Raw genomic sequence first — 51,671 nt, forward strand, 5'->3', positions numbered from 1 at the left:
AGGAAAGAATAGAAAACCTCCCAAGATTGTGGGAAGTTGTCTTACTAAAATGCAGAAGAGCCCACATCTTTTGGAAACACTATTGGGACTTAGAGATGCACCACTTTACTGTGAGATAGAATCAGTCCTAGACGCTCTCTGACCCAAACCAAGAATCCCAGAGGGACTTCAGTAAAGATCCTGGGATAGACAGGCTAGGACAGGTAAAGAAGAAGCATAGAGCCCAGATCACGAAAGGGTTTCTTGGGGCCTTCAGAATAATTCTAGCACTCCCAGCCTGAGCTCACAGGTGCTCAAGCCCAGTCCAGCTCAACCTGAGCCTTCCCTGAGGCCATGGATGTAAAAGAGTGACTTTGGGGCAGGTGGGGCAGGGAGTGTGCTGGTAAATGATTAACAATCAATTCTCTGGAGGAAATGTAGATACAATACACTTTTAAGTTTAATCTGCATTATTAAGACTTTCTCTTTTAAAATCTAGAAATTCAACAAAACAATACATCAAACCCTGATTTGTAATTTGGTAATTTCTGAGATGTAAATGGCCACACAGAAAATTAAGCAATCAGCTCTCATGAGTTAGTCTGAGCTGATTACAACAAACCAACAGGTAGCCTAACACATCATTCCTTCTCTGAACCAAATGTATGTTTGTCATACATGTATATGTATATATACATAAACATATGGAACGTAGATAAATATATATAGATATAAATATCTAGCTCAAGTCTTCTCTAAGCCATCGGCTTACACATGTGCACATCCTCTTTTGGCACACTGATGAGGGTCTCCAGGTCTTCATACAATTTTTCTTTGGCCTTATGAGTTCGCCATGGTGGGAGCATGTGCACTAATGATGGTGATGTGGTGCTTTCCTATGGTTGACAATGGTATCGTCACGAGTCTGTCATTCGCTCCTTGTGGGAGGTATACAAGCTGGATGACTAGATTAGCTTTCATTCCAAAACCTACATCAGCTTCCTATAATTCCCCTTCACTGCAGCCACTCCAGAAAAACGTGTATCCAACTATGAATTTAGTAAGCTGGCTTTCATTCCCAGTCTTGTTTCTCTCAAGGCTGCTGTCTGGATGTGTTACTTGCTGAGTTTTCTCACAACAAGAGCTGTTCATCTTTCAGGGCTTCAGGATTTTGTGTTGTCCATGAGCATGTACACCTTTCATGTATCAGCAGTGAGTGGACACATCTTTGCAAAAGTTTTTGTACTTTTTTTGTGGGTTTTGACAAGGTGGGATCCCTGCCTGCTGTGGCAAGCAGGCCAGGGTTAGGTGATACAGGTAATATTTAGGTACCTTTTTTAAACCCTTCATCACACCAGGTGAGCAGAGGGTCCTTTACAAAGGTTGCTCAGACACCCAAGAGGGTGCTGAATCCCCTGCTTCCAGTGAGGTGACTCTATGGCCTGGGCCACTTGTGTGCAGGATTGTAACCACAGCTCCCAGTATATCTGCACCTGCTGCTTCATCATTTGTCTGCTGGCACAGGACTTTGAGATAGGTAAAAATGGTAAAATGGTACAGGTGATATCTTTCGACTTGCTCACAAATTGGATTTAAGTGAGACAGAGTTGAGTAAAGCCATCAGCCTCACTCTCTCCTCCAGAGTCATCAAAGTCCTGTAGAAAGACAAAATTGAGATGACTGATGATGGCCTGGGATACAGCCAATGACCTTAGTGTCTTCAATGTCTAACCAAACCCTCAACACTCTGCAGTGCCTGCTTAAGCTTCATAGCCACTGCCACAAATTGATCTCATCCTACCATTCTGCTGGGGAAAGTTTTCACATTCTTAGGGTAGACATCATTTTAACTCACTGAAGGGTTTGAGACTCCTCAGTTACCCTCAGCCTGGTTTAGCCTGCCTGCCAAAACAGTTTAGTGGGGTATGGCCACTGGGCATATTACAGTTTCTTGGATCCGCAGGGGGAGCTGAGTAAATCAGGTGTGTATTAACAGTGAAAAGCTGCCATGAAAAGGACTTGGTAGTCTTCCCTGAAAACATCCTACAGATGGCTAAGTAGAAAAATGAAAGATCACCAGTCACCTCCTGAAAGAAATCCCAAAATAAAAACTCTCAGAAATACTATAGTCAAATTCAAAAACTCCCAGGTCAAGGAAAAATACTACAAGCAGCCATATGAACCTCACTAAAAAAATACAGAAAAGAAAAAAATAATAAATGGACCATTTTCAGATAATAAAATTAAAATTACATTCAATAAAGGGCCCTGCAAGCATCAATTAAAAATTAATTAGAAATGAAATAACCTAATCCTAAGGAATGAGTTAAAGAACAAATCATAGAAAGAATCAAAAATTTCATTAAAGATGACAAAATGAGACAACATACTAGAATTTGTAAAAGTTCTATCTTTAAATGTTTATATCAATAAAAGAGAAAGAACAGATCAACAAATTGGAAAACAACTAGGAAAAGAACAAACTGATTCAGTCATTTTTCAATCACACCCAACTCTTCAGGACACTATTTGGGGTTTTCTTGGCAAAGATACTGGAGTGGTTTGCCATTTCCTTCTCCATCCATTTTACAGATGAGTAAAGTGAGGCAAACAGGATCACACAGCTAGTAGGTGTCTGGGGCCAGATTTTAACTCACAAAGATGAGTTTTCCTGACTTCACGGCCTGGCATTCTATCTACTATACCAAGAATGAACTAAAAATCCCCAATTAAATACCGAAATAGAAATCCTGAAAATCAAAGTAGAGATTAATAAAATTGAAATAAAAAGTCATTGAATTAATATATAAAACTAGGAGATGGATTTATGAAAAAAAAAAACAAAATAGAAAAACATTGGCTAATCTGATTTTTTAAAAAGAGGAAACTAAATTACCAGTATTAAAAAATTAAAAGGATGAATGCACAAACAATGAAGGTAAAATAAAAGCAATTATTAGGAACTATTTTATCCAACTATATGCCAATAAAACTGACAATCTAATGAAATAGATGACTATTTATAAAAAATATAAATTGCCTAGATTAGGGAAATATAGCTTACCCAGAAGAAATAGAATATTTAAAAAACTGTTATGTTAGAACAAGAAATTGAACAAAACATAAATGAGCTTCTTAAGACAATTAAAAAAACCCCCAGGATCAAATGGATTTACAAGTAATTCAATCAAACATTTAAGGAATAATTAACTCCAATACTATATAACCATTAGAAAAAACAGGTAATCAAGTACTGTGAATTCCTTCTGTGAAACAAATTTGGTTGTGATATCTACATCAGAAGGAGCTAAAAAAGAAAGAAAACTGTAGAACAATTTGTCTAATCAATATTAATGCAAAATTTTTAAATAAAATATTAGCAGGAAGATTTGTATCAGGATTTCAGGGTTGTTTATGAGGAAAACTATAAACATAATTGATCATATATATAACAAAAATCCTATTATTTCAAAGAAGCAAAAAAAGTTTTCAAAAAATACAACACCCATTCCTATTAAAAACATTGGAAAGCACAGTAATAAATGTAGCCTTAAAATGTTAAGTAATAGCTATCTAAAACCAAAAGCAAGCATTATCTGTAATGGGGATAAACTAGAAGCCTTTTCCAACAAAATTAGGGATGAAGTTAGGATGTCCATTATCATCATTACTATTCACTGTTGTACTAGAAGTGCTACCTATAGTAGTAAGACAAGGAAAAATAATTGAAGGAATAACCACAGATAATGTGATAAAACTATCAATTTTAGGTGATAAAACTATCAGTTTTTTCAGATTATATGCTGGTATCCCTAGGGAACCCAGAGATGGGGTGACAAGAGACAATATTACCTTAATTTATTTATTAATTAATTTATTAATTTATTTATTCAGTGCTTTCCAATCAAACTACCATAGAATTACTTTCTAGAGTTAAAAAAAAATCATCTGCAAGTCAAAAAAATCAAGAGAATCAATGAAAAAAAGGTGAAGGAAAGGAGCCTAGCTGTACTAGATCTCAAAATATATTACAAGTAGTAACCATCAAAACACTTTGGTACTGGTTACTAACTAGACTGTTTTATCAGTAGAATAGATTAGTAACAATATACAGAAGCAAATGAGCATAGTAACGTTTGATATACCAAAAGATACCAGCTACTGAGGCAAGAACTGACAGACCTGTTAGGAAAAGTAGAAAATAGTCTGGCAGAAACTGGGCATAAACCAACATCTCACACTAAAGACCGGAAAAGCTTTAAATGAGTATGACTTATACCTAAAGGATGGTATCATAAAAAAATTGGGGGAGCATGGAAAAACCTGCCTGTCAGATATATGGATAGGGGAATAGTTCATGATCAAGCAAGAAATAGAGAGGTTCACAGGAGATAAAATGGATAATTTTTATTATATAAAATTAAAAAATGTTTTGCATAAACAAAATCAGTAGTCAAAGTTAGAAGAAAATTGCTTCTTGCTGTTTGTCCTTCAGGACATCAGGACATCAGGAAAATGATACTATGATAGGCAAGTGAATTAGATATAACTGAAGGAGGACTGTGCAAAGTCATCAGCCTCACTTTCTTCTCTGGAGCCATCTGGGTCCAGTGGCCAAATATGGATCAGGACAACTGGAGATGGCCCAGGATACGGTGGCTTTTTCAAGACAACAGGTCTCAGTTTGACTGAGGCAGCACCCAGTCAGTGATTAAGGCTTAATAAAAAAAAGAAAATAAGGAAACTAGAAAAAAAATTTGCAGCAAGTTTATCTATTAGAGGTCTCATTTCTCAAATATAGAGAATTGAGCCAAAGTCATAAAAATAGGAGCCATTTCCCAATAGGATATGAAGAAATAGTTTTCGTAGGAGATGAAAGCTACCAGTAGTCTTATTTAAAAATGCTTTAAACACCAATAACTAGAGAATGAAAATTAAAACAACTTTAATATACACCGTACACCCATCATATTGGCAAAGTGACAGAAAATGGCAAATGCTGAAGGTGATTTTGGAAGATATACTAACGTACCATTGGTAGAGTTGTGAACTGGTCTAACCATTTAAGAGAACAATTTAGAACTATGCCCAAAAGGCTATAAAACTGCATACCTTTTGACCGAGTAACACCTCTACTAGGTCTACAGCCCAAGGAGATCAAAGAAAAAGGAAAAAGACCCATATGTACAAATATCAGCCCTTTCTCTGGTGGCAAAAAAGTGCAAATTGAAGAAATAGTTGTGGCGCATGAATGTGATGCAAAACTATTGCTTTGTTGTTGCATTTTTAGGGTTTTTTTATTGTTTATTCATTGTTTTACTGCAAGAAATTATGAAGAGGATGGTTCAGGAAAAACTGATGCAAAGCAAAGTGACCAGGACCAGGAAAACAACTTACATAGAAACAACAAGATTATAACGATAACTGGTTGTTGTCCTTCATTCTTGAAGAGGACCAAAATGACATCACTATGTCAGAGCCAAGTTACAGTGTCTGACCGTGACGGATCAGACCAACATGAACTCAGAATACTCTACCGCAGGTTGGGCACAAATAGTCCATCTGAACATTTGGGGTGGAAACGCTAAATCTGCACATCTTCTGGGTCTTTTTTTTTTGAGATGTTTCAATTCTGCTTTGCTTGTGGAGCACAGCACTTTCTCTGACGTAGGCATGCCATGCTGAGCAGTAAAGTGCCAGTGTCTCCCATGTCACATAATCAATTCCAAAGTTCTTAAGAGAAACCTTGAGAGTGTCCTTGTATCGCTTCTTCTGACCACCATGTGAGAGCTTGCCCTGTGTGAGTTCTCCATAAAATATCCTTTTTGGCAAACATACATTTGGCATTCGAACAATGTAGCCAGCCCATCATAGTTGCACTCTCTGCAGTAAAAATAGTTAACTGTGAACGATTACAATCAATACAATGGTTCACTCCAACTCCAAAGGACTCATGATATAAAATTCTATCCACCTCCAGACAGAAAAGTGATGGATTCAGAGTACATACAGAATGAAACATTTTTTTCCTTTTTTTCAAAACATGGATAATGTAGAAATATATTGTGGATGAATTCTTATGCATAATCTCATTTTTTGCCTGCCCAATGGGTACAGGAAGGGCTGGAGAAAAGGTAAGAATTTGGAGCTGAAAATGCAAATAAAATTTTTTTTTTTTAAAAATAAACCCCCTTCCTCTATCTAGTTATGAAAGATATTCTCCCCCTGCTCCTCTAATTTGTTTTCGCTAAAACCTTTTATAACCTATGTATTGTATCCGATTGGAGTTTATGATATATGATATGAGATGCTGGTCTAAATACAATTTCTACTTTTCTAACTTCAACCCTTACTAAGCTTTCCTACATATGTATTCTTCTCTCCTCTGACACTACCACCACCCTGGTGCAGGTCCTCATCACCTCAAGCCTAGACTACTGCAATATCCTATCGGTTGGTCTACCTGGGACAAATCTCTCCCCACTCAAGTTCACACTTCTCTCAGATTCCAAAGTGGTCTTCCTAAAGTGTACGTCTGACTATGTCATCTCTCCCAATTAAATAAATTTCAGTGACTTCTTGTCACCCCCCAGGATCAAATATCAAATCTTCCGTTTAGCATTCAAGCCCTTCATAATCACCACCAGCTTTCCAGTTTTTTCACACCCTTCCACATATTCAGAAATTCAGTGATAATGGCCTGTTTTTTCTTGAACACTACATTTACTAACTCTGGTCACTGCATTTCCAGCGCAGGGGTAACCAAGTCTTTAAAAATCAAAACAAAACAAACAAAATTGTGTTGCTAAAACATGTTTTGTAAAAAAAAAAAAAAAAAATTTAAATAGGAATGAAGAAGGATGCTTTCAAAGAAACCGAGGAAGACATACAAACTAATGCACAGTAAGGTGAGCTGAACTGGGAGAACAATTTATGCTATGATATCAACATTTTCAGAAACACAATTCTGAAAGATTTCTACTCTGAGTCACACACAATGCGATTCCAGACGACCTATAATAAAGAATCCTACCCACCTACCACGAGAGATATTTTTGGATGTGGCCAATATGAGAAATTATTGTACTTAACTCCGCTCATTTGTTACAAGGATTTGTAACTCTCTCTCTCTGGGGTTAGTAGAGGTGGTAAGGAAAAGTGAGAGTAAAAAAATGTTCATTGAAAAAAGGTTTTAATTTTTAAAAGTATATTAAGAATGAAGCATGTTTCCTATTCTTGGTAGAGAGGTGATAGACCACAAGTACAAAATAAAGAGTATGCTATCAAGAAGCTCTCTGTTTATTCATTTTGCTTATGTATACTTCTTTTTTACAAAAAAGGGTTTTATACACAAGGGGGATTTTAAAGTTTTCTGAAAGAGGGAAAAAAAAGCACTGGCTATTCTCTTATTTCTGGTAATGTATTTTGAGCTCTTGTAACAAATTAGTATAATCGTTTTTCACGAAGTCATATACTTTATACAGTGAAGCCCCAGCAACAAAAAGCCTACCGTCCAATTTTCTGCCCACTTTGGACAGATTATTTGTCTGACTGAAATCCTATTTCTGACCCAAAGGTGTAATCAGGTAAAAAGGAAGACAGTCATAATGAAATTAGTTGTCTACCCAATGACAGTCTGCTAGGATCATCTATATGCCCACCATATAAAAAGTGGGGGGCATCCAGCAGTATGAAAATTCTATTTCCCATTGCTTTAAATCCAGTCAATCAATTTATCTGCCATCTACCTGAGCTAAGATGGTAGGTAATAAATATTCATGACTATCTAAAATCAGCATATCAAACTGAATTATATTAGTTGAGGATAAACGAGGCTAGTTACATTCCTGTATTTCACCAATCTACAATCCAAAACAATATCAATATCTTTCTTCTTCTTCCAAAAAACTCAAGGCATTTCATATATGTCATCATTTACGTTTATAGAAGGTTAGTAAAAGTGCAGCTATTACGTAAGTCAGTTATAAGGACATTAAAAAAAACTAACCTATAATTTTTTGGGGGACAGGAGATTACAGTAAGAAGCTTCTATCAATGCACATCAGCAACTATTCTAAAACTAATAGTCCTAAGAGGATTGCCTGGAACACCAACTTGCCCAAGATTACATAGCCAGTGTGTGTCAGAGATGAGATGCAAATCCAGGTCTTTTTGACTCAAAAAGCTAGCTGCTCTCCTTCCACTACTGTCTCTTGAGCTAGGGAATATTAGGAGTAAAAACTTTCACTGAAATACCTTTTCTTCCACTTCTTTTAAGAATCTCAGCCAATTCAGAGGAACTGTGTTCAAACTTCAGTTTTATTACCCACTACCGTGTGACCTTAAGCAAGTCATTTCACTTCTCTTGAGTCTCAATTTCTTCATCTGTAAAATGAAGAAACTAGATTGGATGACTTTCCAGCTCTAAATCTGCTTTCTATTTTAAGAGTGAGAGATCTTCCACCTTTCTTCACTTCAATAATTGACTTCTCTTAATCCAAAGCTGCACTAACTATAAGATAAAAATGAACATATATGCATTTTAAACAACATAGATCTTTCCTCATTAAATAAGTAATATTGCAAGTTAAGTATTCTAGATTAAAACTCTTCAGAGATTCATATTCACGTACACATGTGGACACAAATGTGTAAAATCATGCTCAATAACTCCCAGGATAAGTTACCCCTAGCCCCAGCCTGCAATATATCTCCCCATGGAAATACCTTTACTCAAATGAGTAAGCTTTCCTTTTGATTTTACTAAGTGTTTGGATCAAGCAATCGGGGGTACTTATATTTCCAATGACTTTATTGTTGCCAGAAGTACAAGATAAAGAAAAATTTCAGTTATCAAAGGGCAATGAATTCATCAACCATTTACTTTAGTAGGATGCGGTTTTTACAAGTATTTCTTTCCTTTTGCCATCTAATCTGCTTTGAGTCCCAGCTAAATTATTTTCCACCTTGTTTTATTCATGCTGGCTATATGAAAAGTGACTGGTATCCCGCATCATAAAAAGTCTATTTCTATTCTATTTGTCATTGTCAATGTTTCAGTCATGTCCGACTCTTCCTGAACCCACCCTATTACCCTGATGTAAAGTCAAACAAATGATTCCATTGATTTATGTACCTGCTACCTACCACAGCTAAGACAGCAGGTAATAAATATTCATGACTGACTAAAATAAAGTTTTGCTTTACTTTCCAACCATACAATTGTTCCAGCTTCTGGACACCTGGATTCTAATTCAAACTCTTGATATTCACTACACTTATACATCCTGCATATCATCATAAAAGTTTTGGGATTTTTTTTTATTAAGTCTTTATTATTTAGGGGTCAGAGCTGCCATTTGTGCTAGGAAGGTTACTAAGCTGGCTAAAGCCTTTCTAGAGGTCTGTTAAAATTAGCTTAGATTCTCATTTTTTTTTTTTTTTGAAATCTAGGTAAGGAACCAGATGGGGTAAATGGAATGTATGACACTTGCCTGGATTCCTGACAACTCCCATCTGGGTGATAAATTTACAAATTCATTGGCTCTGGCTTAGCAGATATCTTATGGCATGGAAATCTTTCCTCTCAATTAGTCCACCATAAGCTTTCCAAATGTAGCCTTGAAGTGTAAATCTCCCAAGTTTGGCTTTGAAATCTAATTCCCTTAAGTTTATCTCCATAGAACTTTTTCTTCCCCTGGGTAATGTGAGAGGTTCTGTCTATCCATTGCTTTTTCCCTGATATAAATGAAAACTATATAAACCTCCTGAAAACACTGGCTGGGCTAAAGTAGTATTTTTTCTGAGCTCTGAACCTATGATCATAATAAAACCTAGGTTTTAATCTCTGGGATCTCTGTGTGAGGACTGCGTCATTTGGCAGCAATTCTCTCTTATAAGAACTGTGGGAATATTTTCCCCATAACAGTATGAAGCCATTTCCCATTTTAGGGGTTTCAGAAGTAACGGTCAATACAATGACAGTTATGTTCCTGAATTTCACCAAGCTACAATTCAAAACAATAACAATATCTTTCTTCTTCTTCCAAAAAAACTCAAGGCATTTCATATGTTGTCATTTATGCTTATAGAAGGTTAGTAAGAGGACTAAGGATGAACCACACTTTCTGTTACAGAGAAGCTTTGGATTTAGAGTGACAAATGAAGCACATATAAGGATCTGTATATAATCACTGAGGGAATTTGTTTTCCATGATTATTCATATTTGTTGCAAAAAATTTGTTTTTCTTTTCTATTTATTTTTTTCTCAATGAAGTAACTGACATAAGAGGAGGCTGCAACAGGTGAAACGCATGCATTTTCAGATGCGCTCACTGCATTAGTAATTTTACTTAGCGATCTCTCGTGAAGGTGGAGTAATCTGTAAATGTTTGTAACATAAAAAAACCAAAAACTTTCTAAAAAATGAAGTGTGGACCAGATGAGAAAGTATCCAATGACCTTTCCAACTCGAACACTATTGTATTAAAAAAGCTTAGTTTTTAAAAAATACTTTATTATTGTTACCCATAAGGACTGAGGTAAGCAAATCTAAGACACATGGTGGGCTATTTAAAGTAATTTTTGAAATGCAAATAGAGTAATCATGAAAAAACTTTCCAGCTAAATGAAAGCTAAAATTTAAATTACCAATCATTTCAAACCCTCTAAAATCCCAAAGATCAAACCTAAAAGAGATTACATTTTCTCCTTTTTTGGAGATCTAATCTTGGAAGAAAAGTTTCATCATTAGGAAAATGCTTTGGAGTAAGGGGTAAAGTTCATGGACTTTCCCAACAATTTAAACATTTCTAGATGGCTAAAGAGGTTTAGAGTTCCATCTTCAGGAGAACAATGCTAGTATTTAATCTAAGGATAAATACTTTCACTCTCCTGAGTTAAAACATGTGATAAATAGAAAGAACAGTGATTTGCTGAAAAAGCAGTACAAGCCAGTATCTTCTACTACAAGAATCATGCTTCTAGCGTTTGCCGCCCCTGGGTTGGATGCTGAACAATCAATCACATACTGCATCAGATAAGCCTCCTTTTGAACCCAAAGGTCTCTCTTACTTTGGTCATATACTATGGCTAGATAATGAAAGTTCACCAGGAATCCAGTCTTTCAGACTTTCAGCTGCTTAAACCAAGGCTCCTTTCATTCTCAGAAGATGGTGAAGCAGGTGTTTCATTAAGCCTGGGGCGTTTTGATTCTGGGGAATTGCAAAGAGTGTCTTCAGGTATCTCTACAATATTGAGAAGCAGAAGTCTGTGGTTATGAAAAATCCAACAGAATGTAAGCTCGTTGAGGAGCGAAGACTATTTAATTTTTGTACAGTGCTCTGCATATAGTAAGGTACTTAATAAATTATCTGCTGAGAAGAAATCAAGCACTTCTTAAAGTCAGATGTAACTTATTTTAACAAAAACAACTTCAGTATCAGTAAAAGGAGGAATTGTGTGGAGGAATTCCAACCAGATAGATTAAAGAGGTAAATACAGGTCATCTTGATAAATAGGGATTCCACCCCATCTGAAAGGAACTGCCCCAGGGGAACTGGGAAGGCGGGTCAGCCTCAGTGATAATTCCATCTATAATCTCTGCTGAGTTATTTACAGGAAACTAGTAAGTACTAATATGCATGACAGTTTTAAGAAGTTATACCTTTCATCGCTAGAGGATGACCTGATAAAACTAACAAGAAATATTAACTTTCAACCCAATGGAATTTAAAATATCTCTAGTTTAGTGAAACAATTAAAATTTACCTACCTGGCTGACATACTTCTATAGATGGTACAGAAGCTGAGTTGACTTGTGGAGTGCATGTCTGAGCATCTGTCTTTAAGGCCATTAAGTTTATTCTCCTAAATTAAAAAAAAAAAATACAATGATAGGGAACATGGTTGAATAACGGATAGGCATTCATTCTATTCATGTCTGATAACCAAATTCAGTTTTGTTTTCATTTTTTAGAAAACAGAACAGTTATTTAACAATTTTATGCTTAAACTTTCAGCTGAGAATTATGCAAGTATTCTTAAAACAAAATAAAGAGTTTGGGGAAAAGAGAACAGTCTAGAACAGAAGTTTACTAGTGATGGCCAATTCAAATTATAAAGAAATGTTAGACCTGTCTATGACAAAAGTTCATAAGTTCCTAGTTTGCCTTAAAAATTTCATTCTTCAAAAAATGGAGAGAGCTGTGAAGAGAATTGGCCCCGATCCTGACAAAGGAGTAGAAATCATGGGGAAATCTGGGAATCTGTGAACACTCCATCTTAGAATTTGTGATAGTAGGAACATGAACCCTAGGTTTTTGAAGATTTTAAAGGATTCAGAGAAAGGCTAAGAAGAATCCCATTACTTAAAATTGTATAAGGAAAAACTACCCAAGAGGACCAAGAAGTTCTCAACGAGGAAATCATGAATATATAAAAAGAAACAATTCAAATAATGAAGAAATGATAATGTTAGGAATTCTAAAACTCAAAATGAGCTGAGGTTGGTGACAAATGTCAACAAAAAGGGCTGGTGACTTAAAATTACTGGGTTTTTCTTAATTCTCACATTTCAATATTTTTTTCTTACATCCTTTCCCATAATAGCTAGCATTAATATAACACTTTAAAGTTTGCCAAGTGATTTGCATATATTATCTCATTTGAACCTCGCAATAACCCAGTGAAGTTGGCTTTATTACCCCATTTTATAGAAGAAGAAACTGAGATAAGTGCATTTAAGTGACTTGCCTAGCATCATGCAGTGATTCAAACCTAGAACTTTCTGATTCCAAGTCTAGAACTCTATCCACTGTGCCATCTAGCTGCCATCTCTACACAGCATTCTCTTTGGCAAAGTACAAAGTAAGTAGTTCTGCCTTTTATCCATTATCAGCATCTCACAAGTAGTGCTCTGTTCCGTTAGAAAAAAAAGCCAGTTCTTAATACCATCAACTTGAAGAGAGGGCTCCAATGGAACGTACCAGGGGGGTATCCTTGGCCCTTTGTTCAATATTGATTTGAATTAAGGTATAAATGGCAAGGTCATCAAATCTGAAACTGCCACAAACCTGGGAGAGATACAGTCATATGACAGATGACCAAGAAGGCCCCGTAATGACTTCAACCAGCTAGAAGAAAAGGCAAATAACAGTTTGTGTAAAAGAAGATCTGGGGGTTTTAGTGAAATGCAAGCTTACTAGAAATCAATGCTGTGACATGACTGCAAAGAAAGTTAATGCAATCTTGGGCAGCATAAAGAGAGGCAAAATATGTGGAACACTAGAGGGCGCTCAAGTCTTGCTATATTCTCCCCTTACATCGGTAGGATTTGGTTCCGTTTTGGCATCACACTTTAAGTGGCTTATTGATAAACTAAAAGGAATGCAGGGGAACAACTGGGACAAGGTGCTGTGCGACCAAGCCATCCAAAGATCAACTGAAAGAACTGAGGATATTTAGCCTGCAGAAGAGATTGGGGGGGAAGGGGAGGTCAGGGAGTAGGGTATGAGACTTGAGAGCTATTTTCAAATAGCTTAAAAGCAGTCAGGATGGAGACAGATTATTAGCCTTCTGTGCTAAACCCCAGTTGTCAAAGCTAGGGGCAATGCATGGAAGCAACAGACAAGGCAGATCAGGCTCAAACTTCCTAACAATTAGTTATCCAAAAGTAAAACAAACAGTCTCAGGAGGTAGTCTCCCCCAACTTAGAGGCCTTTCTGTCTGGCATAAACAGCAGCCAGCACTTTGGCTACCAAGCTTATGATATAAAGGCAATAGAAAGCAACTGGTGCACAGTATTAGTCGTCACAGATAAATTGCTATAACTGTATCACAAAGCACGGCCATCTACTGAAACATGGAGACCTCACTGTAGAAAGCTCCTATTTTTTTTAAAGCAGCATTTGTTGTCATTTTGTGCTAACATATCTTCTTCCCCTCTCCTCAATGTTTTATAACAACTTTCCATATTGGCTAGTTTTTCTTACCGGGGAGGTGTCTTACTCCAGCCTTGTAAGGTATTCAATGTAATTCTCCGGGGTTGGCTTGACTTTGTGTTCTGACTACAAGCCTGCAGAGTTTTCTTCTCTTCTGAGGACGGATTCAGAGAGCTTCTATTTCCAAGAGGACTCATGGGTGAGTCCTTGTTTACTGTTAAGGCTGGAGACTGCCTGTTCTGAAGGGGTGTGATAGAACTGTTTGGATCTTGGTTTCTACTGGTTGGGGTTCCTTCCCCTGACCTAGGGCTTGGAGAAGTCACCCGGTGTGTCTGATTCTTGGCTTTCTTCTCAGCTCTATTTGGAGTTCTCACATTTAAAACAGGTTTCTCCTTTAAAGGCACTCCAAGTTCATCTTTCTCAAATGTCACAAAGGAGCAATACCCATCTGTAGAAGAAATGGCCAGGAAGGCCCCATCACTGGACCTTTTTTTTTTTCAAAGAGAAGAAAATGAAAGAAATGTTTTATGGAGCCTGTTGCTCTACTTACTGAGAAAATAAAGTGAAAAATAAAACTAAAAACTAAGATACTATCAAGCATATTTACCAAGGGTAAATCTGTGCCCTACTACGCTTGCCTTATGTTATCAGATCTCACCTAGATAAGTAAACATATAACTTGGAAAACTGGTTAAATCTTGAAAAGAGGATCTAAATGTGTTCTCCATTTTTATTTTAAAGAATCCAATTAACCAGTTAAACTTTTGATGAAAAAAGGGCTGGTCTTTCTACTACAAGGACTAAGTTCCAATCTTCTATCACCTTGGATAATTCACTTAACTTCTATATACTGAAGTTTCTCCATCAGTAAAGATGGAGATAATGTTTGCTCATACTATCTAACTCATGGGGTTGCTGTGAAGAAAGTACTTTGTAAATCTCAGTGTTAGAAAGATAATTTATTATTTGAAATTCAATTTTATCTAGACTCATCTGTTCACTTATTACCTCTTGTAACAGGACTCAAACTGTAACAAAATACATAGTAGCTTCCTATTAAAATTTAGATCCTTAAAAAAAATCAGAGTGAGCAGGGGAAAAAAGACATTCTTGCTCCCAAGGACTTCTCTCAAATAATAATAGTGCAGCTTTAACCTTTAGGAGAATTTACATTTAACAAATAAATTTAATAGCTTATATACATATAATATACACAATATATAACAAAGCACATGATACATAAGTATAAATTAATATATTATACATAATAAATCATGATATATACAATATTAAATAATAAAGGCTTAAGTAGCTTTAATGGCTTAAAACTGCACCAAGACTTTTGGGACACTACATGTTGACTAGTATATATCAATCTTCATGAGGGATCAAAGATGACAACACAGATCAGGTAGGGAAACACTAAATTTATGTTATAACCTATAACATGTGTGACTAATCTCTGCTGGGTCCCTTTAATCTAATTTAATAACTTCTAGAAATGGATGTGGTTGAACACCATGTATCAAGGGTAAGAAGTTCAAAGTCCCCCTCCCTCCGCTAACTCACCATGAAATATCACTCAGTGTATGATAATGGATGTTAGACACATAACCAAAGGGAAAAGACTGCTGGGTGTCATAGAAAAGCACAGAATCTTCGGAAGCCACAGCAAACACCAACCGATAGGGTAGACCAATCAGTTCCAGTCCTGATTCCTGTGATACTTTATCTAAAGCAGAAAAAAAGCCATAAGGAAAATTAAAAGAAAAAACATTTAAAGGAAATGACAGATAAGTTGCCAAAATAGAAACCTCAACCCAGGAGTTTCATCTAGCATAAGTTAATTGAAAGTCAGTTTTGAGAATTTAAATTACTAATATAGGTATTCATGCACTTTTCAATCCTAGGCAAGTCAGAAGGTAACATGAAGAAATTGTAATAACTTGGATAGAGCTTCTTTGAAGCAAAAAAATTAGATTAAGGATCAATCAATCAATAAAGAAATGCTTAACCACTTAGTATAAGCCAGGCACTTTGTTAGGAACCGAGAGCACAAATTAAAAAACGGAACAATTCCTTATCTCCAGAAGCTTACAATCTGGGTGACATTTTAGTGCTCAAGACAAATTATTTAACATCCATTCAGTCATGTCAGTTTTAAAGGTTGATGAAAAACAACCCAAGTGATATTTCTACAACTTAGATAAAGCTAAAAGGAAATACTAATAAATCACACAGATAAAAAGCTATCTCTGCTACATATGAAAAACCAAACTAAAAAGATATCCTTTTGTCCTGGCTACTACAGTCCCATTATCAAATGTTTGGAAGGTAAACTGCAAACTAACTTGCACATTGCCTACAAAAAGGTTCTTAGAAATTGGAAATCATTCAATCCTGGTCTCCAGCCATGACTGTGAATAAGCCAATCTCAGAAACTCATCTTTCCTAATAACAGAGACCATCATCTCTTGGTGATAAGCCTCAGAGAGTTATGCCAATTACTGTTATACCACTTTATTACCTACTGGCCTCAATTCAAAGTAGACTGGACAGCAGCGGACAGCAAGTGTTGCTTTTCCAGGGCAGGGGAGATGAGCAATGGGCCTAAAGGAACCACCATAATTTTAGACAAAAAGCAACGATAAGTGCATAAAAAGACTTTTCAATGTTTGTCTATAAACCATACCTTTTAAGATTCTTTCTGGAGAAAACATAAGTTGTATTGGTTACATTTTCACCGGACTCAACACAACCTGCTAAATTTGCAGGAAAAGAGAAGAGATTATAGGGGGGAAACTGACATTTTTAAACTATTTCAAAACAAAAGCATTTACTTTTGTTTGTTTTTTTTAAATTATTTGCCCAAAGATGATTTATGCTCCTGTACAAGACTCTTGTGCCTGAGACTATATCTATGACTTATGTATGTATGTGCATATACAACTACCTTCTTCCTTTCCCTTTATTCTCCAACTTTAAGTATTCTTACTGCTTGGTTCTTTGGGCTCAGGTTCATCTACTCACACTTGAGGGGACCAACTCTGGTACCAGGCAGGAAGCATAGAGAGAAACCATTTTCTCAATAAGGTTCTCACACTAATCTTGCTTCACGTGCCTTTTTACACAGACCCTTTGCTTAGGTCCAGACCTTTTACTGACTAGTCCTCATCCCCTGGACTCTCTTCTCTTTAAGCTTTTGTGACACTTTCTTCTGGTTCTACTCCTACCAGTCTGACTCCTTCCTTCTTAGTCTTATTTGCTGGATCTTTATCTAGGTCACGCCTGATAACTGTGGGTGTCCTCCAACACTCTGTCCCTGGCCCTCTTCCCTTCTCTCTCTACACTACGTGGCATGGTGATCTCATCAGCTCCCATGGATTTCAATTATTTTCTCTATGTGGGTGAGTTTCAGATCTTTTTATCCAGTCCCACATCTGTAACTGCCTACTGGGACATCTCATATTGGATATTCTGGAGACATTTAAAACTCAACATGTCCAAAACTGAACACATTATCTTCACTCCCAAACCCTCTGCTATTTTTGTCAAGGGCATCACCATCCTCCCAGTCACCTGGGCATTACAACCTAGGTTTTATCCTCGACTCCTCACTTTCACTCATCCCACACATCCAATCTGTTGCCAGATCCTGTTGTTTCTATCTTCTCCGCAGGAGCTCTAGCAAATGTTTCATTCTCTCTTCTTTACCACAGCTACCAGCTGGCGCAGGCTCTGATTACCTCATATATGGAGAATTTCAACAGCCCTCTGGTTAATCTCCCTGGCTCAAGTCTCTGCCCATTTCAGTCTATCTACCCAGCACTTAACTGTCAAAGTGATCCTCCTAAAATGCAGGTGTGACCACATCATCCATACTACATAATACACTCTAAGGCCTCCCTATTACCTCTAGGATTGAATATAAAATCCTGTTTGGCTTTTAAGCCTTTTATAACCCGGCTGCCTCCTACTTTTCCAGTCTTTTCTTTTACACGTTACTTGCTCCCACAGATTCTGTGATCCAGTGACACTGGCCCTGCTGTTCCTCACACAAGACTCAACTCCCAACAGTATTTTCATTGTCTATCGCTCCATTTTTGCCTGCCTGAAACGCTGTCTCTTGTACTGAGCTTCCCTGTCAAGATTGTTTCCCTTCCAGTGTCTTCCCTCTGAGAACATCTTTAATTTATTCTCACACGTACATAGTTGTTTAGATATTACCCCACCCTCACCATCCATTGGACTGTGAGATCAGTGAAAGCAGGGAACGTTTTTTGCCTTTCTTTCTATCCCCAGTGTTTAACACAGTGCCTGCCCGGCACATGAGTATTTAACTGTTTCTTGACTTGTCTTATGTGGATTCCAGACCCTTTGGCTCTCTATCTTAACTTGTGGTGTGTTGGAAAGAACCCTAGAGTGGGATTCAGAAAAATTGGGCTTAAGACTTAAGTTCTGCCACCAAAATTTTATGTGGTTCTACCATTCACCTTCTAGAAGTCACTTTCCTCATCTGTAAATGGTGGATATGGGACGAGATGATCTCCCGAGCAGCTCCTAGATCTAACCCTCTGGGATTCCACATTAGGATTTTATGATCCCCTGAACTCCAAAACCTCATGTGCACAGACCTGTGGCACCTGTCTGCTCCACTCTCCCACAATTACCAGGAACTGCCTTGCTCTGGGAAACACAATATGCCTATCAGCTCTTATGTATTCCGCCAAGAGAAGTACCTGAAACCAGGATCACAGACATGAAGCCCTTGTCCCAAAATTATGAATTATACCCTAGCTGCTCTGGTATGTGGATTCATGCTAATCCAGTGTTCCTGTATGCTTCCTGTCCTGCCCATCCTGGTCTGCAGACATCTGACATCCTTTATATGCCTTATCAAACTTCAAGTGGTGGCACAGGATCACAGATAAGATATATATATTTGTACCTCTCAAAAGAATAATGAAACAATGCCTTGCATACAGTAATAATTCAACAAATATTTGTTAAAGATCCTTTACTTTTTCTATCTCTCTTTTTTTCACTGGACCTGTGATTTCCTCAATGTAGGGAGCTGCAAGAAACTTACTAGCCCAATACAGATTGGCCTACTCTCTTCAAATTATAATTTTTGAAGGTTGTCTGGGAGCACTGAGAAATTAAATGACTTACCTACGATCACATAACAAGTTAATGCTATAGAGGTCTTCCTGACTCTGAAACTAGCTCTCTAATTGCTATACTATGCTGTCTCCTGTTGTTCCTTACCTTAAATGATGTCTCTGGACTCAATAACTGGACAATTTGAATTTTATGACTTCCAGTACTTGACATTCCCTTATATAATGTAAATTCCAGTGCTAGACTTCCACACCTCTTGCAACACAAATTTTGGAGTAAAGAGAGGGGTATGTGCATGTGCATTACCGAGGAGCACCATGATGATCATAGCTACATAGCTTTAGTTTTGAAAATGTTGTCTATATAAACCTTATTAGTTCAAACATCCTAAACTAGGATGTCTTAAGTACTGCTCCTGGCATGACTGCAAACGGGCTAGTAAGAGATAAGTCATCATTCTTCCTTTCATTACCTGGTGTGAGAAGCAAAGATCCATCCGGAGTAAAACTAAGTCTACGAAAGAATGACTTCATGCTATCATCATGGAACATTCGGTAACTCCTTGCCTGTAACACAAAAGGGAATCCAGAACAGTGCTACAAATCTTAACTATGTAAACAGATTAGACTTGGGATAAAACAAACAGCGCACACGGACCTACTCCTGTTTTGGTTACATAACTTTTCTTTACAGCTCTCTATGTTCTTCCTTCTGAGTTTTTCTGGAAGCGAGAGCATTCTACAAATCACATTCAATTTCATACACATTTTTTAAGCACCCACTGCAGAGGTTCAGGTAAATTTAAGTCCGATCTTTCATACCATTCAACTTACACGTACACATTGATAAAGTGCTTCTCTTACAGGAACCATGTAAGGGAAGAAATACAATTATTTTTATTTCCATTTCATACATGATGAAACTGACACTTTCAGGCTAAATGGCTTTTCCATAGTCGAACAGCTTAGTAATTGTCAACAACCAGACAGGAACATGTCTTCTGACTCCAAATCCACTGTTCTCACCACTACAGCATAGCTCTTCTATCTGTATCATAACACATGCATAAAGTTTTTGATGATGATGTACATGGTGCGGATGAGGAGTTCTTTAAAGAGAATTACAACATTTTCCAATTGACAAATGGTAAAAGGAACAGGTAATTTTCAAAAAAAAGAAATCCAGGCTATTAATAGCTCCATGGAAAAAAAATTCTCCAAATCACTAATACTTAAGAGAAATTAAAATTAAAATAACTCTGAGGTTCTACATTACACCTATTGGAATGGCAAAATAGACAAAAGAGGAAAATGACAAAAAGAGGAGCTTTGACACATTAATGCACCACTGGTGGAATTATAAATGAATACCACCACTCTATAAATTATTTTGGGGACTGTGCCTAAAAAGTCACTCAACTACGCATATCCTTTGACCAGAAACACTACTGCACTGTTGGTAGAGGCGTGAACTATTCCAGGCATTCTGGAAAGCAATTTAGAATTATCCTCGCAAAATTACTAAACCATGAATACACTTTGATTCAGTGATACCAGTACTAACTTTATACTCCTAAAAAGGTCAATGAAAGAGGAAGAGGTCCTACGTGTATCAAAATATTTGTAACAACTATTTTTGTAATGGCAAAGAAATGGAAAGTAAGGAGGACATCCATCAACTGGGGAATGGATGAATAAACTACAACATATGAACGTGGTGGAATTCTGTGAGAAAAGTTTCTGAGAGACCTGGGAAGATTTGTATGAACTGCTGCAGCGATATGAACAGAATCAGAAGAGCAATTCTGAGAGTTAAGAACTGATTAGTACCCCAATCAACCATGACTCTAGAGGGCCGATGATAAAGAGCGCTGCCCACCTTCTGGTAGAGAGGTAAGGGACTAAAAATGCAGAACAAGAAACACATTTTTGGACATGGTCAATAAGGGAATCAATTAACTGAGCACCTGTTCTGTGCCAGGGACTGTGCAAAAAGCTTATAATTTAATGAAGGAGACAACTATGAGCAATTATTTCCTATCAATATACACGCAGGATAAATTGGAGATAATCAGAGAGGGAAGACACTGGCATTAGGGGGAACCAAGAAAGGTTTCATTCAGAAGGTAAGATGTTAGCTGAGGATTTGAAGGAAACTAGGAAAGCCAGGAGACAGAAATGAGGAGGGAGAGAAGTGCAGGGATAAGGGACAGCCAATAAAAATGTCCACAGCTGGGAGATGGAGTCCCATGTGGAAGGAGACATAAGGAGGTCAGTGTCAATGGATCAGAGTCTGTGGAGAAGGGCAAAGTATAAAAAGACTGGAAAAGAACAGGAGGGGGTCAGGTTGTGAAGAGCTTTAAAAGCCAAACACAGGATTTTTTTTATTTGCTCCTGGAGATAAAAAGAAGCCACTAGAGTTTACTGAAGGAGTGGGATGTAGGGTGGGGTGTTTATGACGTGGTTAGACCCACAGATTTAGGAAGCTCAATCTGATAGCTGATAGGAGCACAGACTAAAATGGAGAGAGGCTTGAGGAAAGGAGAATAACCAAAAGGCTTCAGCAAGAATCTAAGTGTAAGGTGAGGACCCATACCAGCATGGCAGTGGTGGCAGCATCAGAGGAGAGAAGAGGGTGCCTATGAGAGATGTCGTCAATGAGAAAGCAACAGGACCTGACAAAATAGTGCATATGGGACATGAGAGAGAATGAAGAGACCAAGGATGACACGTAGGTTTAGTGCTTGGGAAGATGATGGTGCCCTGGACAATGATAGGGAATTTAGGAAGAAGGGAGGTTTGGGGAAAAAGAGAATGAGTTCAGTATTGGACATGTTGCGTTAAGATGTCTTCTGTGATTTTCCTAAAGCCAAATCCAACCATTCTACCTCCATACTCAATAAACTCCAGTAACTCCCTATCACTTCCAGGATCACATACAAAATGTTTTGTTTGGTGTACAAAGTCCTTCATTATCTAGTAGTCCCCTAGCTTTCCAATCCTCTTACATCTCACTCTTGTACTCTTCGACCCAGCGACACTGGCCTCCTGGTTGTTCCATGAACAAGACTCAGGTCTTGAATTTTCTCTGTCTGTCCCCCATTCCTGGAATTCTCTCCTTCCTCACCTCCACCTCCTAGCTTGTACTGGCATCCTTTAAGTCCCAACTAAAATGTTATCTTATCTTATCTAAAATCTTATCTTCTACAGGAAGCTTTTTCCAACCCTTCTTAATTCTAATGCCTTCTCTCTTTTGATTATTTTAATTATTTTTGATTATTTTCTATTTATCCAGTATTTTGCATTATTTCCTATTTATCTTGTATATAGCTTGTTTGTTTGCTTGTCCACTTTGGATTGTGAGTTCCTTAAGGCACTCTTTCTGTATCCCCCATGCTTATAGCACAGTACCGGGCAGAGAAGAGGCATTTAATAAATGTTTACTGGCCGACTGACTTTGGAACATTCAGTTTGAGGTATGAAACATGGGGTTGCAAATTCAAGACTAGCAATCAGGAGAGGGGTTGGGGTTGGATTAAAAAGATCTAAGAATCATTTGCGTAGAAATGATAGTAAATTACTTGGGCGCTGATGAGATCACCAAGCAAAACTGTAAGACAGAAAAGAGAAGAGGGCCCAGGACAGAGCCTAGGGGGACAACAATGGTTAAAAGGAACAGTCTGGCTCAAGACCCAGGGAAGGAAATTGAGGAGTGATGATTCAGGTCATAAAAGAATAACAGGGAGAAAACAGTGATTAACAGTGTCAAAGGCTGAAGAATGGTCAAGAAGGATAAGGACTGAGAAAAGTCATCAGACCTGGCCATTAGGAGAGGACCGGTAACTGAAAAGAGCAGTGGCAAGTGAATACAGTCAGATGCCAGCCTGCAGAAAGTCAAGAAAATGGTGAGAAGAAATGAAGGCAACCTATTGTTGACAGCTATCTAAGGAGTTTAACAACAAGAGAGAAGAGAGATAGAGGACAACTGAGAGTAGGGATGAACAGATCAAGTGATTTTTTTGAAGAGCAGAGAAAGACGGGCATGTTTGTAGGCCACAAGGAAACAATCGATAGAGAAGGGGAGACTAAAGATTAGTGAGAGAGTAGGGATAGGAAAGAGAAGGGGCAATCTCTTGGAATCATGAAGACTCTTTTAAGTTCAAATCTGGCCTCAGACACTCACTAGCTGTGTGACCCTGGGCAAGTCACTTAAACCTGTTTGCCTCAGTTTCCTCATCTGTAAAAAGAGCTGGAAAAGGAAATGGCAAACCCCAGATGGGGTCACAAAGAGTCAGACACAAGTGAACAACACCAATCTCATAGAGAAAAAGGAACAGAATGGGCATTTGTTTTACTTGACTATGTGAATCTATTACAAGTGTTTTTCTTTTTTGTTTTCCAGTGGGGGTTTGGGGAGGAAATTAATGCTCAATAATTGAAAACATAACTTTAAAAAAAAGGCAGTATGGCACAGTGTTGGCCTGAATTCAAGTCCTACTTGTGACAGAGACTAGCTGCATGAATTTGGGCAAATAACCCACCTCTCAGGAAACTCAAAAAACTCTATGAGTGTCAGTGCAAATAAGGCAGTGATCCACATGCACCTCAGTAGGAATTTATTTCTTGATGAAATCATGATCAAAACCAAGAAGATAAAATGAAAAGGTAGATTGTACTACATAACCTCTAAATCTTATCAACAGTCTCTTCTAATTCTAGAATCTTACAAGCAGAAGCTTGGCTATGCCTGTGCTTTAAAGTTTTCCCTGTAAACTGGCCAAAAATCAGAGACAAAATATTATTAGAACTCACATGCTCTATTTCTGAATCTAACGCAATCCAGAAGGAAACCTTTCTAGACCTACCTATAAGTTCCAAAACATAACTTATACAAATGAAAATTAAAAAGATAATTACCTCGCCTTCAGCTCCCACCCCAGACAGCATCTTTGTAACATTGAAGGCAACACGCTTCTTCTGTGTGCTGTATACCCGCAACACCCTAAACAAGAGACAGGTATTAGCTTTGCTTGTTCTTGCAAATGAACTATGTCTTACTTCGTTAAAAAGAATTGTAAAGCACCAATACAGAGGACGTAAAGATCTCGAAAAAAGATCTTGCAAATGTACCAGATTGAATTCTGATCAGGAAAGTCAAAAAGAAAGCACAATGACTCATTTTTCCAGAACAGGGCAGCTTAGGGAAATGAACAGTAAAGCCCGTGAACTCTGGGTAGAGGGTCTGGCCAGAAGGATGTGGCAGCAGCAGCACCAGGTCCATTCAAGTACCCAGAGAAGGAAGAGACAGGTCTCCAGAAAGAGATCCCAGAGGATCCCTGAGCAAGCACTGGTTCAGGAATGGTGTCATTTGGCAGCTCTGTCACCACCCCCCAATGCTGGGTCACAGATTCAGGCATGAAAGGAGCTTATGAGTATATGGCTTTGGTCCCAGGAGCAGAGCACAACATCTCAAACCAAAGGGGCGCTGGCAGCTCAGTCACTCTGAACCTGTAGAGCCCCAAATTGGGCCAACATTGGCTGAGTCAGGCAGCAGTCTGCTACAGCTTCAAACCAGAAACACACCAAAAGACCCAAACCTGAGTAAGGAACTTGAAGAACTCAAACCAGGAGGGCGGTGAACAGATTTCCTTGGATTTTCCATTTGGGGAACACTGAAAGTTTGCAGACTCCCAGTCCGAGTGGTAAGAGCAGTAGAAAGAGAGGAGGGCAAAAAAGGTCAAGCCTAACACCAAGAAGTCTGAAGAACCTAGCACTAATATAAAGTCCAAAGTCAGGAAGAAGTCTGGAAAAATGAGCAAACAGAAGTACAACCCAGCCAGAGGGAGCCATAACAGTAACAGAACTGCTCAAAACATAGATAGAACAACCTAAAAACATCTACAAGTGAAGCCTTGAAGAAAAATGTAGCCTGAACAAAAGTCCAACAGAACCACCAGAAGAATTAAAGCAAGAATTGAAGAAGGTAAAAAATGATTTTTGAAAACCAACTGAAAGAAGTAGGAGAAAGAATGAGAAAAAGATAAGAGGTAGGGGAAAAGATACAGAGAGAAAATTAACAGTTTGGAAAAAGAGGAAAAATTCTTACTGAAAAAAGTAACTCTTTGAAAATTAGAACTGGACAAATGGAAGTTAATGATTCCATAAGACATCAAGAAATAACAAAAGTCAAAAGACTGAAAAATAGCAGAAAATATGAAATTATTTCATAAGAAAAACATACTGTTAACTATTTATAAGTTAGGTTTTATTAAAAAGTTTCAGTGTACTAAAGAACTGTGGGCTACCCACTCTCTTTGCAAACGCCTTCTCTGTCTCTCTACCATTTAGACTCAGTCACATGGTTTTCTTCTCAGTAATCTTTCTATCTTGCACTTTTCATAAGAGGAAGAAATCTGTGAAGCAGCTGTTGCAGCTACACGTGGGCCTGCGAAGGCTCTGAATAGTGTGTGAAATACTAGTCTCTCTTGCACAGAAAGCACAACTTTTTTATGGTACAGTGTATTGTTACTCTTTTTTGTGTTAATTAAATATGATGAGAATTATTAAAAATAAAAGTTTGAGATGGGGCCTAGAATCATTCATTGTTTTCACATTTGTGTTTTTCCCACCCTGCACCCCTAACTCCAAAAAATGTAGAAGGACAATTACAGACAGCACCTCTAATTCTGTTCATTCACTCTCTTAAATCCTCGCAGTTTGGATTCTGACCTCATCATTCAATATGAAACTGCTCTCTCCAAAGCTGTCAATGATCTTTTTTATCAATCCTCATCCTCCTTGACCTCTCTGAAGGATTTAACACTGCTGATAAACTATTCAATAAATTCCACTATCTTCTTATTATCTCCAGGATCAAATATAAAATCATCTGTTTGGCTTTTAAAGTCTTTCATAACCTGCCCCCCTCCTATATTCTTCTTTTACCTTACTCCCTTCCATGTGTACTATGACCAAGTGACATTGTCCTCCCTGCTGTTCCTCACACAAGATACTCCCTCCCAGCTCTGGGCATTTTTACTGTTCGTCCCCCAAAATTGGAACATTATCTTTCCTAATCTCTACCTCCTAGCTTCCTTCACATCTCAGCTAAAGTCCCATCTTGTAAAAAAAAAAAAAAGCCTCCCCTAGTCCTCCCCAATCTTCGTGCCTTCCCTCTGAGATTATCTATAACTCTGATCTTGCATTGATCTTGTTTGTCCATAGCTGTTGCATGTCACTAAAATTGACTGTAAGTTCCTTGAGAGCAGGAACTGGTATTCTGCCTTTCATTATATCCCTGGTGCTTAGCACAGTAGGCACGGCACTTAATAAATGCTTAACTCATTAACTTGACCTTCTCCTCCTGGATTCTCTTCTCTCTTGATGTTTGTGACACTGCTCCCCTGTAGTCCTATTCCAACTTGACTGCTCCTTCTCAACTAGGTATCTGACCACATCATGCCTACCCTCTAAATACAAATACTCCCAAGAGGTCCATCCTGGGTCCTGATCTCCGTTTCTAATATGTTGTCTCACTTCAGGATCTCATCGGCTCCCGAGCTCACATATTATCTTTAAGAAGATTTCCAGATCTATATATATATATAATTTTAGTATATATTTAGCTTTCTCTTAAGCGCCAGTCTTGCATCATCAAATGGTCATCAGATATTTCAAATCTGATGCCCCATAAGCATCTCAAACTAACACATTCAAAACAGAACTCCTCCAACACCCTCCTCTCTTCCAAATTTCTCTATTACTGTTGAGGGCACCACCATTCCTCCAAATTACCCAACCTCACAACATAATGTCATCTTCATCTCATTTTTACTCATTCCACATATTCATTAAACCTTATCTTTTTTACCTTGATAATAATTCAGGATATATCCTCTTCCTTCCCTCTACTCACAAACTCATTGCGTTGGTACTGGCCCTCAATACTTCTTGCCTAGAATACTACAGTAGCCTTCTAAAAAGTGACTTGGCCAAGGTCACCCAGCTAGGAAGTGTCTGAGGTCAGATTTGAATCCATGAAGATGACCCTTACTTCAGGCCTAGCATTCTATCCACTGAGCCATTGTCTATCATTTGGTGTCATGATTCTCTTGAAGAATGAAAAACTAAAACCCCCAAGTCTTCTAAACAATCTCTCTTCTTCAAATCTCTCCCCACTCTAATCAATCCTCCAAACAGTTCCCAAACTTATTTTCCCAAAGATGAAGCCTAACCATGTAACTCCCTTTCCCAGTCAATAAATTTCAATGCCTCCCTATTACCTCCTGTCCTCTATTTGCCATTTAATGTTCTTCACTACCTGTCTCCCTCCCATTTTCCCAATTTATTCTTTCACTTTACTCCCTCCTCCATCTACAATACAGTCATACCAGACTACTAGTGGCTCCTCATAATTGATATTCCATCAATTCTTTTTTTCCTTTTTTCTGGTTGTTCCCCATGCCTAGTACATTGCCTCTTACAATACCCGACTTTCTTTAAGACTCGGCTCCAATACCACCTTCTATTGGAGGCTTTTCCTCATCAGTTAAAGCCCTCCCCCTCTCTAATTACTTTCAATCTATTGTTTACATATGTATTAATTTACACACTATTCCCCCAACTACAATGTAAACTTGAGAATATTGACCTTTTTTGCCTTTCTTTGTATACCCTGTGCTTTATACAGCTCCTGGCACACAGTAAATACTTAATAACTGCTCATTAATTGACTGATTGACCAGTTCAGTATAACAATGAATTGAGGAAGAAAAGACTCAGGAGGGCCATGGAGTATGGAAGGGATCTGACCTTCATCAGTGACAGTAGCATAGGTAAACCTGCTCAGTGACACCCCTTAGTGAAACACCTGCCACCATCATGAAACAATAGAGCTCCTATACATCTCAATCCTTCGTGACAAGGTCTAAAAAATTTCTAAGTGATCATCCACTATAAAAAGAATTTTGAAAAAATTCTAATACCTGAAAGAATTTGATACAAATAATAACATAAAACAACTCCTTAATTCACAGCTCATAAGTCTTAAAAACAACCAAACAAATGATGACACCTCTGACATTATTATTGGTCCCCATCACAAGTCTGGATCATCTGTATCAAGACAGTTGAGAGGTCACAGATCTTCCAACATGCAACCTGTCACAGGGCCTGAGTTGTTACTAGCCCAGAAGTGGTCCGGCACCTAGTCAGAATGCCCTAGCCTACGAGACAAAAGCTCCCCCTCTCTAAGAGACCCACTGGGGATGCTACCAAATTTTACATCCTTTGGAAGTCTACTGAGAAGTCCTTCTCCCATGGGGACTGGATTAAGATTCAAGCTTCAAATTTATCCAGGGACTAAAAATTATCAACAAGTCAGCTATAGGATTCCCATGTGAATTCCTGTTTGTCATAAAATACACACACACACACACACACACACACACACACACACACACACACACACACACACACACACACACACACACACACACACACACACACCCTTTCTTTTTCCCCCAGAATAGCGTTAGGGTGCATAGCCTCTTTCCACAAAAAGTTCACCATAGCAAGAATTACTGGGAGGTCTCCTGCTTTTTTTTTTTTTTGGAGAGTTAAAACTTTACAGTGTGTACATTGAGTGTGTACAAATACATATATATACACACATACAAAAAGTTTTACCTTTGATATATGCTTTTTATCAACTTAATATATATTGTATGTAATATATAATACGCAATATATAAACCTAACATATCTATTAGGTAGAATCATCAGTAAGCCAAGTAACATAATAATTATCCCTCAAGAACTGGGTCCACTTTAGATGTTCCAAGGCTATAATCTATTCTTTCTTCAAAAGAAAAAAAAGGTAGCTCAGTAAATGAGGAGCACCCAAATATTACTAATTACATCTGAAGCAGTGGGAAAGTCCTGGGGAGGGAGTACAAATCCAATCACCAAACCCAAATAAAAAAAAAATCTCACTTTCTCCCTTGCTTAACTCCACTGAGGAATAGCTAAAGAGGGAATTCATCTTAAGGGGTTGAGTATAGAGAGTTCCACAGTTTATCCACCTAAAAATAGACAAGGGGCAATCTCCATCTGAAGTCTGGATTCAGTTTTCAAGAGCACATCATATTTAACCTCTCCCATTAAATGGAACTCTTTACAATTTGACAGAGACTACAAATTGCCCCATTAGAATATATGCTCATTAGCTATTCTAATAATTCATAAGCTTGCTGGTAGATATAGCATTGGGACTGGATTCAGGTAGACATTGGTTCAAATCCAGCCTCAGACACTATCAGCTATATAAACCTGGGCAAGTCGCGTAACCTGTTTGCCTCAGTTTCCTCAACTGTAAAATGGTGATAACACCACCAATACAACAGGTTATTGTGAAAATCAAATGAGATAATATTTGTAAAACACTTAGCACAATGCCTGAGGGCACACAGTAGGTGCTTAAGAAATGTTTGTCTTCTTCCTTCCTATACACCCAAGTTCCTAAGTATTTAAATCCTGCAACTCAAGGACTCTATCAGTAGACAGTCACTTCCCAAGTGAACAGTAGGGGCGGGGGGAGGAACAGCATTGAGGAGGGCAGAGGAGAGGCCCAAGCGAGGCTCTCTTACAGCATGTTTCAGTTCACCCTTGTGATCACTTCTGATACTGTTTTCCTTGATTATAGCTTTCATAGGCACTGCTTAACATATTCTCCAGAGAAAACTCTTAGGTCAGAGGTCACATCTTCCACTCTTGGCCTATTAGTCCCCACCTCCATAATCATTGCCTCTTTCATTTGTGTGAAAAATTTTCTTCTGATTTCAAGGTATTGGGAATGGAGGGGAAAATGGAGAAGAAATGGGTCTTCCTATCTTGCCCAAGTTGAAAATGCAGTGGCCATTAAGGGCCCAACGCCAATAATGATCAGCACAGAAGTTTTAACCTACTACATTTTTGACATGGAATGATTCATTCCTTTTTGGGGAGCCCTAGTGGTTCACCATCTTTGTGCCAGACTTTGGGTATTTAACTGAGCTGCTTTAGCGCTACTGCAGCTCAGAACTCTGGTACTCAAGGATTCTGCCAGTCTCAGTCTCCACCAGCTGCAGGGATTACAGGCATGAGTTACTAAACCCAGCTATGGTACGGTCTTTGAGAACAAAAAGTTAGAAGGCTGCCTGAACAAAATTATATAGCCTAATTCCCAGATACCTATTACAACAAACCCCTAAAAACAGAAAATGATCAAAAAATCCAATGAGAAACTAGTATTGAATGAGAACAGCATAGAAGACCACAGATAATAAGAAAAGTATTCCTAACAGCAAGAAAAAAACAGATGGGAGATAGAAAGGAAAGGTTAGGAAGGAGAATACTAGGAAGAAAATACTTATAAGCATAACAAATTTCCTGATCCAGAAGGGGGAAATTAGGAGAAAAAGAAAGAAAAGAAAGGAAAAGAACTAGAAACTAAAGGGGTAGTCAGCAAATGAAAAATTGATGAGCAATTTGTGGCACATGAATATAATAGAATATTATTGTGCCTTAAATTATGAAAAGATGGAATTGTAGTTGTAACTTAAAGGAAGACAGTAGGAAGAGATGAAGAACCATTCCAGGCATGGAAGACCACCAGAGAAAATGCCCAGAGCTAAGAGAGGGAGTGTCTTGGTCTTGGAATAGGCCAGGAAGGCCCATGTCAGTGAATCAAAGAGAATATGGCAAGGAGTATGCTGCAAGAAAACTAGAAACACAGGAGAAGGCTAGATTATGATGGGCACTGAATGCCAAACACATCATTTCTACTTGATCCCTGAGGCAACAGGGAGTTGCTAGAATTTATTGAGTAGAGGAAAGACATAGACCTCTGCTTTAGAAAAATTTTTTAATGGCTGATTGGAAAATCGACTGGAGTGAGGAGGGATTCAAGGCAAGCAGACCCATCAGTAGGTATGAGGTGATGAGGGTCCATGCCAGAGTGGTTTTAGTGTCAGAGGACAGAAGGGGACATATTCCAGAAATGCTACAAAGGTGTTATCAAGAGGCTTGACAACAGATTAGATATGGATGGAGAGAGACAGTGACAAGTCCAGTATGACATCTAGGCAGTGATCCTGAAGGATGGGCAGGATGGCATTTCCCTCTGCAGTAATAGAAAGGGTAGGAGAGGAAGAAAGGTTTCAAAGAAATCTAATTATTAAATTTTCAGTATGAGCATTTAAATCTCAAAAATCAACAAATGCTATAAATCAGGGATTGGTTTGTTGTTTTGTTGTCTAATAAATCACTAATAAAGTAATGGAGAATATGTTAATTAAAGCAGATTAAACTTAAAAGTGTACCATACATACATCACCACTCCCACCAACCCTTGCCAAGTGTTAAACATTTACCAGCACACCCAAAGGTGTAGCAAAGGTTGTGAAAATACTGACACTTTTCAAACTAATGTCTAGATATTAAATCTGTGCCAATCAAAATAACAGTAGAGTATTTCACAGAATTGGACAAAAACTTAAAAAAATTCATGTGAAAAATTAATTGACAAGTAAGACTATAAAGAATTATGAAAGAAAAAGTTAATAATTTATCCTACCAGTGTACTATGAAAATAACAGAAAAACTTGGAGAAGGTTCTGGAGAAAGGATATACAGATTAATGGAAATAGAAGAGAAATTATAAAAATAGGACCTAATATATATCAGAGGGGCTGCTAAATGGCGTATTGGATACAAAGCCTGGCTTGGAGTCAGGAAAATTCATTACAGCACTGGCCTTGGAATCAGGAATACTCATCTTCCTGAGTTCAAATCCAGCCTCAGACAGTTACTAGCTATGTGACATGAAGCAAGTCACTTAACCCTGTCTGCCTCAGTTCCCTCATCTGTAAAATGAGTTAGAGAAGGAAAGGGCAAACCATTGCAGGATCTTTGCCAAGAAAATCCTAAATGGGGTCATGGAGAGTCATATTTGAATGAAAAACCATGGAACAACAACAATATATCAGAGATAGATATTTAATAAAAATCATTCTTTTAAAATCATTGGGGAGTAAAAATAGCAAAAAAGTGTGGTTGGAGGGAGACAGAAATACACTGTTTGTGGAACTTTGAATCGGTCTAACCATCCCAAGTATCAATTTGAAATTAAGCAAGAAAACTAATTAAGCTATTTATACCCTTGACTCAGCAATTCCAGTACTAGCTATATATATTGAGATCAAAGAGAAAAATAAAAGTTATAATGTATACCAAAACATTCATAGCAGTACTCTGTGGCAGCAAAGAAATAAAAAGGGGTGCCTATCAATTGAGAAATGACTGAAAAAAAGGTGGTATATTTATATATATTATAATATTACAATGCAATAAGATGATAAATATGAAAAATTCAGAGAAATGTGAGAAGAAATGTATGAAAGCCAGTGTCACATAGTGGATAGGGACTTGGAGTGAGAAGATCTTGTTCAAATTTCAACTTAAAATTTAACTTTGATGTATTATCCTGGGTGTCACTTAAGCTCCTTGGGACTCCATTTTCTCACTAAGAAAATAAGAGGGTTGGCCCTGATACCCATTAAGGTCACTAAGAATGTCAGAAGTAGCAAAAAGTGATTAAATTCAGTGTCTACAGAACTGAAAGGAAACAGGCATTGTATAGAGGAGATGGTTAGCTGGTATAAACATTTTGGAGAATAACATGGCAATATACAATATATCACAACATTGAAATATCTTTTGATCCACTGATTCCTTTACTGAACTTTATCTTTAAAATACAATATACTGGGAAAATAGGGACCTAGTTTTGTAAAAAGATTCAAAGCTGATTTATTTGGAATATTTTAAAATGTACAGTGTTTTACGTAGAGGAAAATAAAAAAACTGGCATGAGTCAACAAACAAATCTAAAAATTGGAAGATGTTTAAATAAGTTCTGGTACATCAATTTTACATATTAGTGATATAGTTAATATCATGCTGATGTTACTGTTATGTAATATAAGAAACAGAAATGTGAAACATCAAAGTAAATATGTAAGAGCTTGTATGAGGTGATAGAAAAGAATAGAGGACTAGAATAATATATTCATTGATAACTATATTAAGCAAATAAACAAACAAAAACATAGTGGTGGTAGTAGCAGCAGCAGCAGCAGCAGCAGTAACCTTTTATGTAGCACTTACCATGTGTTAGGTACTAAGCACTTTACCATTAAAATTTCATTTGATCATTACAACAATTATTTTAGGTTGACTTGAAAGAGGCCAAAGAGAAAAAATATTTTTGTTTGTTGTTCACTATTTTATGTGAACGTTCTTTGTTACATGCTAGAACTTTTATGTAAGGTTTCTATTCTTATTTTGCATGTTTGTCATTAATTATATTATATATATAATTTATATATATATATATAAAATTAATTATAAGTAGTACATTTCTAATCAATGAAGATATCCAAAAAAAAAAGTCAAAAAATCTAAAGGAAGACCCCCAAACCTTACAGACTAAACTTCCAGACTCTTTACAGGAGGATATGAACAAGTTGAGCAGCTATAAATAGATTCTGATCTTTATCAGTGGAAAGAGTATATAAAGCAATGAAATCATAAGGTGACTGAATACCAAAAAAAGTAAAATGTTTAGAATTGCTCCAAAAGACCCTATTTTATAATACCATATTTTAAAATGTCCTTTATCATAATGTTCAAACATATTTAAAGAGAGTTGGGAATCTATACCCGCTTAAGTCATTCAACAGATATTTATTGGGCACCTACTATGTACAACGTCCTCTAGTAGATGTTTTATAATGAATTTTGTTCTGCCAGAGAAAAATGTTAATATCTGATTATTTAGAAAATCTAAAATACAAGAAAAGGGTAAAATGATCGAAGAATTAAAGCTATAAAACATTAAGAGTGTTTAAAATATATTAATATTCAAATATATTGTATATGGCTGTCACTATAAAATAAACAACATTAAATACAAATAACTTCCAGAAGTGTAGAAACTAACGTACCTGTCACAGCTCAGAGTAGCAACATATTGACCCAAGGGATCCCAGGTAACTCCTTGTACATAACTCTTGTGCTCATTAAATATGGACACTTTTTGTCCTAAAAAACACATAAAATAATATAAAACCTCTACTCAAGTTTAGATGACATAAATTACTAAGTGATATTCATCTTGCAGTGTTCATCTGAAAACTCTCCATGCTCTTCTGGTTCTGACATTTGTTATACTTATGTCTTATATGATTTAGTTTCTTGTGTTTATGTATTTTCCCTCCAATTAGAATACAAGACTTTTGAGGGCAGGGACCATTCCTTGCTTATTTTTGTAACACTTCTCCCCTTCCATATATCTTCCCTCTTGCATAGCACAATTCTTTTCACTAGATACTAAACAAAGAAAAGAAATTGTTTTGCAATTGGTAGAGGAAATTCCCTACCGTGAGCTACATATTCCAATGAAATAACAGGGCTAGAAGAATACCAAATAATTATTTTCATTGTAAAGCAAGCTGTAAGTATAATACAATTAACAATACATGCCTTTGCTGAAAATACTTGACAGAATTCTTTCTGCCTAAATCTCACTAGGAAATTGACAGAGAGAAATAATTCATTTATTCAGAAAATTGTGTCGTAGGCTTTACGCCTTTCATATGTGGGACTTTTGATCTCTGAAATAGGAAGAAAATGTACTTTTGGGGCAGAAGTTTTTGCATAAAGAAAAAGAATTAAATGAATTTGGAAAAATATGAAGAGTATATGGAGAGTTCAACAGCAAAAAGAGGCAGAAGAGGAATATTTATTTATTTACGGAAAACTGATCAAATCCTAGTGTGAAGAAACAGTTTTTCCATTAAAAGGATTGCTAGGAAGACCAAACAGAGAAGAGGGTCTGTTTGAAGACACAACTGACTGAGACTATGGGCATCACTCACTTGCACATAACTTTTTAGAGACTGAAAGGTGAAAGTCACAAAGTGGTAAATCAAACAACTGTTTTGAGACAATGAGATAATTAAGTAAGGACTCTTGGCTTCATAACTAACAGAGAGAGGATTTCATTAGTTTTCCCTTTTAAAGGAAAGATGTATCATGGAGCACCAGGAGGCTTAGACATGAGCTGAAAAGCCCAGCAGGAGGAAGGGACAAACACAAAGGTAAAAGAAGCTGAGTGAGAAAACAAGTAGCAAGATAGTAGCAAATAGGCTCCAGCTGTCATAACAGGGAGCTGTTAACTTGAAGCTAAGTTTCATTTTGGGAACTGACGAAAGGTTAGGAGTCTTTCAATTGGAAGAGAGCTGAATTCTGTTGCAATTTCAGATGTTGCCCTATCTGCAGATTGAGAGGTAAAGTTTCTCAGAAGCTTCTGGTTAATTTCGGCTGCTCCCCTCTAGATGGAAGGAAACAAAGGGAGGAAGCCGGGTATTGCAGTTGTTTTGCTAAGTATAGATAGAAGCTGACTGGACAAACCCGCATCTCATTGAGTGAAGAGTTGGGAAGGCTTGTCTGCATTACTAAGAAAGTGAGCTTGGCCATTCCCTAGCCTAAAGGAACTGTTTAGTATCATGATACTGTAACTACCTCAGGACCCTTTTAAGGGTAATTGCCAGCTAAAAGACTTTGTCACTACTTCATCAGTTCCGGAGAAGAGACTTACCCAGCAGGAGCAGGGAGGACCAGAAAGGGTGTAGTTAGTAGAGAAAAAGCTTCTTGTGATGCAGATTATTCATAAAGGGACAAAGGACATCAAGGCTGCAAGCAGAATTCCCTGCTGCCCGAAGAACATGTAATGTCTGCATCCAGATGTGTCCTGGATAGGTTTCTATAAATATATACCCACTCTCCCCCACAGACACTGTATCCATTATGGGGAGAATGTGACTCAGATTTATTAGCTAACTGTGACGCAGCTATTATTTCCAACCTGCTTTATAAAATAATCATGAAGTACTGAATATTATTGATTTTATCTTAATTGTTAAATGGTTCTATTTAAGTAAATATTTATGATTTAATGATGTTGTTATTACAACTTGTTTTATATAAAGAGGAAAAAGAGTGATGGAGGTTCAAGACATACACTGACAAGTAGAGGGAGTAATATCCCCCCACAACAGGGTTATCTGTAAGACCATGAGTCTGAGGAATAGTCACATGGCAGTAGTCTTTGTCTGGGTGGCCAGACTTGGTAGTGTGAAGATAAGTTTGGATGAGTGAAGCAGCCTAGAGAAAGAGACCACCCATGGCCAGTTCCAGATATTACCTTTTGTGTATGTGTGTATATGGGAGGGAAGGAAGTGGATTCCACAAATGAGTAACATGTAAATGAAACAAACACACACACACACACACACACACACACACACACACACACACAGACACACCCTCTTTCCTAATGCAGCAAAGGAAACAGAATAGTATTCAATAGTATGTGAGTTTATATGGCAACTGAATTCTGTAGAAATATAATTTCGTCTAAAGATATTTAGGGAAGAGAAATAACAAAAGTTTCTTGGGATTTATTTAAGGTTCTACGGCTAAGCCTAATTATTTATTTATTTTAACCAAGATGTCCTATTTCCATTATACTTTGGGTTCCACAACAGTTTATGTACTCAGTTAATATTTTCATGTACTGATACCTGAATACAGGCACAGAGAATCTAAAAAATAATTATCATTCATAAAACAAGTATAAACCAAACCCTGATTTATGAATGTTTGCAGATATATAATTCTGTACATAAACAACAGAACACTACTAACTAGTGTGTACTATGATCTATTTTTCTAGTAGTTGATCTTAATGGGTTTCCGTTGACCTATCCATACTCTCATCCCAGTCAAGTGACCAAAAGCACAAAACGGATTAGTAGTCATCTCCCAAACCAAGAACAGCAAAATTAGTTTTCACAAGTAACAAATTTAAGTAATCTTGACCTCACTAGTTCTAACACTTAGGTTTACCAGTCACAGACAGTCTGTAACACAAATAATACATCAATATTTATATAAAATTGTATATAAACACTAGAACAGACAGCTGAATCGGATGCTGGCATGGTCTACTTAGTTCAAATGGGAACAGATTTATAGAAGACAAGGGAATTGTGAAGGCTATCCTAATTAGCAGGAAGACATCTTGGAAAAAAGTAATGGACAAAAGTGCAGAATGCAATATACATTTTTAGATATAATCAATGTATAGATGTTTTACTTGGCTACACTTATTTGTTACAAGGAAAATCTCCCACTGGGGGAGAGTGGTAGGTACTGAGGATGATGAAACCTAATGCACTATAGGGTGGAGCTGTGAGTTGGTACAGTCATTCTGGAAAGCCTTTTGAACTATGTCCCCAAAGTTACTAAACTGTGCATACCCTTTCACCCAGCAATAGCACTACTAGGTTTATACCTCAAGGGGATGAAAGAAGGAAGAAAAGGACTCATATGTCCAAATTATTTATATCAGCTCTTAATAGTAATAAAGAACTTCAAACAAAGAGGACGATCATTCACTGGGAAATGGCTAAACAAATTATGGTATATCAATGCAATGGACATACACAATAGTACCATAAGAAATGATGAAATTGGATGGTGTCAGATAATCCCGGAAAGACATCGATGAATTGACCAACAGAATGAAATATATAGAGACCTGAAGAAAAATGTACACGATAACAACATTACAAAGAAAATCAATGCAATGACCCTCTAGCAGAAGACCGATGACAACGCATGCCAACTACGTCTTGACAGAGAGGTGATGGATTCAAGATGCAGAACAAAACATACATTTTCAGACACACTCATTGTGGGAATTCATCTCATTTGACAATGCATATTTCTAACAAAGGATTTTTTTCTCCCACGGAGGAATACAAAAGTAGGGAGAATAGTTCATCTCTCCAAAAAAAAGTAAGAAAAAAAGGATTTTTCTTTTTTTTTAAAGCAGGGAGCAGAAAGAAGCACAAACAAGGAAAACAACTTTGAAAGCTGCATATTGAACTTATACTTAGAAAAGCAAGCTGTATATAACAGAAATTTGCCACTTTGTGTATAATCTTCTTCTTCTGTTTATTAATAAGTTCAAGATAAATTTTTTTCCGTTTTTAAAAATTTAATGAATTTGTTTTCAGGTTTCAACAATCACTTCCATAAGTCTTAAATTGATCAAATTAATTTTTAAAGGTAATGCAAAAAAAAGAAAAGAGAATTAATGAAACATTAGATAAATCAAAAATTAGATACATAGGTAAAAAGTTCAACATTAGATAAATAAAATAAATTAATGAAACAGATAAAAAATAGAAGAGAACAGAAGGATGTTCAGAAAGGGACACGGACAAGCAGGGTAGTCTTATTACTACTAGAGTAAAATTTAATATACATTTAGAAACTAAGAGAAATTTAGTTTAAGACACATTTTTCTGGGTTTTTTTGTATACTGAAATATCAATGCTTGTAAGTTCATAGTAAGAGAAGAAAATTTATATTTAGAAATAATAGTAATTGGAGAGAAGGACCATTAAAAAAAAAAAGGGTGGAGGAGAGGGGTAAAACTATTTGGTTTATTCTAATTATGAAATTAACCACCACCTAGGTGGGTAAGCTAAATCTGCATGCAGGAGTGAGTAAGGGACAAAGAAATTCCTTAAGTTGCAGGAATAATAATCTGATTCTAAAGAGAAATGTGATGGTACAATGAATCAACCACTAAGTATTTATTATGTATTGAACAGTCTCCTACATTACTCCCCTAAGTGTACTCTGTGGTCCAGTCTTCCTGGGCTATTTTACTATTCCTTAAACATGACACTCGATATCTCACCTTTGTGCCTTTTGCAGTAACCAACCCCCCTCAGACATACAGACATTGTGCTATGTGCCAGGGATACAAAAAAAAAGGAAAACAGCCCCTGACCTCTAAGACCTTACAACAATTGGTGGATACAACATGTACACCTATGGGTAATAAAAAAGATACAAAGTACAGTAGTTACAAGGTAGCTTAGAACAGAAACCTTAAGAGTGGAAAGTACTAGGAGTTAGGGAACCAGGGAAAGCCTCCTAAAGAAGCTAAGAAGCACCGGGGAGGGAAGGAAATACCAGAAAATAAATGGGGAAAGACAGAGACAGGAGATGGCACTTCATGTGTCCAGAACAGGAAGCTGGCCAGTACAGTTGGATTTCTGAGTGTGTTTAGGGGAGGAGACAAAGGGATATTGGAAAGACAATAAGGAGACAGACTGGGAAGAACATTAAGAACCAAAGATTTTCTTTGATCATAGAGATTCCAGGGAACCACTGAGGTTTACGAAGCCAGGGATCCACATGGCCAGATCTGCCTTTCAGGAAGATTACTTTAGCAACTGTGTGGAGGATGGGTTGCAGTGGAGAAAGATGAAGCAGGGAGATCAATAAGGAGACTATTACAAAACTCCAGTACTAAAGTAATAAAAGCTTGAGCCACAGTAGTGAGTGAAGAAAAAGAGATGTATAAATGGATATTGTGGACAGAAGCACAAGAACTGACTGGTGAATGAGAGTGAGGAGCTGAGAAGGACAAAGTCGTTGTAAAGCAGAGTGACAGGGTAGATGGCACTCTTAACTTGACAGTTAAGAGTTCAGAAGATATATGAGTCTGAAGGGGAAGAGGGGAGAGAAAACGCTGAGTATGAGAAACCTACAGCTCATTCCATTTGAAATGCCCACTAGCCAGTTAGTGATGTGGGATCAGAGCTCAGCAGAGACCAAGTTTAGATGCACAGATCTGGGAACTGTCTTCACACAGATGACAACTGAACCCAGGCAAGTTGCTGAGAATATCAACTGAGAAAATATAGAAAGTAGAGGATAAAGGACAGTGGGCATGACACCAACAAAGATCCAGCAGAGGAGAGTGAGAAGCAACAGCCATATAGACAGAACAAAAGTGTCAAGAAAACCCAAAGAGGGGAAAATAACCAGGAGGAAAAAGTAGTCAGTGCCAAAAGTTGCAGAAGAGGTCAAGATAGAGGAAGACTGAGAAAAGGCCATTAGATATGGCATGTAAGAGATCATCACGTGTAGCTATGAAGAAAGCAATTTCAGTTAGAAGAAATTAAACGTTAGGGTATTTGAAGGCACGTTACAATGTATGCTGAAGTATCCTAACATAAAAGCAGGAGTTAAGATAAAGAAGACTATGAGTGAGGCAATGAACTAATTTAGAAAGGAAGATGTCCTGGAGGTCACTAGATAACAGCCACCAATATCTGGATTGGGTAATAAATTTATATAAAGTGAGTCTCAAAAGAGGGAAAGTAGCTGAATACAGATGATAGAGGGAAAGTCTGAAGGTGGCAAGAAGCCTTCCAATTCCTCTACCAGGACCAATGAGTTGGGAAGTATTAAGGGACAATCAGTACTGGAAAAGATGAGCAGGGATGCAGTGTCATCTAAGGAGATCTAGGTCTCAGTGAATGCTAGAAGACGGGAGAACTAAGAGAGAAAGAGGTCTAATATGAAAAGAATTTTGTTAATTACTGGTGAGGAGCTCTGGAGGGCACATTGGAAGGCAGATCTGGAGCAGGATACAGGGGTAAGATGGATGAAGATGAGGGAGTAGACAGCTGGTGTTGGTGGGAGGTTGTTAAGTACCACTAAAATGAGATTAAGAAGGGGTGGGAGCAACCTAACCTTGAGTGAATGTACCCAGAATATCAGTAGATGGGAAGAGATGTACTGAAAAAAGAAGATGATGAAAAGGTTCAAGGGTCTCCACTAGGCTATTGTTGGCTGTTGTAGTTGTTTTTATCCTTAGTTTTTCAAAGAGGACCATGACATCAGGGAGATGATGACATGACTTGCAGTGAACTTTGATTTGAGTGAGGGAGGGCTGTGCAAGGTGGCCAGCCTCACTTTCTCCTCCAGAGCCATCTGGATCCAGTGACCAGATATTATCAGAATGACTGGAGATGGTTCAACGTGGTTTAGGATGCAATGGGAGACCCTGGTCCTTTGAGGTCATGTTTCTTTTCTTCTCAGGTTCTCACTTTGAGTGAGGTAACAGCCATTTAGTGAACAGGCCTCTTTAATTAAAAAAAAATCAAACTGGGAGGGACAGACGGTCAGGGTTGCTTGTCAAAAGAGAAATAGTTACTATTGACACTCACTCTGACCCAGGAAGGCTCAAAATATAGCTATTAAATACTGCTTGGGCAGGGACCTATTGTGGTCCAATCTGTGAGCTCCAGAGTAAAAAGGGTTTACAGCTATCCAGTGATGCCCCAGGCATGGAATACTCATGGAACCTGGTTCTGCAAAGGTACCATTCATCAGAAAGATCAACTTTCCTGAAAGGAGGTGGACTATTACCACTCCTCAGAAAAATATGGTACTAGTATGACTGGAGAGAGATGGGTGAGAGTAACTGAGAAAAGCAAAGACACTAAAAAGGTGTGAAGGTTAGTTTTAAGCTCTCTGCTCTACATAACCAAAGAAAAACTCAAGACTAAGCAGACTTCAGCTTAGTGTGCTCTAAGTGGGTCTTCCTTTGTTTTGCTTCTACAGATCTTGACATTACTGCTTAGGGTTACGGGCACACTAGATAATGCCACCCAGGACCATTAGAAACTGTCTTTACCATAAGAAACTTTGCTTTTGCTCAACTTCCTATAACTATATCTTGTTACTACGTTACTTGCTACCACAATGTTTCAGCTGTACCTAACAACTTTCAACTCTTCTGTCTTTCATTCTATACTACCCCAATTTATCTTTGCTCTTCCCAACCCAATTTCAAGAAGGACTATAAATTGCACATATTTTGTCCAGCAAAAAATTTTGTTACAGTATCCATTACTGTGTTTTTTTCCCTTAGAGCTATGAGAAGTAAAATATAGAATACCTTAGCATAATAAGAACAATGCAGAACACTGAATCAATTGTTCAACACCACTAAGTCAAATTTATGCATGGCAAGAAATTTTGTGTAAAGCAATTCCTGATTGACTTTTCTAGCTGTTTTTGCTATGAGACTGTTCTGATCTCATTGCTGTCAGGGAAGAAGACCCATTCCTTGAATGTCTCCTATTTAATACCCAAGAAATCACTTCAACACTGAAGGTTACTTAGGGTTCTTGGCAATCTCACCAAACATTCTGGTGCCCAAACAATGAGGCCAACCCACTACCTACTGCCAAGCTCAACTGGCAGCATCAGGCAGTAAAAACTTTTTTCCCTACCATTGGAAAGTTGACCACCTGAGTAAATCCACTGAAGGTCTTCTGTTTTTCTTTTGCTTAGTGCTTTTAATTTCCCTATAGTATGAACTTTATGTAGTTATTTGGTATTCCCCTTGTTTTCCAAAGAAAAAAGAAATTATCACTTACCTTTACCAACATCCCATATGATAGCTGTGTTATCCACAGAGGCAGAAGCCATTAAATTTCCATCAGTCATCCAGCAAATATCATACACATCTTCTAAGTGCCCTCTGGAATACACATTAGAGGGAGAAATATATTAGCTATTATCTTAGCAGTGTGGTTTTTTAAATATAAATTGTTTTAAGACGTTGTTTGTTAAGTATATTAGAATCAGATTTCTTTAAATAAAATTCTACTGAATTAAGAGACCACATATTCATATAGCAACAGTCAGATACATTAAAAGAAATCTGTGACTTAAAAAAAGCAAGCAAATGTAATTTAATTTTGTATTAAGATATTTTAACTTTTTAAAAAATTTTCAAAATTTTTCCTTCATGATCTAAGCAAATTTAAATTTACGAAAATATGTATTGAAATAGAAATGTGGAAAAGATAGCTCTGTCGTATATAGTAAGTTACCTTAATGTTTTAATGACAGCCCAATTTTCCTTATTCAGTTGTGCCTCATCCTCATCCTGAAATACAATTTGTTCTGGCTCCTTGTTATCATTAACCTTCCACAACAAAATGGCAGCATCTGTGGGGCATTAAATTTGATTAAAGACCATATTTTATTGACTATTTCTGAAAACATTACTGTTTCCTGAAATGATCTGTGATTATATCACCATGCAGAACTTCAAGAATGTGAACTTCTTTTACAAACCAGGCAGTATCCTAGCTTCAGTAAAAATTCTGTCAAGTTGTCAGAGGCCCACACAGATCAAGTGATTCTGCTTAGATCATGTCAGAGGTAAGATCTGAACTGAAGTAAGTCTCTCTGATTTCCAACCCCAGCACTCTAAGCACCTCAATTATTCAACATACACATTATTATAACTTATTTTAGAAACAGCCTTTAGAAACCTTGTTCAGTGTACGAGGAATTTTTCTGGTAGACTAAGTCCTTCACAGCAATTCAAGGACCTAAAAAATTCCCAATGGACTCTTGAGGCAAAATGCCATTGACATCCAGAGGAAGAACTATGGAAATGGATCACATAATGAAGCAAAACATTTTCTTTTGTTTTGTTTTAGGGTTTCTCCAATTCATTTGAATTCTCCTATGCAACATGACTAAGGTGCAAATGTATTTAATAAGAATGCATGAGTAGAACCTATGTAAGATTGCACGCTGTTTCAGAGAGGGAGGGGGAAAAAAATCTAAAATATATGAAAGTGATATGGGAAAACTGAAAACAAATAAAATAATTTTTAAAAAAAAATAAATGTGGTGTTTGCCCATTTTTGAAGAAGACCATGACATCAGAGAAATGATGACATGACTTGTACTTGACTTTGTTTTGAGTGAGGGAGGGCTGTGTAAGGTCACCAGCCTCACTTCTCCTCCTGAGCCATCTGGATCCAGTGACCAGACATTCGTTAGAATGACTGGAGATGGGAGGATGCAATGGGAGATCTTGGCCTTTTTATGCTAGGCCTTTTGACATACTCACTTCAAGAGGGGTAATGCCCATTGAGTAAATAGGCCTCTTTAAGAAGTGGTCAGGGAATGGCCCTTTTAATGAGCAAAAGAAAACATAGATCAAACTGGGAGGAAAAAAGAAACTGTTACTATGGATAATCACTCTAAGCTAGCCATTAAGTGGAGCTTGGACAGAAACCTTAGAGGAAAATGGAAGATACAAATATTTTCAATTTTCCTTCAAACTCTTCATCCCTATTAAGCACACACAAAAAATACAAATCAATCTATGTTATTAAGTTCTAAATAGAAAAAGGCCAATTCAAGGGATAAGGATGTTAAACTTTTTCTGTCTTACCAAGACAAGGAAGTTGATTCTTATTTTAAAACTATGTGTTCATTATTTTCTCACTGTTTAGAATGGATATCTATAGATTTCAAAAGAATGACAAGCAGAATCAATGATCTATTTCCCATTCCAAGATCAAGAGAAAGGAGCCACTACAAAATATATCTAATCCTTTCAGCTATCAATTTCAGTCTTTTGATGGCCCAGGAAAAGACAAGCACATGACTGGTCTGAAGGTTCAAAATGGACTTAAAACCTCACCATCAGTTTTCAGTGACTCTTCTCTCACCTTCATACACACAATTATTTGCCAAGTCCAATCACGTTTACTTAGACCCTATCTCCCTTATCTGCTACTACACTAACTCAACCTCCTTATACCCATACTAGTTCTTGCCTAAATTACTGTAATAACCTCCTAACTTACCTCCCTTCTTTCAGTCTCACCCATCTTCTATCTAGCTTTCACAACATTTCTTGGGTTAAACTTTTTAAGTATAATTTAAATTTGTTTAAATCAAGTCATTGCCCTGCCCAAAAAACTTACAGAGGCTCCCTACTGCCTATACAAATTCTCTGGTGGGATATTTAACACTATCTACAATCTTGAGCCAATCAATCTTTCCAGTCTTATTTCATAATACTGCATTTTGAGTTCTTTATATTCCAGCCATGCTTCCCCCTAACCTTACGTGTTGTGAGTTCCTTGAAGGCTGGGACTCTTTTAACTTTCCAATTTGTATCCCCAGTGTTTAGCATAGTACCTGGCACACAGGAGGCACTTAGCTGACTAACCTTATCCTAATCCTTTCTGCTTCCAAGGACTCACAAAGACCAGGTCCATGCCTGGAAAACACCTGTCTATCTCTGTCTATAGAAATCTCTTTTGCTTTTAAAAACTAGTTCAAATACCATCTTGTTCATGATTCTCCCAAATGAAAGTCATCTCCCCTTTGTTACTTTTACATTGTATCAGAAGATTAGACAATTTAAAAGTTCCAATGAACCAAGAAGACTCTAGTACATATTGTCCCGCCCCCATTAGACTAATTTTCTTCAAGAGAAGTACTGTCACTTTTCATTTTTGTTATCACCATCATCTACTACAAATTACTATTTATAGTTTTTATATAATATCACATATTATGTTATTTGTTAATAATATAAATACAATATTGTATATTATTTATAATTGTTATATAGGTCATTATATTTGCTAAATGGAACCGTTGAATTTAAAAAGCTACTTCCCAAGCCAAAAGTTCACGTTTCATCATTTTACTTCAGGCCTGAGGTAGATAGCTTCTAGAAATACATACTAAATGTAACAGGACTCACCATCTCCCCCAGATGCTAAGATTTCACCATTAGGAGAAAACCGAACAACATTTACTGCTTTGGTATGGCGAGCAAGATTGGACAAAAATTCTACAATGGCTTTTCCATCTGGTCCTTTTTCTACTTTCCAGATCTGTTTACAAAGAAAAGCATCATTAATACAAAAAATGTCACAAACAAACACCCATCAGAAACAAAACAATTTCCCTTTTAAAGTGCAAAATGAAGGCTCCTCTGAAATAAGAAAAGCTTTAATTGTGAGAGGAGTGATAAGAAAAAAAGACAGCTTAGGGCATACATTCCATGGGCATCCATGAAATGTCAAAAGAATAAGACCTTGTGTATCTACCACAAGTGGAGATCTTCTGTTGAATTTAGGGAAAAACAAGGGCAAGAACTGGGTAAGATGGGCAGGTAGAGATCTGCACAACTTGGAGATAGACATCACTGATCCTATATTATTTATGGTTAAAAAGCACTTTCAGAACCTCAAAATAATACTGTGAGATAATCAGCATCATTGGCTTCCTAAGAAAACTGGGTTTCAGACTGACAGAGCCAGGGAATCAAATTAGAGTCTAATTCTAACTGGTCACCTAAAAATAAATAATTGGCAGCGTGAGGCAGTAAATAAGATTTGGCTTTGAGAAGCCCTGTGTTCAAGCCCCACTTGTGATATATGGTATCTGTGTGACCCTGGGCAAGTATCCACCTCTAAGTGCTCCCAAGTTTCTAAGACGAAGTTGCTGAGCAGGTGGATGATTTGAGGGAATCAACTAATAAAACTAATAAACTAGTAAAATCACAGGCCTAGACCAAAAAAATAAAATGGTTAACACATTTCACTTGATCCTCACAACCTCATGACAGAGATCTCACAGTTTACATTAATTCCATTGTATAAGTGAAGTTGGGAGGAAGGAATAAGTATGAATATAGTACCTACTATGTGCCAGGCACCATCCAAAGCTTTTTTTTTTTATCTAATTTGATGAGATAAGGGAACTAAGTAAGCCTCAGAGAGGTCAAATGACATGTCCACAGCCACATACATGAGTGTCAGAGACATGATTTGAAGTCAGGTCTTTCTGATTTCAAGCCTCACTCTCTACCTACTTTATCATACTTTAACTATTTTCTCCCTGAAACAACTTAGTCCCCTAATGAATGAACTGAAATCTGGGAACTTTAAAATAACCCGTACCAAGTTAACTACTGTTAGACTACAACTGAAAAAAAATACAACCTTGTTTTTCTTTCAACCTCTGTTGGCTGGTCATTTTGAGCCAAGTACACATATAGATTGGAAAAACCCTTATAGATCCTCTAGTAAGACCCTTTCATTTCATAGAGAAACAGTCTGGGACCAGAACCCAGCATCACCTGACTGGCCAGTCAATGCTCTTTCCATCGTATTCGTCCTTCATTGGGGAAGAAGATCATGCCATCAGAGAAATGATGATATGACTTGCACTTGACTTTATTTTGAGTAAAGGAGGGCTGTGCAGGTCACCAGAGCCTGCACAGAGCCATCTGAATCCAGTGACTTGTTACTCCTCAGGATGACTGGAGATGGCCCAGGATGCAGTGGGAGACCTTGGACCCTTTAGGTCAAGGTCTCTGCAGGTAATCACTTAGGGTGAGACAACACCCATTCATTGCATAGGCCTGTTTAAGAGGTAGCCAGGGCATGGCTACTTTAATGAGGTCAAGAAAAACAAAGACATCAGGCTGGGTGGGAAACAGCAACAGTTACTATTGATAATCACTCTAAAGCTAGGAGGTCCAGGAGCCTTTGGCAGGGGCTCCTTAGAGTCCCAGTTTCAGAGAGTAAGTTTAAAGGGGCTATGCCCTGGCTCCCTCATAAACAGGCCTATTCAATGAATGGGTGTTGCCTCACCCCAAGTGAGTACCTGCAAAGACCTTGGCCTAAAGGGTCCAAGGTCTCCCACTGCATCCTGGGCCATCTCCAGTCATCCTGATGAATATCTGGTCACTAGATTCATATGGCTCTGGAGCAGAAGTGAGGCTGGTGACCTGCACAGCCCTCCCTCACGCAAAGCAAAGTCAAATGCAAGTCATGTCATCATTTCTCTGATATCATGGTCTTCTTAGGCAACAAAGGAGGAACACGATCCTGTGAGTAGATGCAGCTGGCTGAATGCTAGCTGGGTACCACCCCACCTCCTCCTCTCCTGTCTGCCTCTCCCTCCCCTTCCTTCTCCTCTCCAAAGGAAGGTAAATTTGGTTGGCCAAAAGCTGCCCAGCTGACGTGGGTTTTACTGCCTCCTCCCTCCCTTCTCCTCTCCATTCCCTGTCCTCTCCCCAAACCTTGGACCTAGTACACTCTGAAACAGGGAGTCCCAGGGGCCCCCCAGCTTCAGAGTCTATCAATAGTAACTGCTCTTCCCACAGATCGAGGACGGCTCCCTAATCTGGGACCCCGTCTTTAGGTCCAAGACAAGGGTTCGGCTACAGAGGGGTCTCCAGTGTGCCCTCTTCTCCCGGCCTCACCCGCACCGCCGTGTCCACTCCCGAGGAGGCCAGTCTGTGGATTCTCCCGTCGGTGCCATGCTGGAAGTCCAGGCTGTACACCGGCTCTTTGTTGTGCCAGGCTATTTCACAAGTGATGACCTTCATCCCCTTCCGGACGCTCCGGTCCTCGCGGCGGGTTCTTTATGTGAGCACAGAGAACACCCAGGCGCAGGGTTACCTTGGGCTTCAGAGGGCACGTGCCGGGGAGGCCGGGAGTGCCCATCCCCCGCTCCCTCTGCGCCCCGCCCCCTACCCGCGGGGCGGAGACCGGAAGAGGGAGGAGGGGGCAGGACGAGGGGGCCCAAGCCGGGGCGCGGACTGCGAGGGAAGGCGGCGCCTTCTCCCGGGGCCGCCGCAGGCTCAGGCCGCGCTCTCCCGCGGGATTCCCCGCCACGCGTGCCGGCAGTCGGCCCCGTGCGCCCTGCAGGCCGTGAGGACCCTCCTCCCGCCAAGCCTCCCAGGTTCGGGGCAGCGGTCCCCAAATCCACCCATCCCGAACCCACGAGCCGGAGAAACAAACCACAGCTCCTCTTCGCCGTCCGGGTCTCAGCCCAGCTCGAGGGGAGCTGGGGAGGCAGAAGAAGGGTCTCAAGTCCGGCCCAGCCGAGACCGGGGACTGCTTCACCGCCGCCGCCGGGGTTCCCGCGCTCGCGTCTGGGCCCGCCCCCTCGCCCTGCGAGTGGCGGGAAGAGGTGGGCGGGGCCGGGAAGGGGCGGGCCCGATGACGCCCCGCCCACCGCGCTCTGATCCGGCCACAGCGGAGGGAGAGGGGCGGCGGTCCAGAGCCGGGCCGGGGTCGCTCTTACTTCCTTACGTCACTCGCCCGAAAGGTACAGATTTGGGCCGGTTCGGGGAGAGCCGCAGGTGCTGGAGCCGCTTGGTTCGGTGCGGTCCTTAGAGAGCGCCCGGAGCTTCGGTGTGACGCGTGGCACCCAACTCTAGGAAGAGGCGCCGCGATTCCAGCTGTAAAACTACTTCCGCCCTCCCGGTCACAGAAGTCAGCCCCTAACTGCCCCCCCCACCGGCCTTTGTCTCCTATTCCCCCCCAGGAGAAAGCACGGGCGGCGGGAAGGGAGAAAAAAGGTAAGTCTTCCTTGGGGAGATGCCCCCAGGGCTGAGGAGTGCGTTCACCCCAGGGGGGCTCTGCTGGGTGAGCGGGACAGCCCCGAGGCCGGAGGGCAGGATGGCCCGGGCCGGGAAGGGCTCCAGGGCCCCTCCGCAGAAGGCTTCCGAGCGAGGGCGGCCCGCCCGTCCTCCGACAGCGGCCCCTGTGCCTTCCGTTCTCAGCCTGGCGGACGGGGTGATCCAGGGTGTCCGCCAGGGAGAACTCGGGGAGATGTTTTGTGCTTCCACATTTCCATCCATGTGGACGTGGTGCTGTCAGCCCCCAAGATGGATTCCCAACCTTCTCCTTTTGACTCGTTAGGGACCCTCCTGGGGAGGGGGGCACAGCCGGGGGATTAGCCTTCCCCAGATGTTTGAATTCGAGATACTATGTAACAGTTTTAATCCAAGCAGACACAGCCGTCCGTCATCCTATGAATTTGTCACTGGCAAGATGTCAGCAGTTTTTGAAAGGGAAGACAGAAGAAGAGACAGAAGCTATTACAACCAGACAAATATCTGTCTCAGCCTTTGCCAGGATGGCAACCTTGGTTTGGATTTTTTAAGAAAACTCACCTCTGCCTAGATGGTCATGAGTTAAAACCAAGAGCCAAGACTCCCAGAGTTTTTTCGTGACCTGAATTTCTGACAACTCAGTTCTCCCCTGTGCAGATCTGTCTTTAAATCCTAGGGGAGGTGCATTAAGTAGGCACAAGGATATCCCATAGACAATTGTCTGTAGCTAAACAGACCCTCAGACAAAGAGTGGCTGTGTGAATACAGTTCAGTTCTACAAAAATTAAACAGCTGCTGTGTTCAAGGCACTGTTAAGTGCTGCAGATCCAAAGAAAAAAAACAATCCCTGCTTTATTCTGTGGGGGTACATTTATACAAAGAACCCGTGGTGTACTGGAAATAATGTTGTATTGAAGTCAGAGGATCTGGGTTTGAATACTGGGTAAGCTAACTTCTACCTGTTTGACCTAGAGAAAAGAAATAACCCTGCCTGGACCTCAGTTTCCACATCTGTAAAATGAGATAGTTAGAATGAATGACTACTGAGGCCCCTTCCAGCTCTAAATCTATGTAACATGACCTCATGATTGGAAAAGATCTCAGGGATTATGGCAAGGTGTATCTGAAGAAAAATTCCATCTACAACATGAAATATTCATTCTTGGAATATTGGACATGGAAAGGTTCAGTTGAATACTGATTGCAGAAATAGGGTTGTTTTGTCTGAAGAAGAGGAGACTTGTGGGGGACATAATAGTCTTTAAATTTTGGAGACTGTCACATGGAACCACACTTGTTCTACTTGACACCAGGTAAAACGCAGGAGCAATCAGTGGAAATTACAAAGAGGTAGATATGAATTTTATTTGAAAGGAGTATTTATAACAATTAGATCTAAATGTGGAATGGACTGTTTCATGAGGTAATACATTCTTCTCTAGAGATCTCTGAGCAAAGACTGAAAAACTGGGTATATTGTTGAAAGGATTGTTATTCAGATATATGTTGGACTAAATGGCTTTTAACATCTCTTCCATCTCCGAAACTCTGAAAAGCTTTGGATCTGGACCCATCAATTGGGTTGAAGTTTTAAAGGATTAGTCAGAAGGTGATTATTAGATAAAGGAAAAATTGAGATTAGGTTGTATAAGTCAGAGAGACAATGTCTACTAAATTGTTGATAGGAATAGATTATAAAGAATGCTAAAGAACATAATTAGGATGAAATTAGGCAGAAGTCCATGTTTTTGACAGTGGCTACATGTACCTCCAGACAAACTGAGGCCTAGGAAAGACTTTAATTTACAAAGGCCAAGATCATCTACTACTTTATTCTGGGCCATCACCACTCATCTTGATTTTTGTCTGGTTCTTATGACTAGAGAGTGAGACTAACAACTCTGCCTTACTTAAATCCAGTTCATGTGCAAGTCAAGACATCACCCTCATAATGTCATTGGTCCAGTCTGAGAGCAAAAAAAGGACAAACAATTGTGTTGGTGTAAACTTCTATTTACACAGCCCAATTGTGTGAGATAATTTTCCCTAACCTTCCTCATCTTTCCTTTTGGTGTTTCTTTTAACGTCATCAAAACATAATAGAACTACTTCCAGTCTTCTAATTATATTCCCTCTTGAGCTCCCAGAGTACAGAGGCCAGAGGGAACACACGTATCACCTCCCCATATTAGAAGGTAAACAGTTTATCATCCATTTAGTCTTTTTTTATCATTGTTCATTGGTTTACCTTCATTTTTCTTGGCTCCTTTTTGCATTTTGAAATTTCTTTGCAGCTCTGGTATTTTCATCTGAAATGCTTGAAAGTCCTCTATTTCATGAAAGGTCCATTTTTTTTCCCTGTAAGAATTTATACTAAAGTTTGGCTGGGTCATTTATTCTTGGCT

At 38.6% G+C, this 51,671-nt stretch overlaps 1 protein-coding gene across 2 annotated transcripts; it reads right to left on the reverse strand.

The window, feature by feature from the left end:
* Positions 1-415: 415 nt before the first annotated feature.
* On the reverse strand, positions 416-48,760 carry CHAF1B (chromatin assembly factor 1 subunit B). 2 transcript variants are annotated; one of them, XM_072614916.1, is made up of 14 exons: positions 48,668-48,760; positions 48,127-48,286; positions 45,613-45,745; positions 42,920-43,037; positions 42,461-42,564; positions 34,085-34,181; positions 23,958-24,042; positions 19,514-19,607; positions 16,613-16,682; positions 16,448-16,530; positions 15,490-15,652; positions 13,972-14,406; positions 11,754-11,848; positions 416-1,634 (listed from the first exon to the last, which is right to left on the reverse strand). In XM_072614916.1, exons 2-14 carry the CDS (start codon positions 48,250-48,252, stop codon positions 1,627-1,629), a joined length of 1,611 nt encoding a protein of 536 aa, XP_072471017.1. In that variant the 5' UTR covers positions 48,253-48,286; positions 48,668-48,760; the 3' UTR covers positions 416-1,626. The 2 variants fall into 2 exon arrangements, with proteins under 2 accessions (XP_072471017.1, XP_072471016.1); XM_072614915.1 differs by lacking the exon at positions 416-1,634 and adding an exon at positions 5,251-11,226.
* Between the last annotated feature and the right edge of the window lie 2,911 nt (positions 48,761-51,671).

Source organism: Notamacropus eugenii, chromosome 5, assembly GCF_028372415.1.
Source record: "Notamacropus eugenii isolate mMacEug1 chromosome 5, mMacEug1.pri_v2, whole genome shotgun sequence".
Classification (NCBI taxonomy): domain Eukaryota; kingdom Metazoa; phylum Chordata; class Mammalia; order Diprotodontia; family Macropodidae; genus Notamacropus; species Notamacropus eugenii.

Excerpts from the sequence above, each read along its gene's own strand:
- CHAF1B (XM_072614915.1), bottom strand. The coding sequence starts at position 48,252 with ATGAAGGTCATCACTTGTGAAATAGCCTGGCACAACAAAGAGCCGGTG. Across the intron at positions 16,683-19,513 it reads ATCTTTGCTTCTCACACCAG|CAGGTTGTGTTGAGTCCGGT; the intron begins GTAATGAAAGGA and ends CTGCAAATTTAG. Across the intron at positions 16,531-16,612 it reads TCCAGAAAGAATCTTAAAAG|GCCCATTGCTCATCTCCCCT; the intron begins GTATGGTTTATA and ends TGGTTCCTTTAG.